General features: G+C 43.8%; 3 protein-coding genes and 1 pseudogene across 3 annotated transcripts in view; all 4 read right to left on the reverse strand.

Moving 5' to 3' along the window:
* Nucleotides 1-799, reverse strand: part of CCL19 (C-C motif chemokine ligand 19) — a 1,900-nt gene extending 1,101 nt beyond the window's left edge. Inside the window, exon 1 of the mRNA XM_055427924.2 lies at nucleotides 627-799. Coding sequence (XP_055283899.2) covers nucleotides 627-687 — 61 coding nt within the window. The 5' untranslated portion in view covers nucleotides 688-799. The remainder of the gene's footprint in view (nucleotides 1-626) is intronic.
* Nucleotides 800-26,041: 25,242 nt separating this feature from the next.
* Nucleotides 26,042-27,186, reverse strand: CCL21 (C-C motif chemokine ligand 21). Its single transcript, XM_055427925.2, has 4 exons — nucleotides 26,999-27,186; nucleotides 26,761-26,881; nucleotides 26,484-26,666; nucleotides 26,042-26,403 (listed from the first exon to the last, which is right to left on the reverse strand). Exons 1-4 carry the CDS (start codon nucleotides 27,069-27,071, stop codon nucleotides 26,379-26,381), a joined length of 402 nt encoding a protein of 133 aa, XP_055283900.2. The 5' UTR covers nucleotides 27,072-27,186; the 3' UTR covers nucleotides 26,042-26,378.
* A 2,502-nt stretch (nucleotides 27,187-29,688) lies between these two features.
* Nucleotides 29,689-33,479, reverse strand: LOC148777390 (small ribosomal subunit protein eS12-like; annotated as a pseudogene).
* A 24,769-nt stretch (nucleotides 33,480-58,248) lies between these two features.
* On the reverse strand, nucleotides 58,249-64,621 carry LOC129557374 (protein SPATA31F1-like). Its single transcript, XM_055427926.2, has 4 exons — nucleotides 64,481-64,621; nucleotides 63,857-63,902; nucleotides 63,282-63,342; nucleotides 58,249-62,288 (listed from the first exon to the last, which is right to left on the reverse strand). Exons 1-4 carry the CDS (start codon nucleotides 64,619-64,621, stop codon nucleotides 58,541-58,543), a joined length of 3,996 nt encoding a protein of 1,331 aa, XP_055283901.2. The 3' UTR covers nucleotides 58,249-58,540.
* Between the last annotated feature and the right edge of the window lie 6,308 nt (nucleotides 64,622-70,929).

Here is a 70,929-nt window from a genome sequence, read left to right on the forward strand (position 1 = left end):
TGGCAGGCGGGTTCTTTACCACTAGCGCCACCTGTGGTTGCTAAATAAATTGAAGCGCTATTGGCCAACAACTGCTGTTCTGAGCCCCACAGATGACTTTCTGCTACCTGGATCACCCCAACTTCTTTCCCAAGTCCTTTTAACTTCCCCACAGGAAGTTAAGATGGAGAATTCATGTTGGTCACAGTGTCCGTGGGGGGATGAATGTGGGGTGGAGAACAGGCTGGGGGCAGGGTAGCAGCAGGAAGCTGACATTAGTAGAATTTAGGAATTGTTAAAATTTTTGATCATTTAGCCCTGGCTCAGTGTCTCCCATTCTCCCCGCCTTCAGCAAATATAGACTCTTCTCTCCTGCCTGGGAAACTGAGGCAGCAGGTAATAGAGCCTGCAGAGAGAGAGGGAGTCATAGGCTCCGGATACACCAAGAGACAGACACACATTGGAATCTGGGGGCCCAGGTATACCCCCACTCACAGGCACAGGGAGCCGCCAGGTTCACTGAAACATGCAACCCTGACTCACAGGGTCCCTCCCATCCAGTGGCAAGCTTTCCGAGCTCTAGACATCCTGCTCCTTTCCGTCACCAACCCCGCCCCAGCCCCTGCCAAGCTTCCCCTCAGTCTTACCAGGGGAGACCCAGAGGATCAGCAGGCTGACGGCCAGCAGTGAGGCTGTCTGGAATGCCATGGAGAGTGAGCAGAAGGCTGACTGCCGGCGAGTTGTGAGCTAGTGAATTGGGCAGAGTCCCCGTGAAGTCAAGTCTCAGCTGGCAAGTGCAGGGTATGAAGGGATCTGGGAATGTGAGTGTGGCAGCCAGAGGAAGCTGGGGCCACCTTCTATTTATGGCCCGGAACTTTCACTTTCCCCCCTCAGAAATCCCCTCCAAGTCCCGTCTGTGGATTCCCCTCTGGCCCCCTCTGTCTAGTGGAATCTGACCCTACCCCCCTTCCTTCTGTCTGTTTTCCTTGGCTTTAGCTCTAAGAACCCACTAAGCAGGCTGCAGTCTGGCTGAGAGCAGGGGAACTTGTGCTGTCAGCTCAAGAGAGAGAGAGAGAAAGGGTTCACATAGTCACCTCTCTGGTGGCATTTGCATCATCAGCCACTGGACCGGCCTCCAGAAGTGGTGCTTAGTTTCAAGGGACCAGAGTGAGGAGGCGTACCCCCTTCCCTGGGTTCATGACTTTTCCTCACTCTTTTCTCTGTGATTCTTGTCTCTGGGGCTGATGGTGGTACAGGAGCCCCCCTGGTGCCTTCAGAACAACCGTGGAGCTAGAAGAGCCTCCCCAGGTCATCACAGTGCTGCCCATCCATCATCTAGGAACCCGTCTCTCCCTTGGGACAAGAGAGTTGAGAAGGAATGTTCCTTGGAAGGAGGCCCAGCACCCCTTCCCACATCTCAGGCCCCTGGGATTCGACCTCCTGACTCAGCAGGCACTGCCCCTTTCTCTAGTTACCATTTTCACATGCTCAACACCTGGGTCAACAGAACAGCTGGACGGAGCCTGGCCTGGCAGAGCCCCCTTCAGCTTTCCCTTCCTCTGGATCCTGGGAACCAAGAGGGGATTTTTAAGGAGAGGGGGCTGGCCAGCTCATATTCATACAAATCCCCAAATTTCAAGGAATAGACTGATGAGGAAGGGGACAAGTGATTTCCCATCCTTAGGAAAGAGACCAGAGATAGACCAGAAAAGAAGGCCTCAAAAGAGAAGTTAATATGTGGGACACCCATTCAACCATCCTTACCCAAGTCCTGGACTCGCTTTTGGATGGGGGAGTGTTTCCCTCACAAGTTTCTGACTTATTTTTCTTCCTACACTTGATCTTAGCCAAACGGCTGCAAAGCGATCTTATTTTTCTTTTTATCCATTAATAATAAAGTAGTAATAATATTTCTGATTGTTTGCTGTGTGCTAGATTTCATACCGAGGAGCTTACCACTATTACCTTGCTTAACTTCCCCAACAAAACTAGGAAGTAGCTATATTATCATATTATTATCGCCTTTGAAAACACATAAAGAATGAGGCTCAGGACACAAGATCACAAGGCAAGTCAGTGTCTTGAACCAGGTATCTTTAAGATTTACACTCTTAAAAATTATTTATTTATTTTTATTTTTCATGGCACTGGGTCTTCATTGCACACGTGCTTTCTCTAATTGTGGCACGTGGGGCTTTACTCTTTGTTGCAGCGTGTGAGCTTCTCACTGCGGCGGCTTCTTTCATTGTGGAGCACAGGTTCTTCAGTTGTGGCACACGGGCTTAGTTGCTCCACAGCACGTGCAGTCTTCCTGGGTCAGGGATTGAACCTGTGTCTCCTGCATTGGCGGGTGGATTCTTATCTGCTGTGCCACCAGGGAAGTCCCAGATTTATGCGCTCTCTCTTTTTTCTGAATTAATTTATTATTTATTTGGCTGTGCGGGGGTTTTAGTGGTGGCACTCAGGAATCTTCAGTCTTCGTTGTGGCTCGAGGGATCGTGGCATATAGGATCTAGTTCCCTGACTAGGGATCGAACTTGGGCCCCCTGCATGGGCAGTATGAAGCCTTTGCTTCTGGTCCACCAGGGAAGTCCCAAGATTTACACTCTTTCCTCCCATCCCACACTGCCTGTCTGCCATTGATCACAGAGCAGCACAGGGGAGTGAGGCTCTATAGCTTGCATGCCTAGGTTGGGATTTAGATTCCATTACCTGCCAGCTATATGACCATGTGAAAAGTATCTCGTTTCTGTGTCTTAGCATCTTCATCTGTAAAACAGGAATCCTTCTTAGGATTAAATGAGGTAGCCTGAGCAAAACCCTTAGTTTAGAGGCTGGTATACAAGAAACACTCAATATTAACCATTATTATTATTCTATCCTTTTATTCATGAATCTGTCGATTCATCTCTCTATCCATTTTTCCGTGGATCCTTATGGTGGTTCTGATAATTCTCTGTTGTCACACCCCTCTCCAGTCTCTATTCTGCTCTGCTCTGCTCTCTGGAAGGGTTACCTCTACAGACAGTATCACTAAGGATCCCTTATCCTTTAGTTTCTATTTGGGTTTGGTCCATGGCAGGCAGCAGCGGGAGATCAGTGGTAGGAGAGAGAGGCTGGGGTGTGAATTTTCCAAATTATTCATCTTGTTTTAGTTCTCAGAGTGAATGATTTACTCTCTGGCAGTTGTTCTCAAAGAGCTGTCTTCCAGCAGCATCAGTGTCACCTGGAAGCTTGTTAGAAATTCAGAGTCTCAGGTCCTACTCCAGATCCACTGGAGTAATTGGTATTTTAATGCACCCTTGGTGACTCTGGTACTTGATGGAGTGTGAGAACCACTGATCTACAGTTACAGATTATTTTGACTGGCTCCTCTCCATGGGTTTATCTCTAAGACTCCCGAAATAATGTTTCTTCCTCTGGTCCCTCAGGCCTTGATGTGATAATGGTTTCTTGCTATTGCTAAACCCTGGATGCCTCACCATTCCATGTTGGTTTCTTAATCCTGACTCCCATCTCTTAAATATCCCCTTTATTGAAATCTTTCTGACTAGATCTTTTTTTTTTTTTTGACTGTGCCATCTGTTTCCTGCCAGCATCCTGACCGATACAATAAATGGTACCAGAAGAGATCCCAGGAATAGATTCCCAAAATGGGATCCTGGGATTGGGTTGCTCATGTATTCGCTGAGTGCACAAACCTCCTTGCACGATGAGAGAGGACACGAGTAATCTGGAGCATGAAGGAGCACCACCATCACTTAAGACTATCCCTAAGTGAGGTGTGGGGTGGGATATTGATGGAGGGAAAGACATTAGGAGATAAATGCCTCAGTACTTAATTACTATGGCCGCAAATGGTGATTGCAAATGGTCATTACATATATTGTTGGCTGGCTGGCTGTTTCTAATTGTGCTGGCATAATTACACAAGGAAAAGAAAAGTTTAAGAACATGAAATTCCAATTCAAGTTATAGGTAGAGATTCAGACAACTACTGTGAAGTTCTTTTTTGTTTTTAATTGAAGTATAGTTGATTTACAATGTTGTGTTAGTTCCTGGTGTACAGCAAAGTGATTCAGCTATGCACATGTATACAAAACTGAATCATTTTCATATTCTTTTCCACTATAGACTATTACAAGGTATTGAATATAGTTTCCTGTGCTGCCCAATGTCCCAAATGATGGAATTTGTAGCAAGCCATTTTAGGAGACTTGCCGTGGTTTGGACATCCTTTGGCCCAATTTCTTGTCTGTCTACAGATTAGGCATTTGCCTTGTGCCTTGTCCTTTAAGAAGTTAGGGTTTGCCATAGGGCTTCCCTGGAGGGCAGCCAGCATCTGGGCATGGCTTATCTCTTTCCTTCTCTCCCTTTCCTGGGCCTTGACCTCCCTCTCCTGTTCCATTATAAAAAGTATTGGTGGCTTTCTGGACCATTTCATCTAAAGAGGCAGCAGGGTCCTGCTACTGTAGCTGTTGTAACTTTATCCTGATGTCTGATGCACACTGGGACAGGAATTTGTCCTTTAAAATCACCTGTCCCTCATAAGAGTCTAAGTCCAAATTGGTATACTTTTTGAGGGCTTCTTTGAGACTTTCCAGAAAGGCAATGGGGTTCTCATTGGACTTCTGAGTTATTGCTGGGACCGGGCACAGTTCTACAACTAATAGGCTTCCTTCTATTTGCATGGGTGGTCTTCCTTAGGGGTGAGTCTTTCTGAAGCCTATCCTACCCATTGTTGCAACCTGACAGCTGAGTATCCCTGGGTCAGGGTGCAGATCCCCAGGCAGGTTGAGGTGTGACAACGTCCTGGAGATCAAATCCCTGGGCAGGTTAAGGCATGTCAACCTCCTGGGACCCTGGGCTGGTGGATCCCCAAGCAGGGTGAGGCATGACAACCTCCTGGGTACCCTAGGTAGGTTGACCTTCTGGGACCCCAGGTTGGAGTTGGGTATCTCCAAGGTCTTCAGGGTGACTAGTGCTGGGTAGGATTAAGGGGTTGTAATCTTAACTCACTGACAGTTTGTCTACATGGATGGGAATAGATACCATGATGTAAGGCAATCCAAGTGTGTGCCCTGAGACTGGGAACCTGGCAAAATAGCCATAAGTCTTATCCTCTTATTGCTCTGACGGAATGTAAGTCACTGATTTCCTCCCCTAGTCCTCCATAAGAGCACTTTAGGGTATCTCCAATGGTAAACATTTCATTGTCATAGACCCAATCTAGGTAATGACAGAAGTAATGTCAAAGGAGTGGGTTATCTGGTTCTGTTAGGGGAATTAAGAGTGCTTTAATAATAAGCTGGGTGGAGTGATGTTGCCTACAGCAGGGGCAGAGTTAGTAAGTTGCAGGAGGGCAACCCACTCCAGTGTTCTTGCCTGGAGAATCCCAGGGACTGGGGAGCCTGGTGGGCTTCCATCTATGGGATCTCACAGTCGGACACGACTGAAGTGACTTAGCAGCAGCAGCAGCAGCAGGAGTTAGTAAGTGGCTTAAGAACAAATTGATAAGAGGCAACAGACCAGATATTCCATAAAAGTGGAGTAGAGGCAGACGTGGGAGACGCCCGCCTCGGTGGCGCAGACGCGGGAGACGCCCGGCTCCGGCGGCGCAGACGCGGGAGACGCCCGGCTCCGGCGGCGCAGACGCGGGAGACGCCCGGCTCCGGCGGCGCAGACGCGGGAGACGCCCGGCTCCGGCGGCGCAGACGCGGGAGACGCCCGGCTCCGGCGGCGCAGACGCGGGAGACGCCCGGCTCCGGCGCAACCGACCACGTGCAGAATCGTGGCTGAGATGAGCTACCCCGCGCCCAGGGTTAGGGTGGTGGCCAAGAGGAGCTGTACCACGTTCAGGAGGCGGTGGCTGCTTGGGCACCGGAGGGCCGAGAGGAGCTGATCTACATTCAAAGCAGGAGGCGCGGCCTTGAGGAGATACCCCTCCTCCAAGGTAAGGTACAGCGGCTGCGCCTTGCTGGAGCAGCTGGGAAGAGATACTCCACGACCAAGTGGAATATAAGAAGCCAGTGTTCTGGGGAGGAAGGAACAAGATGGCGGAGGGATAAGATGGCAAGACCACTTTCTCCCCCACAAATTCATCAAAAGAACATTTGAACGCGGAGTAAAGTCCACAAAACAACTTCTGAATACTGGCAGAGGACATCAGGCTCCCAGAAAAGCAGCCCATTGTCTTCTAAAGGAGAGAGAAGAAATCCAGCTCCACCCACCAGAACACCGACACATGCTTCCCTAACCAGGGAACCCAGACAAGTCACCCGTCCAACCCCACACACAGCGAAGAAACTACGTAATAAAGAGAACTCCACAAACTGCAAGAAGAGGGAAAGGCCACCCCAAGCAAAGCAATATAAGCAAGATGAAGAGGCAGAGAAATACCCAACAAGTAAAGGAACAAGATAATTGCCCACCAACACAAACAAAAGAAGAAGATATAGGGAATTTACCTGATAAAGAATTTCAAATTTTGATGGTGAAAATGATTCAAAATCTTGAAAGCAAAATGGAGTTACAGATAAATAACCTGGAGAAAAGGATTGAGAAGATGGAAGAAAGATTTAATAAGGACTTAGAAGAAATAAAAAAGTGTCAATATACAATGAATAATGCAATAGATGAGATCAGAAACACTCTGGAGGGAACAAACAGTAGAATAACAGAGGCAGAAGACAGGATAAGCGAGCTAGAAGATAGAATTGTAGAAATAAATGAAACAGAGAGGAAAAAAGAAAAACGAGTTAAAAGAAATGAGGACAATATTAGAGTCCTCTGGGACAATGTTAAACGCTCCAACATTCGAATCATAGGAGTCCCAGAAGAAGAAGACAAAAAGAAAGACCATGAGAGAATACTTGAGGAGATAATAGTTGAAAACTTCCCTAAAATGGGGAAAGAAATAATCACCCAAGTCCAAGAAACCCAGAGAGTCCCCAACAGGATAAACCCAAGGCGAAATACTCCAAGACACATATTAATCAAATTAACAAAGATCAAACACAAAGAACAAATATTAAAAGCAGCAAGGGAAAAGCAGCAAATAACGCATAAGGGGATTCCCATAAGGATAACAGCTGATCTTTCAACAGAAACTCTTCAGGCCAGAAGGGAGTGGCAAGACATACTTAAAGTGATGAAAGAAAATACCCTACAGCCCAGATTACTATACCCAGCAAGGATCTCATTCATATATGAAGGAGAAATCAAAAGCTTTACAGACAAGCAAAAGCTGAAGGAATTCAGCATCACCAAACCAGCTCTCCAACAAATGCTAAAGGATCTTCTATAGACAGGATACACAGAAAGAGTGTATAAACTTGAACCCAAAGCAATAAAGAAAATGGCTACGGGATCGTACTTATCAATAATTACCTTAAACGTAAATGGGTTGAACTTTTCAAAAAGGCTAGGAAACAATTCTCATAGCCATCAATAGTTCAGTGTTGAGTTCATGAATAGTTTTTAAAGTTTGGGACAAACTGTAGTATTTGCTATTTGAAGTACTATTTGTAATTGGCATATTACGATGTAACATTGGTCTTCATTTCCATCTTAAAACGCCTAAAAATGCCTAACAGGTTTTTAGATTTGTGAATTTTAGTTGAAATGTATTTTACGATGTTACTAAACCTGCAGAAATATTGAAATATTTCAGAGAACTTATTCACTGTACATTTAATTTATTTTATTTATAAAAGTTATGAACTGTAGAAAGTTTTACTTGTTGGGTCAAATGCTTGTTGCTTCAAATGCTTGTTGCATTTGAAGTGCTAGTTACAAGAAAATCAAATACCTTCAATGTATAAATGCTATTAAGTTTTTAAAGGACTCTGGAGTATAAGTAAGTTTGTTTAAAGAAATTTAGTCTGTTCAACTTGAAAAAAATAAATAAATAAAATTGGAAAAAAAAAAAAAAGTTGAGTAGAGATTTGATCCAGGGTATGTTTGTAACCTTAGGAGAAGGGTGGTAAGGGTTTGGGCCCAAACGGCCTACAGGCCTAACTCCCAAAGTGGCAAACATTATCCCTAGAAGCCCAATTGCCCTTGAAGGGATGCCACCAGCAGACGGACTCCTAGCAAGCATTGTGTGCCTGTCACCGTGGCAGGTCCACTGAGAGGTGCTGTTGTTGCACATGTTGTAGGAAACATGGAAGATGAAGGCCTGAATATCTAGAAGGACTGGATATTATATTTTCCTCCCAAGGTCAGCTATTTTCTGGTTGTCCCACGCAGCATTGTGGGCCCAGATGGGGCTCAAGAAAAGAGCATGAAACAGGACAGAAGGGGGGCGGGGCACAACTTTTGAAAGAATGACATAGCCCAAGAGCATAACATAAACTCATTAACATCAAATGGGTCCAAGATGGCAGTCAGGTCAAATTCAACTAAACCTGGATCCTCAATCTGCAAGCTAAATGCCACACGCAGAGGCACTATCAAAAGACCAAGGAGTGGGTGGTTCCCCAATTGTTGGAATGATCCTCCCACTCATTAGCATATGAACTCACCCAGCTTACAAAAACTAACCACACATTTCATGGTCGCCACATACACCCTCTGTGATAGCACACTTTGTGGACTGTGCTTCTCTCTGAATCCGAACAAATCTACCTCTTACCTATCACTGTGTCTCTCACTGAATTCTTTCTACAATGAGACTTAAGAACCTGAGCTTTATTAGGTCCTGAAACCAGGCACCACGGGTTTTGACTGGGTGTGAGTCCCTGCCCGACACGACTGAGTGACCAAGCACAGCACAGAGTCCCTGCCACGTGGGTTTAAATCCCAATTTTAGGTAAACAGTTTCAAACACAGTTTTCAGAAGTGGAAAGATAATGGCCTGCCCAATACTTTGTAAACGGTGGCATAGATGGAGAGAGGAGCTGAAGGACGGGAAGAAAAAGCAGTGGGAAAAATGTGCTGAGGAACCCCTTTCATAATTTGTTGGAAAAACTGCTAAATGCCTGACCTGTGCCCACAATTTTCATTGGCTTTATCCTTGGCACAAAGGAGATTAAGGACAGAAGAACCTTTACCCACTTGGGCAACAGCTACTAGGGAGCAGAAAATAGTGGAGCCTTTGGGACACACTGAGGAGTAGCCCTTGTAATAGTCCCTCAGTTGCATCCACTAGCCTGTTAGCAGGGGGTTTGAGGAAACAAGAAATGAGAGAACGTAAAAGAATTAAGATTTTGTTAGCCATATGACCTTCCAGCTGTAGGGGTGAGGACCACCTACCTTAACTGGAGGTCTTCTGGAATCTGAGACTGAGCTGTGTAAGCTTCCTGCCAAGTTTGTTTTTTTGTTGTTTTGGTTTCCAGCACATTAGGCTTCTTGTTACTTCCACTGCACTGGGTTTCCTTTGTGTTCAGTTTCCACCACGTGAGTTTTGCCAAGCTGGGCTTCTGCTGTGCTTGGTCTCTGCCTAGATGGGGCCGAGCTGAGGTTGTTTTGGCCAGGTTAAATCTGAGTCACGGCACCAGATATGTCGTGGGGTGGGTGGGCGGTGTGTGTAATTTCCTCGGTTCTGTCTTGCTGCAGCAAAGATTTGAAATGGTAGACCAGTGTTGCAGTTCAGTTACAGGTCAGAGTTTTATTCAGCAAGCAAAGGAAAGTACACCCTTGAGGCATGAGGACAGGCCTACCCAAAAGGAGAGGCCTCAATCCGGCTTGGCTTCCTCTTTTATACGTTTTGTCTCCTCCCATCTATAGCCTGACCTATGCAATTGGGCTAGTCAAGAAGGGGGCGTGTTTGTTTCACCTGAACTTCTCACTCAGAAAAAAGTGGATTTTCTTTTGTTCCATTTTCATGGGCTTTTCCCTTTCTTTGACTTTTAGCCATTGCCATTTTGTACTCCTTTTTCCTATTTTAACTACCTAATAGCTCCAAGAACAAAAGCATATTCACTTATGAAGCTGTAAGAACTTGTCAACTGTATTGGGAGAATCCTGGGGACCAGTGAGGACAAATTTATTGATATGGATACCTTTATCCAGGATTTGAGTATCACTGTATTAGTTGACGGAGAAGGCAATGGCAACCCACTCCTGTACTCTTGCCTGGAAAATCCCATGGATGGAGGAGCCTGGTAGGCTGCAGTCCGTGGGGTCGCTAAGGGTCAGACACAACTGAGCGACTTCACTTTCACTTTTCACTTTCACACATTGGAGAAGGAAATGGCAACCCACTCCAGTGTTCTTGCCTGGAGAATCCCAGGGACGGGGGAGCCTGGTGGGCTTCCGTCTATGGGATCACACAGAGTCGGACATGACTGAAGTGACTTAGTCGTATTAGTTGAGCACTTGGGGATGGTGTTAATCATCTATTGGGTTGGTTACTGGAAGCTTGGACTCAACAGTGGCCTATGATCATGAGGTTGAGATGCTAGAACCTCACTGACATATTGTAGAATAGTCTTCCTCAAACTGTGATATACATACGACTCATTGGGGGATCTTATTAAACTGCAGATTTTGCTTCAGTAATTCTGGATGAAGTCCATGATGTTCTGTTTCTAACAAGCTTCTAAGTGATGCTGATACTGCTGGTCCTCAGAATATACTTTGAGTAGCAAAAGAGAGGAAGCGGTGCAAACATTAGACAGATGGGAATGTTGGAGGGCCCCTCTTTTTAAAAATTAATTAACTTATTTTAATTGGAGGATACTTTACAATATTGTGATGGTTTTTGCCATGCGTCAACATGAATCAGCCACGGGTACACATGTGTCCCCCCATCCTGAACCCCTCTTCCACCTCCCTTTCCACCCCATCCCTCTTGGTTGTCCCAGAGCACTGGCTTTGAGTGCACTGCTTCATACATTGAACTTGCACTGGTGAACTATTTTACATATGGTAATATACATGCTTCAATTTTATTCTCTCAAATCATCCCACCCTTGCCTTCTCCCATATAGTCCAAAAGTCTGTTGTTTACATCTGTGTCTCTTTTGCTGCCTTGCATATAGAATCATTGTTAGCATCTTTCTAAATTCCATATATATGTGTTAATATACTGTATTGGTGTTTCTCTTTCTGGCTTACTTCACTCTGTATAATAATAGGTTCCACTTTCATCCACCTCATTAGAACTGACTCAAATGCATTCCTTTTTATAGCTGAGTAATATTCCATTGTGTATACGTACCATAACTCCCTTATCCATTTGTCTGCCAGTGGACATCTAAGTTGCTTCCATGTCCTAGATATTATAAACAGTGCTGCAATGAACATTGGGGTGCATGTGTCTCTTTCAATTCTGGCTTCTGGAGGGCCCCTCATGTGTGCAACCACTAACTCTGAAGGGCCCAGGAAGACAATTAGTTCTTCAAGGCCATAAGAAAAGCATTGGTGATGGGAACACTAACTTTGAAAAGCACTGTAGTGGTTTCCTTGGTAGGAGATAAGGGTGAGAGATATTCTTTTAGGATTGGGCAGTCTTATTTTGAGGAGAATGATGGAATCCTTGAGTGGTAGAGTCCAGATGCTCACCTTCTGAGCAATAAGATGAATGAAATTACTAAATAAGCTGCAGGTGTAAGAGTGTGTGTGTGCGCGCATGCATGCAAATGCTTGGTTATGTCCAACTCTTTGCCACCCCATAAACTGTAGCCCATCAGGCTCCTCTGTCCATGGAATTTTCCAGGCAAGAATACTGGAGAAGTTTGCCATTTCCTACTCCAGGGGATCTTCCTGACCCAGGGATCTAACCTGTGTCTTTTGCATCATCCTGCATTTATAGGCAGATTCTTTACCACTAGTGCCACCTGGGAATCCCAAGCTGCAGGGACACCTGTTAATCATTGTGCTTTGAGCATGAGGATCTGTGGTAGCAGATCATAGTGTTCTCCATATGAAATAGATGGACAACTTACAGATGTGCTACTTGACTCATATAAGTGTAAAATGTCTAGTCCTGGTAGGGAGAATTTTTATTCAAATTGTATTGGGGATTTACAGTCTTTAACCCAGTTCCATGACTTAAATCAGTTCCCCAGACCTGAAGCCCTTTGATCGGGTGTTGATGGGTGGGGGGTGGTGAGTGGTGGGAAGGCCCGAGTCTTTTCACAGGTGGACTCTATAGATCTTTCTCAAAATGTGATCCTTGGGCCAGCAGTATTGGTATCATCTGGGAACTTGTCAGAAATACAAATTTGTGGCCTCTGACCCAACTCCACTGAGTCGGAAACTCTGGGAGTGGCCTAGCAATCTGTTTTTTAATAAGCCTTTCTAATGGTTGTTTTTGATGTATGCTAAAATTTGAGACTCACTGCTCTAAGCCTTCCTTTCCCAGAGTGACTATGAATAGGGGAACAGAAAATATTCAGATCTTTGGGTACTGTCTCATGTTAATATGAGTCTTAGGGACCCCAAACCCCACTGTGATCCACTAGTCAGAATGAGGGTTTATGGAGTTGAGGTGACAGAGGGATCTTGGTCCAGGTCCATTTCACATAAGTCTGTAAGACTTACCCAGTGGTTATTTCTCTGGTTTGTGTTAGTTTCTCAGTTGTATCCGACTCTGCTCCTCTGTCCATGGAATTCTCCAGGTAAGAATACCAGGGTGGGTAGCCATTCCCTTCCCCCAGGGGAATCTTCCCAACCCAGGGATTGAACCCAGGTCTCCCACATTGCAGGCAGGTTCTTTATCATCTGAGCCATCTGGGAAGCCCTCAGAATGTATAGTGGGATAAGTATACTTAGTGATTAGCAAAGTCTCCACACTGGTTCCTTGACCATGGAGGGAGGAAAATTATGGCAGGAAGGCCATGTGGTAGTCCTTTGAATGGGGCTTGTCCCACCACATTCCCCACTACAGTAGTAAACTTAAAGCAATGCTTTGTTGCTAGATAAGGTGCATAGATGAGAGTACCTTCAAAGATTTAAAGAGAATTTGTATTGCCTCCAATTAAAGATACTTTGGCATACTTTAGCTAATAAACTAGCATGTGCCTTATTTCTGTACCAGCTACTTAAAGACTGATGAAATCCATTCCTTTCCAACTGTAATGACAGAAATACCCCTGCATTGTTTACCTCAGGGATATGTCAACTTTCCTGCTCTGATCATCATAAGATAATCTGGGTATCTCACGGATATCAAAATGGTCCTTTAAACTGATGGCATTAGGTTTACTGGTGCATAAGAAATAGCATTTGCCTTAAATGCTTCAGTAAGACCTACTACGTATGGCAGAGGGAGAGAAAAAAATCTTCCAAAACTTCAGGATTCTGCCACATAGGTAAAATTTCTAGGCTATTGGGTGGCTCAGTGGGTGAGGAATCTGCCTATAGCTCCTTGCAGGGAGACACAAGAGATGCAGGTTTGATCTCTGGGTCGGAAAGATCCCCTGGAGGAGGGCGTGGCAACCCACTTCAGTATTCTTGCCTGGAAAATCTGATGGACAGAGGAGCCTGGCGGACTGTAGTCCATGGGGTCGACAGAGTTGGATAGGACTGAAGCGACTGAGCACACAGCATAGGAAGTAGGGAGGAGCGGAGAAACAGTGATCGGGGAATGTTGCACCTTTATATGAAGAGGTGCAATGCTTAAAGAGAGGCTTGGATTTGGGAGGCAACATCTATCCTATTTAGGAGCAGTACAGCAAAATATTTACTGGATATGGTATAAAGCTGGCAGTTTGGACTGAGGCCTAGAGCGAGGAAGGGGTCTGCAACAGGTCTAGGCTCTGGAGAAATTTGCCTGGCTACTTGAGCCTATGACTTATAAATCCAATTAATTTCAGATTGTCTGTGGCAGAGTAGGGTGCTGTAGAAGCCCCAGTAGGAGGCTTACAGCAAAGACTTAGGGGATTTATACCACATTCATTCAACAAATATTTATTGAGGGCGTCTTATGTTCCAGACTCTGTTCTTGGCCCTGGGACACAGCAGTAAACCAGAAAGATTCCTGCTCTTGTGGAGTTTTTATTCTCATGAAAGAAACTAGCAATAAGCAAGCAAGAAAAAAAAATAGTATGTCAGATGGCAGCAAAGATGATTATTTTCTGATTTGCCACTGGACCCTGGTCTAAAACTTAGACTACAGTCTAAAACTATAGATCACCCAGTGGCAATACAATCTAGGGTATTATCTATAGCAACTTGTATAGTTAGATGTGCCAGAGATCAAATTGCCAACATCCGCTGGATCATGGAGAAAGCAAGAGAATTCCAGAAAAATATCTATTTCTGCTTCATTGACTATGCCAAAGTCTTTGACTGTGTCGATCACAATAAACTGTGGAAAATTCTGAAAGAGATGGGAATACCAGACCACCTGACCTGCCTGTTGAGGAACCTGTATGCAGGTCAGGAAGCAACAGTCAGAACTGTACATGGAAAAACAGACTGGTTCCAAATAGGAAAAGGAGTACGTCAGGGTTGTATACTGTCACCCTGCTTATTTAACTTATATGCAGAGTACATCATGAGGAACACTGGGCTGGAAGAAGCACAAGCTGGAATCAAGATTGCCGGGAGAAATATCAATAACCTCAGATATGCAGATGACACCACCTTATGGCAAGGGAGTGAAGAGGAACTCAAAAGCCTCTTGATGAAAGTGAAAGAGGAGAATGAAAAGGTTGGCTTGAAGCTCAACATTCAGAAAACAAAGATCATGGCATCTGGTCCCATCACTTCATGGGAAATAGATGGGGAAAGAGTGGAAACAGTTTCAGACTTTATGTTTTGGGGCTCCAAAATCACTGCAGATGCTGATTGCAGCCATGAAATTAAAAGACGTTTACTCCTTGGAAGGAAAGTTATGACCAACCTTGATAGTATATTAAAAAGTAGAGACATTATTTTGCCAACAAAGGTCCGTCTAGTCAAGGCTATGGTTTTTCCCATGGTCATATATGGATGTGAGAGTTGGACTGTGAAGAAAGCTGATCGCCGAAGAATTGATGCTTTTGAACTGTGGTGCTGGAGAAGACTCTTGAGAGTCCCTTGGACTGCAAGGAAATCCAACCAGTCCATTCTAAAGGAGATCAATCCTGGGTGTTCATTGGAAGGACTGATGCTAAAGCTGAAACTCCAATACTTTGGCCACCTCATGCGACGAGCTGACTCACTGGAAAAGACTCTGATGCTGGGAAGGATTGAGGGCGGGAGGAGAAGGGGACGACAGAGAATGAGATGGCTGGATGGCATCACCGACTTGATGGACATGAGTTTGAGTGAACTCCGGGAGTTGGTGATGGACAGGGAGGCCTGGCGTGCTGTGACTCATGGGGTCACAAAGAGTCGGACACGACTGAGCGACTGAACTGAACTGATAGCATTCTACTGTCAAATGAACATTGTACATTTGAGATCAGGCCTTAGAAGTTTCAGAAGGCATGGATAAAACATGGGTGGGTGACTCAGATTTCTACTTGTATTGTTTTCTACCTCTTCTTCTGATCACACTTATGCCTTCATGAGAACATTTCTACAAAGAGTTACTATAGAGAGAAAATTCTTGGTCTTGATTTTCAGATGGGTCTCTAAGGTATGCTGGCATCAGTTAGAAATAGATGGTTGTTTACCTTCAGGGGTGGCCCTGAAAGACATCAGTGAAGGAAAGTCTTCTCAGCGGGCAGAATTTCAGGCAGTATACTTAATGTTACTTTATTGAGAAGGAGAGATGGCCTGAAGTTTGGAGTTATACTAATTCATGTACAGTGGCTGCCCACAGTAACCCTGCCCTCACCTCTGTAAATGGACACTTCAATACATTTTTAAAAAATTAAGCCTTTTGGGTCATGCCATTTATTTCCCACCAAGATCTTGTATGATACAAGAGTATTGTGCTGAGCTGGCATTAAGCTTTCAATTAAATTTTAATACTCTCTTCCTGGAATTTCTGTTGGGAAAGATCCTGAGAATCAGCTGCAAAATGTGAAATAATGAAATAATTATATACAAGGGATTTGTACCACATTCATTCAACAAATATTTATTGAGGGCGTCTTATGTTCCAGACTCTGTTCTTGGCCCTGGGACACAGCAGTAAACCAGAAAGATTCCTGCTCTTGTGGAATTTTTATTCTCATGAAGGAAACCAGCAATAAGCAAACAAGAAAAAAAATAGTATGTCAGATGGCAGTAAGTGCTATGAAGTAAAATAAAAAGGGCCAGAGGGATAGGGAGTATTGGGGAGGATGGCCATGGAAGTCTTTACTTATTACATTTGGGCAGAGAGCTCATCTGAAGTAGGTGAGGGAGAGAGCCATGTGGAGATCTGGGGAGGATGCTCTGTTAGAGAAAGTAGCAAGTGTGAAGGTCTTGAGGCAAGAGTGTATCTGAGGAATAGAAAGGAGGCCATTGCTATGGGAGGAAAGTGAGCGAAGCACAGAGTGGTAGGAGATGCAGCTGGCTAACAACATGGGACAGATAGTGTAGGGCTTTGTAGGCTATTGCAGGGTTTCTGTTCTCTGAAATGCTTTGGGGGAAGCTTTGGAGGGTTTTTAACAATGACATGATCTGGCATGTGTTAAAGGCTCCCTCTGGCTGTCAGATGGAGGATAGACCAAAGTGGTGCAAAAATGGAAGCCTGGAGACCAGGTTGGAGGCAAGTGCTATAATCCAGGGAGGACATGAGGTGGCTGTGAGTTGGTGAGAAGTGGTCAGATTCTGGAACTATTTTGAAGCAGAGCCAAAGAGCTCTGCTGAGGGGTTCAACACAGGATATGACAGAAAGACAAGAAAAAGACAGAGAAAATAGTGCAACGGTTTTGGCTTGAGCAATGCGATAGTTGGAGTCATATTTATCAACATGTGAAGAGTTGTAGAGGGGTAGGTTTGTGAAAATTTCAGACTTTTTTTTTTTAATTTTATTGAAATACAGTTGACTTAGAATGTTATGTTAGTCTTAGGTATACAGCTAAGTGATTAGGTTGTATCAGTTCAGTTCAGTTCAGTCGCTCAGTTGTGTCCGACTCTTTGCGAACCCATGAATCACAGCACGCCAGGCCTCCCTGTCCATCACCAACTCCTGGAGTTCACTCAAACTCATGTCCATCAAGTCGGTGATGCCATCCAGCCATCTCATTTTCTGTCGTCCCTGTCTCCTCCCGCCCCCAATCCCTCCCAGCATCAGAGCCTTTTCCAGTGAGTCAACTCATCGCATGAGGTGGCCAAAGTATTGGAGTTTCAGCTATGTATATATTCTTTTCCACTCTAGGTTATTACAAGATATTGAATATAGTTCCCTATGATATACAGATTCTTGCTGGTTATTTATTTTGTATATAGTAGCATGTGTGTTTTGGGGCTTCCCCAGTGGCTCAGTGGAAAAGAATCTGCCTGCAATGCAAGAGACATAGGAGGCTCAGGTTTGATCCCTGGGTCAGGAAGGTCCCCTGGAGGAAGGCATGGCAACCCACTCTGGTATTCCTGCCTGGAGAATCCCATGGACAGAGGAGCCTGGTGGGCTATAGTCCATGGGTTTGCAAAGAGTTGAACACAACTGAACACAACATGACTTAGCTTGCAGATGTGTTTTAATCCCAAGATCCTAATTTAGCCCTCCATCCAGGAGTCTTGCTTTGACTTTTTAAGATGAAGCTGAATTTTGGACATATATGTGGAGATGTTCAGTTCAGTTCAGTTCAGTCACTCAGTCGTGTCCGACTCTCTGCGACCCCATGAATCACAGCACGCCAGGCCTCCCCGTCCATCACCAACTCCTGGAGTTCACTCGAACTCATGTCCATCAAGTTGGTGATGCCATGCAGCCATCTCATTCTCTGTTGTCCCCTTCTCCTCCTGCCCTCAATCCTTCCCAGCATCAGAGTCTTTTCCAGTGAGTCAGCTCTTCGCATCAGGTGGCCAAAGTATTGCAGTTTCAGCTTTAGCATCAGTCCTTCCAATGAATACCCAGGATTGATCTCCTTTAGAATGGACTGGTTGGATCTCCTTGCAGTCCAAGGGACTCTCAAGAGTCTTCTCCAGCACCACAGTTCAAAAGCATCAATTCTTTGGCGATCAGCTTTCTTCACAGTCCAACTTTTATATCCATACATGACCACTGGAAAAGCCATAGCCTTGACTAGACGGACCTTTGTTGGCAAAGTAATGTCTCTGCTTTTTAATATGCTATCTAGGTTGGTCATAACTTTCCTTCCAAGGAGTAAGCGTCTTTTAATTTCATGGCTGCAATTAAGTGGGTAGTTGGTAGTATGAGTTTAGAGTTCAAGGGAGAGATTCTAGCTGAAGATAAAAATTTGGGAGCATATGCATGGTAGTTAAAACCTTAAGACAATGAAATCATCAAGGGAGTGAGTGTAGACAAAAAGGGTCAAGTTCCAGGGCCTGGAGCCCCTAGCACTGACAGATCAGGGAGATGAAGAGGGATCAGGGAAGGTGACAGCTTTCAGGTGTTGTGATGGTACCGTGTATAATGGCAAAAAAGTGAGCGGACACAGGACCTATGTGTGGAAGGTGTTAAGGCACCAAGTCCCTAGTCATTGGTTTAAATGGTTCAGTGAAGGAGGGGGTGGGGTTGGAGACCAGGGCGGTGGGTTTGTAACAACGTCTGACCATACACCTAGAATGTGCTTCATGCTTCACCTATTTCAGTCTTTTCTCAGCCAAGTGACCTTTTTGGTGATCCTGGTTTAGTCTTCAGTTCAGTCAGTTGAGTCAGTTGGGCTTCCCTGGTGGCTCAGAGGTTAAAGCGTGTGCCTGCAATGCGGGAGACCCGGGTTTGATCCCTGGGTTGGGAAGATCCCCGGGTTGGGAAGATCCCTGGTGAAGGAAATGGCAACCCACTCCAGTACTCTTGCCTGGAGAATCCCACGGATGGAGGAGCCTGGTAGGCTACAGTCCACGGGATCGCAAAGAGTCGGACACGACTGAGCGACTTCACTTCACTTCACTTCACTTCAGTCAGTTCAGTCACTCAGTCGTGTCCGACTCTTTGCGACCCCATGAATCACAGCACGCCAGGCCTCCCTGTCCATCACCAACTCCCGGAGTTCACTCAAACTCATGTCCATCAAGTCGGTGATGCCATCCAGCCATCTCATTCTCTGTCGTCCCCGTCTCCTCCCACCCCCAATCCCTCCCAGCATCAGAGTCTTTTCCAGTGAGTCAACTCGTCGCATGAGGTGGCCAAAGTATTGGAGTTTCAGCTTTAGCATCAGTCCTTCCAATGAACACCCAAGATTGATCTCCTTTAGAATGGACTGGTTGGATCTCCTTGCAGTCCAAGGGACTGTCAAGAGTCTTCTCCAGCACCACAGTTCAAAAGCATCAATTCTTCAGCGATCAGCTTTCTTCACAGTCCAACTCTCACATCCATACATGACCACGGGAAAAACCATAGCCTTGACTAGACGGACTGTTAACTCTGGACAAATCTCCCAGCTCGGGGTGGCTCATACTCTTTCAAGGAGCCCACTCGGCCTTCACGCTCCTAGTGTGACCAAATCCATGTCCCAGGGGTCGCAGATCTTGGGTGGAGGGCACTTTAGTCACTGGGCAAGGGAGAAAGCTGCGGGACCCGGGGAGTCAAAAAAGGCCATGGTAGGAGTGGGAGTAGAGGGGGGCTGGGGATTGTGGAGAGGAGCTCCATTAGACACTTAATAAATGTTTGTTGAATGGATGAATGTGCAAATGTGGCTGAGCGTGACTGGTGAGCCTGTCACGTGTGTACACACACACACGCGCTGTGATTCTGTCTCCACTTCTGCGTGCCCGATGTGTCTCCCTTCCCAGGCCTGCAGAATGCGCTCCAGCCTGGGAAGGGAGGCTCTGGAGGGAGCGCCGCTGATGCGTTAGCAAGGGCGGGGTGCGGCCGCGACAAGGCGGGCTCCTCAGAGAGATTGGGAAGGGTGTTGGGCCTGGCACGGCCTCTGGTGCTGTCCCCTCTCCAGGCCCCCGCTGGTCCCCGAGGCCAGGGGTCCCGGCGCGCGGTCGGAACGTGCGGAAAGGAGACTCGGGCTGTGCGGGGGACCTGCAGCCCGGGGGACCTTGGGTCAGCGTGAACCTGGGAAGCCCCCCGGGCTGAGCACAGCGGCCGTCTGGCCAAATCTTCGCCACTCGGGCCACTGAACCTGCAGGTACCGGGCGGGGCAGGCCGGGACGCGTGGGCAGCGGGAGGCTGCTGTTGGTGAGTGTCTCCCCCACCCCAAGTAATCCCGACTTATCCCGAGTCCAGCCTCAACGTGGAGGACATGGTCATGTTTGTCTTAAAGGCTGAAGAAAGTTCACTGTGTCTCTGGCACTTCCTTCGCAGCATAAATAACCCGCACCTAACTGATTCCTTAAACCACGTAATTACTGAACTCTGAGAAGGGTTTCTTTCTTTAACGGAGGTTTTCTGAGCGCCTCTGTGCGGGGCTCAACGTTCGGTGCCGGAGGATGAAGTGCTTTCACCCGGACAAGGGCGGAAAAACGAGTTTGTCCCGCTCGTCAGTGCACACAGGAATTTCTGGTCTAGCATGAGATAATCTGAGGAAAATAATAAAGATAATAATAATTAAAAAAAAAAAAAGATCCCAGAAAGATGAAGGAAAAGAGAACAGTTGAATGTTATTCAACTCACAAGCCGGTTTGCCTTTAGAGGACCAAGGACCGCTGCGACGATGCTGCCTCCTGGTGGCGGAGTCGGGCAATAAAGCCGAATGGAGTTTGACATCCGTTGTGGGGTCTTCAGTTCATTTCAGTTAAGCCGCTCAGTCGTGTCCGACTCCTTGCGACTCCATGAACCGCAGCACGCCAGGCCTCCCTGTCCATCACCAACTCCCAGAGTCCACCCAAACCCATGTCCATAGAGTCAGTGATGCCATCCAACCATCTCATCCTCTGTCTTCCTCTTCTCCTCCTGCCCTCAATCTTCCCCAGCATCAGGGTCTTTTCAAATGAGTCAGCTCTTCGCATCAGGTGGCCGAAGTATTGGAGTTTCAGCTTCAGCATCAGTCCTTCCAATGAACACCCAGGACTGATCTCCTTTAGGATGGACTGGTTGGATCTCCTTGCAGTCCAAGGGACTCGCAAGAGTCTTCTCCAACACCACAGTTCAAAAGCATCAATTCTTCGACGCTCAGCTTTCTTTATAGTCCAACTCTCACATCCATACATGACTACTGGAAAAACCATAGCCTTGACTAGACGGACCTTTGTTGACAAAGTAATGTCTCTGCTTTTTAATATGCTATCTAGGTTGGTCATAACTTTCCTTTCAAGGAGTAAGCGTCTTTTAATTTCATGGCTGCAATCAGCATCTGCAGTGATTTTGGAGCCAAGAAAAATAAAGCCAGCCACTGTTTCCACTGTTTCCCCATCTATCTGTGGGGTATTAACCGAAATTGTTGCCTGCTGCTCAGGTAAATCACAGGTGGAGTTTGTTTAATATTAGACTAAAATTTATTATTAGCACAATCCATGTCTGTAAAGCAAAAGTCTTCAAGAACATGTCAGCGGAGTTTCCCTGGGGAGTTTTGATTTGCCACCAGCTGGGAGATGGATGTCTTGAAGAAAATAAAGTTTTCAGCTTCTTGACATAGCTAGCACAATCTCTGTAGGGGAATTGCAGGATAACGGTTACTAGGAGGATTCCAAATATAGGCATTAGAAAAGTATTTGGCAATTTCAGCATCCATAAAAATGGTAATTCACTGGTCAAGATTGATATCAAAGAAAAGAAACCCTGTTTTTTTTTTTTTTTTAAAAAAAAACAAAACAGCATTACTTTGTCCCCAAATACTAGGAGAAATAACACTCAGATGTGGGAAAGGAAAAGAACTTCACAAAAGAGGTCAGTGGAAGCTGAAGACATTTAGTCACATGTAAATGATTAAAGCTAGGAAACAAATTACTTTTGAGCTTTCATAAATAGCAAATATAGATCCAGTTTCACTGAACTTCCTATGCCTTAAAGCAGGATAGGAGATGTCAAGTATGTCAGTTGTGTTGTGCTGGTAGCTCCATAATACCCCATTTTTAATTTTTAAAAGGGAGAAGTCAAAAGAAAGTTCCTGTCATTGGTAATCATGTTCCTCTAAAGGCTGTGTTGATAAATAAAGACTAAAGTAGTGGCTAGCCAAAGTGTGGCCCAGGTACCATGGATGGAGGTGGGTGTTAAGAAATGTGGTTGCTTAATTTGGCATTCATTTCTGAGGTTGTTAAGACGTTTTTATTAGCTGTAATTCTGGGAAATCTTACTCACCCCATCCATCCTTTACATTTGTGTCAAAGGGGCCCTTAAAGGATTTACAAAGGAGTGAACCAGGGGAAGTGGAAAGTTTTAAGGTTTTGAGGCAACACTGACAAGGAACTGGTCCACCATTTCGTAAGTGTGTGTGTGGTTGTGTTATCATTTCATGGAAGAGATAGTGCTAAAAAATCATTTAAAAACATGGCATTATTAATTTTCTGGATAACACTGAGGATGATTTATTGTTAGACAATCGTAATTGACTATTAAGGGAAAACCAGGATTCTGGGGATTACAATGAGTTTTCATGTTTATGGGATGATGGTTTTATACATTTTGGGGATGACTGATGTTTAGAATTTTTTCCTTTTCACATTTCTAGTAAAAGCCATTGATTGTCTTACTGTTGAACACTGGCATACTGTACTAGTAGCCAGTAAAATATTTTTACTGTATGCATGAGCATAAATTTGGAAATCCTCCAAATTTATAATTTCATTTTATGCTTTGTACTTTTTTTTTTTTTTTTACTGAAATGTTTACTTATCTAAGCAGCAATCTTCTGGAAAGTTACTTCTGTCCCATTTATATTGTTGTGATTTGATGTCTTTATAAACATATACATACACCAGAAGTATTTGCTATAGTTTAGTTGGGACTCAGGAAGGAGTGAAAATAAATGCATGTATTTAATTTGCCATCTTTATCCCGAATTCTTACTTGTTTTTGAATTCAGTGGTATTGATCTTTCCCCCTTATTGTTTTTTTTTTTTTGGCTTTATGTTTAAAAAGTTTTTTCTACCACAAGTTTATAAACACATTTATATTTTCTTTTATAACATATATTTTAAACATTAGGTCTTTAATCCTGTGACAAAACGTTTGAAAAATATTGAGGCTGTGATAATGGGAAAGTAGAGGTATTTTAAAAAAGGAAGAGCAATTAGAATCTTAAAAAAAAAAGCTGTGTGACAAAAGGAGAGTAAGCAAAGCATGCTACTTTTCTCTGCAATGAACAACATTAACATGGTCATTATAATGTAAATCCTGATCATTGCCTAAGTGTAGTTGTTCAGTCACTCAGTCGTGTCTGACTCTTTGCGACCTGTGGACTGCAGCACGCCAGGCTTTTCTGTCCTTCACCGTTTCCTGGAGCTTGCTCAAACTCATGTCCACTGAGTCAGTTATGCCATCCAACCATCTCGTCCTCTGTTGTTCCCTTCTCCTCATGCCTTCAACCTTTTCCAGCGTAAGGGTCTTTTCCAATGAGTCAGCTCTTCACATCAGATGGCCAAAGTATTGGAGCTTCAGTTTCAGTATCAGTCCTACTAATGAATATTCAGGATTGATTTCCTTTAGGATTGACTGATTTGATCTCCTTGCAGTCCAAGAGACTCTCAGGAGTCTCCTCCAACACCACAGTTCAAAAGTATCAATTCTTCGGCTCTTAGCCTTCTTTATGGTCCAACTCATACATCTATACATGACTACTGTATATAGTGGTGTAGGTGTTTTTAGAGGATAGAGTGACAAGGGAAGAGGGTTAGTAAGAGAGTTAAATCTTCACTTTTTATAATAGGAAGTCAACTGATAACTTTAAAAATAAGTAAATTAAAAAAAAACAGAGGTATGAACAAAGCATTTAGACGTATGGCACTAACTCCTAGAAGAAGTAGCTTAAGAGTTAAAAGTTGCAGGAAATCATTGTTCTGAATAAGTGTTTTGGTACTTTCTGATTTTATTAACCATGAGTATATATTATTTATTTTTTTTTGAATGATACATCTTATAGAAAGAAGAAATAACAGGATAATATTGTTAAAGATGAAGGCAGAAAAGGAGAATAGGGACTCATTCTCTGATGAGATAAATATTATATTGCGTGCCTACTCAGGACAGGGCTTGAGCAAATACCGGGTATGCAATGTGGTAGGATAATTTAGTGAAATATGAAGCTTTGTTTTGCCTGTGTTTTTCTTTTTTTCTCTTTTTGCTGATCATTTTCTTTTCTCTTTAGAGCAAGCAAAGATTTTGGTAGGGCTGAGAGTATCAGCACCCTGAGGTCAGAATCCCTTTTACCTTTGTAAAAGTCTAGAGTAAACCTGGGAAGAGGTTTTACCTTGGAGGGACTGAGAAAAGGGAGGGTTTTGGAGAGAGTTCCTTAAGACTGTGGAGGGGATTGGTGTGTATGTCTAGCCACTGTGGGCAGTGGGCTCTAATCCCTGACTGGGATGAAGCAAGTGGTAGGAGCTGAGTAGATGGCTCTGGCGGGTGTCTGGGGAAGCCAGGACCAAGCCCAGAGGCTCTCACAGCCGAACTCCTGTGGCTCAAATGTGGCACAGAGCTTTGAGATGGAGAGTCCGAGACCCAGGGAGCTGTACCTGCTGGGAACACAGGGGTCACGGCATCCACTGGTGAGACAAATCCCCTGATGGGTGGGTGTCAGGGGCATGTAGAAAGCCTCCCCTGTGCCTTGCTGTTTCTTTGACCTTTGCACAGCCCTTGGCAGATGGGATCCTGAGAATGTCAGCATCCAGTGCACGCCTTGGAGTAGGTTCATTGGAAGAACACTTTATATTGTGTGTGTGTATATATACATGTCTTTGGCCATGCCATGTGGCTTGCAGGATCTTAGTTCCCCAGCCAGGGATGAACCTGGGCCCTAGAAGTGCTGAGTTCTAATCAATGGACTGCCAGGGAATTGCTGAAAGAGCATTTTAAAGTGCAGTAACTCTTGCACATCTGAGTTTATAGACTAAGATCACACCTGCTGCATGATGTTAGGTAGGGAGCAGCCCCTGTCTTCACTGGCCTCAGGAGGAGCAGACAGCAAATATTTTCATGACTTGATAATAAGCAGTTAAGTGCTCTGGCATGCTTGGGCCCCAGAGGAAGAACAGGGGGATGTGGCAGATACCTCTAGCTGCTTGCCCCTCTCCCAGGACCTGTCCCCTCCTTTCTCACTTGTCCTGGCCCCATCTAATGGTCTCTCTCCCCTCCCTCACCTAAGGGTGAAGTGGGGGGATTGGAGGGTCTCTGCTCTGGAAAGGGAGAGGTATAGGAGAGCCAGGCTGGAGTCTTCTTGGAGAAGAGACTAATCTACATCTGATTTCTGGGGTTCCAAATACCTGTCACTGGAGACTCACTCCATGGCCTCAAGAAGTTAAAGTGGCTAAAGTACTCTGGACCCCAGCTAGGGAAGAAAGGAGAAAAGAAGGGATGAGGAGGATGCATTCCTAGGTGGAAGGAAGCTGAGGGAGGACTAGAGAGCCCAGATAGGAACAGAGAGCTCACAGCCCCATCGGGCAAGGAGGAGAGGCCATGCACCCCCCTTCACTGGTCAGGGTGGAAGGGAATCCTCTGGGGGGAGATGGGAACTCTGCTTAGGGCAGGTTCCAGTAGAACTTGGGTCTGCCTGTGTTATAGGCGGGCTCAGGCTCCCACCTCCCTCCAGTATGCCAAAAGGCAAGGGTGGACAGCCTCTGGTGAAGCTGAGAGTGAGAGTGCTGGGCGGAAGCAGGGTCAGTGATCTCTTCAGGGTCTCAGAGGCCTGCAGAGCCATTGAGGATGTGTGTCCTGGAGCCACCATCTCTCCATGGGCGGTGATTTCTCCTAGACCCGGAGCAGCCCAACTCCCACCCTGCCAGTCAGCTTCTCTTTTATTGCCTGCAGGCCTGGGCACCTGGGAAGCAAGGATAGTCTTGGGGCAGGCGAGAACATAGAATTTTTCCAACCTGAGCTCTTGATTGGGACCCTAGAGCGTGTGACTCCCCACTGTGGTGACAGTGGCTTCTCTGCGGACACAAACACACAGAAACAGAAACATGGTAAGAAGGCCAGGATGGCTGTTTATTCAACTGGGTATAAGTCATATATACAAAGAGAAAAAGAGCCGGGTAGAGTGCAGTGTGGAGCAGGGTCAGGTCCAGGACCCTGGGTGACCTTTCCTCAGAGGGGACAGTCCTGCTGCCACCTCTCACACTTCCTATGGGACATGCCCTTCTCTGCCTCTCTAGGCCTGGCCTGATGTGGGCAGTGCAGCCGTGCAGGGTAGGATGGGAATACAAAAGGGGTGGTTGAAGCTGGAGAAGGGGTGAGGCAAGGCCAGCATGAAGTAGCTGCTCTGGGTCCCCCAAGTCCTCCCTCTCTCCTAGCCTCTCTTGTCCCTTTGGTTGGGGCTCTAAGCCCTGGTGAGACTGGTGGGGACCTCCTGGGCTCCAGGCTGGTCACTGGGCTATGGCCCTTTTGAGGTCTCAGTCCTGGGAGGGCAGAAGAGGGGTTTGAGGGCGTGATCGAGGATCTCCTTCACCTCCCTCCCCTGTCCCTTTAGCTCCCTTACCTCTTACAGCCTTTGGAACCCTTTCCCTTCTTGCCAGACTTGGGGGCCCCCTTGTCCTTCTTACAGTCCTGGGCTGGTTTCCGTGGGGGTGATGGCTTGTCCAGACGCCGCATCAGGTTCTCCACCCAGGCCTCTTTAGGGTTTGCACATAGCTCTGGCTGAGAGCGTTTACGAGGCAAGAACCTAGGGTTTGAGGGTTAGCAAGCCTGTCCTAGTCTTGCCCATCATGCCCTCCCACTCAGCTGCCAGCCTGCACCCACCCCTTGTACCTACTTACAGGATAGCTGGCAAAGTGCAACCCAGGCTTAGGTCCTGCTTCCGGTAGCCACGGACAATGTTGGCAGGAATCTTCTTTCGGCTGTACGTGAGGCAACAGTCCTGTGCCCCTCCATCACTGCCTGTGGGTGGGGTTCTCAGGGAGTGAGAGGTTGCTTGTAGACTCCTACCCAGGCCTCTTTAACTCTCCCCCCCAACTCCCCCCACCCCCCTCTCCCGCCCAGGCAGCTCCTTGATACCTTGGACCTGGAGGATGCAGAAGGCCAGGACCAGGACAAGGATGCTCAGGACCAGTGACTGAGCCATGGCCATGGCAGAGCTCAGGCGAGGTGGACAGTTTCAGTCTGGGGGTCCGTGTGTGGGTTGCGACTGGTGTGCTGCCTATTTATGCAGGCGGACACTTTCGCTTCCCCCATCCCTAGGCACTCAGTCCAGGCAAGAGTAGGAATCTCCCTCCTTCCTTCCTGAAAGACACCCAGATCCTGTCCTGGCATCCAGCCTCACTAGTATGCGGAAATGAAAACATCACACAGCTAGTCAATCCCCAAGCTGACGCTGTCTCCTGCTCAATTAAAGTTGAATCTGAAAGGCCCGCCTTCTATTCCCAGCCCCTGTCTTGATGGAGGCCTTACTAACTCTCCTCTGGAACACTGTGATTGCCTCTTCAGTTCACTCCAGGCTCCATGTTCTTCTGTTCCTTCAAGCAGACTGAGGACTGTTACTAAAATACAAATCTGATTAATGAATTGTAAGAGTTCTGTGTACATTCTGGATAATAGCCCCTTATCAAATATATGATTTGCAAATATTTCCTTCCATTCTGTGGGTTGTTTTTTCATTCTCTTGATATCTTGATAGTGTCCTTTGATGCACAAAAATTTTAAATTCAGTTGAGCTAATTTTTCTTCTGTTGTCTGTATTTTTGGTATCATATTTAAGAAACCATTGCCAAATGTAAACCCTTGAAGGTTTCCCCTTAGGTTCCCCCCCAGAATTATTGAGGTATAATTGACAAAATTGCGTATGTTTAAGTGAAATGTGGTGTTGGAGAAGACTCTTGAGAGTCCCTTATACTGCAAGGAGATCCAACCAGTCCATTCTAAAGGAGATCAATCCTGGGTGTTCATTGGAGGGACTGATGCTAAAGCTGAAACTGCAATACTTTGGCCACCTCATGCGACGAGCTGACTCACTGGAAAAGACTCTGATGCTGGGAAATGTTGAGGGCGGGAGGAGAAGGGGACGACCGAGAATGAGATGGCTGGATGGCATCACCGACTCTGTGGACATGAGTTTGAGTGAACTCCGGGAGTTGGTGATGGACAGGGAGGCCTGGCATGCTGTGATTCATGGGGTCGCGGAGAGTCGGACACGACTGAGCGACTGAACTGAACTGAACTGAACTGAAAGTGTACAGTGTGATGAGTTGATATATGTATATATTGTGAAATAATTACCACAAGTTAATTAATACCTCTATCACTTCGTGTAGTTATACCTTTTTATTTTTTGTAGTGAGACAGTTTGAGGTCTACTTTCTTAGCAAATTTCAAGTATACAGTACAGTATAAATGAAAGTTGCTCAGTTGTATACTATAATCACCATGTTGTACATTTGATTCTCAGAACTTACTCATTTTATAACTGAAAGTTTGTACCCATTAAAACATCTCTCCATTTTCCCCAGCCCCAGCCCCTGACAACCACCATTCTATTTCTTTATATTTGACTTTTTTGTTGATTCCCCATATAAGTGGCACCATACAGTATTTGTGTTTCTCTGACTTATTTCACTTAGCATAATCCCCTCCAGGTTCCTTCTTTTTCTTATGGCAGGTTTCCCTCTTATTGTGTCCAACTCTTTGTGACCCCATGGACTGCAGCATGCTAGGCTTCTCTGTCCTCCATTATTTCCTGGAGTTTGCTCAAATTCACGTCCATTGAATCAGTGATGCTATTTAACTATCTCATCGTCTGTTGCCTCCTTCTTCTTTTGACTTCAATCTTTCCCAGCATCAGGGTCTTTTTCAGTGAGTCAGTTCTTCGAATCAGGTGGCCAAAGTATTGGAACTTCAGCTTCAGCAGCAGTCCTTCTAATGAATATTCAGGGTTGATTTCCTTTAGGATTGACTGGTTGAATCTCCTTGCAGTCCAAGGGACTCTTGTCTTCTCCAGCATCACAATTTGAAAGCATCAGTTCTTCAGCACTCAGCCTTCTATATGGGGCTGAATAACATTCCATTGTGTATATATAACCTAATATATAAGCACAAGCTTGTTTTCTACTTAGGCTGTTTCCATATCTTGGCTGTTGTGAGTAATGTTGCACAGAAAATGGGAGTGCAGGTATCACTTAGAGGTAGTGATTTCATTTCCTTTGCATATATGCCCAGAAGTGGGATAGCTGGATCACATGGTAGTTCTATTTCTATTTTTTGGAGGAACTTCCATACTATTTTCTATTATGGCTGTACCAGTATACTTTCTCACCAGCAATACAGAAGTGTTCTCATTTTTCCACACCCTTTGGAGCATTTGTTATCTCTTATCTTTTTGATAGTAGTCCTCCTAACAGGTGTGATGTGATACCTCTTTCTGGTTTTGATTTACATCTCCCTGATGATTAGTGATCTATTGAGCATATTTTCATTTATCGACTGGCTATTTGTATATCTTCTTTGGAAAAATATATTTTCAGGTTCTTTTCCCAGTTTATAGTCAGATTTTTTGTTTGTTTTGCTATTGAGTTTTAGGAGTTCCTTATATATATTTCAGGTATTAACCTTTTATCAGATATATGGTTTGTAAATATTTTTTTCCTATTTTCTCTGTCCCTGCACTGACCTTCGTTTTTGTTGATTTTTTTCTTTTGCTATACAGAACCTTGCTTATTTATTTATTATAAACAAGAGCCAAGTTTTAAATTTGTTCACTTCTTTCATTTGAAGTACTTCTTGATGACATCCTTGGCCTGAAAATCTTTGCCATAGTACTTAACCACTACACAGTTGCAACCAACCACTTTCAGGGTTTTCCCTTTCCATCAGTTTTACAGAGGCCTACCCACTCCCCTAGTTTCTTTTCTTTTTAAATTGGAGTATAGTTGATTTACAATGTTGTTAGTCTCAGGTGTATAGCAAAGTGAATCAGTTACACATATACATATATCCACTCTTTTTTAAGAGTCTTTTCCTGTATAGGCCATTAAGAATATTGGGTAGACTTCCTTGTACTATACAGTAGATTCTTAATTAATTATCTGTTTTATGTATAGTAGTGTGTATATGTCAATCCCAGTCTTCCAATTTGTCTCTCCCCCGCTTATCCCCTGGTAACCATAAGTTTGGTTTCTACATCTCTGACTCTACTTCTGTTTTGTAAATAGGTTCATTTGTACCCTTATAAAAATTGTTTATTTATTCAACCATATTGGGCATTTGAGATCTTTAGTTGTGGCACATGAGATCTTCAGTCTTCATTGTGGTATGCAAATTAGTTGACTTTCAAAGATTTAGTTGTGGCATGTGGGATCTTTTAGTTGTGACGTGCAAACTCTTAGTTGCAGCATTTGGGATCTAGTTCCCTGACCAGGGATCAAACTTGGGTGCCCTGCTTTGGGAGTGTGGTCTTAGCTAGTTGACCACCAGAGAAGTCCCTGTACCATTTAAAAATTTTCTACATATAAGCAATATCATATGATTATTTATCTTTTTCTGTCTGACTTACTTCACTTAGTATGACAATCTTGAGGTCTATCCATGTTGCTTCATATGGCGTTATTTTGTTCTTTTTAATGACTGAGTCATATTCCATTGTATATATGTACCATATCTTCTTTATCCATTCCTCTGATGATAGACATTTAGATTACTTCCAAGTCCTGGGTATTGTAAATAGTGCTGCAATGAACATTGGGGTGCATGTATCTTTTCAAATTATGATTTTCTCCTGGTATATGCCTAGGAATGGGATTGCTGTGACATATGGTAATTCTAGTTTTAGTTTTTTTTTTTTTCAAGAAACTTCTATATTGTTCTCCATAGTGTCAGTACCAATTTACTTTCCCACCAACAGTGTATACCCTCTTCAGCATTTATTATTATAGACTTTTTGATGATGTCCATTCTGACAAGTGTGGGTTGATACCTCATTTTAGTTTTGATGTGCATTTCTCTAATAATTAGTGATGTTGAGCATCTTTTCATGTGCTGTTTAGCCATCCATATGTCTTCTTTGCAGAAATGTCTATTTAGATCTTCTACCCAATTTTTTTTAATACTGAGCTGCATGAGCTATTTGTATATTTTGGAGATTAATACCTTGTCAATTGCTTCCTTTGCAATTATTTTCTCTCATTCTGAGGGTTGTTGTTTTGTTTTGTTTGTGGTTTCCTTTGCATTACAAATCTTTTACATTTAGTTAGATCCTGTTTGTTTATTTTTGCTTTTATTTCCATTACTCTAGGAGGTGGATCATAAAATATCTTATTGTGATTTATGTCAAAGAGTAGTAAGTCTTCCTATGTTTTCTTCCAACAGTCTTATAGTGTTGGTCTTACATTTAGGTTTTTAATCCATTTTTAGTTTATTTTTGTGTATTGTGTTAGGGAATGTTCTAATTTCATTCATTTACATGTTGCTATCCAGTTTTCCCAGGACACTTATTGAAGAGACTGTCTTTTCTCCACTGTATATATTCTTGCCTCCTTTGTCATAGATTAGGTAACCATAGGTAAGTTTATCTCTGGACTTTCTGTACTATTCCACTGATCTATATTTCTGTTTTTGTGTCAGTAACTGGGCTGGAAGAAGCACAAGCTGGAATCAAGATTGCTGGGAGAAATATCAATAACCTCAGATATGCAGATGACACTACCCTTATGGTAGAAAGTGAAGAGGAACTCAAAAGCCTCTTGATGAAAGTGAAAGAGGAGAGTGAAAAGGTTGGCTTGAAGCCCAACATTCAGAAAACAAAGATCATGGCATCTGGTCCCATCACTTCATGGGAAATAGATGGAAAAACAGTGGAAACAGTGTCAGACTTTGTTTTTTTGGGCTCCAAAATCACTGCAGATGCTGATTGCAGCCATGAAATTAAAAGACGCTTGCTCCTTGGAAGGAAAGTTATGACCAACCTTGATAGTATATTAAAAAGCAGAGACATTACTTTGCCAACCAAGGTCCGTCTAGTCAAGGCAATGGTTTTTCCCGTGGTCATGTATGGATGTGAGAGTTGGACTGTGAAGAAGGCTGATCGCCGAAGAATCGATGCATTTAAACTGTGGTGTTGGAGAAGACTCTTGAGAGTCCCTTATACTGCAAGGAGATCCAACCAGTCCATTCTAAAGGAGATCAATCCTGGATGTTCACTGGAGGGACTGATGCTAAAGCTGAAACTGCAATACTTTGGCCACCTCATGCGATGAGTTGACTCACTGGAAAAGACTCTGATGCTGGGAAAGGTTGGGGGCGGGAGGAGAAGGGGACGACAGAGAATGAGATGGCTGGATGGCATCACCGACTCTGTGGACATGAGTTTGAGTGTACTCCGGGAGTTGGTGATGGACAGGGAGGCCTGGCGTGCTGTGATTCATGGGGTCGCGGAGAGTCGGACACGACTGAGCGACTGAACTGAACTGAACTGAACATATTGTTTTGATTACTATAGCTTTGTAGTATGGTCTAAAGTCAGGGAGCCTGACTCCACCAGCTCCATTTTTCTTTCTCAAGATTACTTTGGCTATTTGGGGTCTTTTGTATTTCCATACAAGTCGTAAAGATTTTTTGTTCTAATTCTATGGCTGTATTAAATCTGTAGATTGCTTTGGGTAGTATAGTCATTTTCATAATATTTATTCTTCCAATCCAAGAACATGGTATATCTCCCAATCTGTGTCATCTTTGATTTCTTACATCAGTATCTTATAGTTTTCTGAGGTCTTTGGCCTCCTCAGCTAAGTTTATTTGTAGGTATTTTATTCTTTTTGTTGTGATGGTCAATGGGATTATTTCCTTAATTTCTCTTTCTGATCTTTAGTTGTTAGTGTATAGAAATGAAAGAGATTTCTGTATTAATTTTATATCCTGAAACTTTACCAAATTCATTGATGAGTTCTAATAGTTTTCTGGTAGTATCTTTAGAATTTTCTATGTATAGTATCATGTCCTCTGCAAACAGTGACAGTTTTACTTCTTCGTTTCCAATTTGGATTCCTTTTATTTCTTTTTCTTCTCTGATTGCCATGGCTAGGGCTTCCAAAACTATGTTGAATAATAGTGGTAAGAGTGGACATCATTGTCTTGTTCTTGATCTTAGAGGAAATGCTTTCAGTTTTTCATCAGTGAGAATGATATTTGTTGTGGGTTTCTTGTATATGGCCTTTATTATGTTGAGGTAGGTTCCCTCTATGTCCACTTTATGGGGAGTTTTTTTTTTTTTTACCATAAATGGGTATTTAATATTGTCAAAAGCTTTTTATGCCTCTGCTTCCCTAGTTTATTATTGTCATCAGTCTTCATTAGGGCCTCAATCAACTTGACATATGTAGGTTCATCACAGTTGGATGTAAGCACTCAAAGATGGGTATGGCACTGGTCTAATGCTTTGCAACTTTTCAAAATCCATGTGCTAGGCCATTGTGATGAGAGTGGTCTTCAACAATTCTTGCAAAACAATATTAATGTCCATTACCCCTCCAGCACCAGTGCCTTCTTTGGCCATGACAGTGGGTAATGGATGGAGCTGAATCTTGAAGTACCCCAGGCTCCATCTCTGAGCTACTCAGAGGTTGCAGGAAAAGAGCCTCCAGAAGTTTTTTAGTTTGATGTACTCCCACTTTGTTTATTTTAAAAAGTATTTATTTATTTATTGGCTATGCTGGGTTGTCATTGCTGTGTGCAAGCTTTCTCTAGTTGCAGCAAGCAGGGGCCACTCTCCATTATGGTGCTCAGGCTTCTCATTGTGGTGGTTTCTCTTGTTACGGAGCATGGGCTCTAGGTGCTCAGACTTCAATAGTTGTGGTACTTGGACCCTGGAGCACACAGGCTTCAGTAGTTGTGGCATGCAGGCTCAGTAGTTGCAGCTTGTGGTCACTAGAGTGCGGGCTCATAGAATTGTGGTACATGTATGGATTGAACCCATGTACCCTGCATTGGCAGGGGGATTCTCAACCACTGAACTACCAGGGAAGTCCCCACTTGTTTATTTTTGCTTTGTTTTCATATATTCAAAAATATCATTACCAAGACCAATGCAGAGGAGATTTTCTTCTGTGTTTTCTTCTAGGAGTTGTATGGGTTTAGGTCTTACATTTAAATCTTTAATTAGAATTAATTTTTGTGGGTGGTGTAAAATAGGGGTCCAATATCATTCTTGCACATGTGGCTATCCAGTTTTTTCAACACCATTTATTGAAAAGACTATCCTTTCCCCATTTTGGGTTCTTGGCTCCCTTTCAAAGATTAGTTGACTGTATATGTGTAGGTATATTTCTGGACTCTAAATTCTATTGCATTGGTCTATGTTTCTGTTTTCATGCCTGTACTATACTGTTTTGATTACTATAGCTTAGTAATATAGTTTGAAAGTAGGAAGCATGATGGCTCCAGCTTTGTTTTTCTTCCTCAAAATTATTCTATTTGGTGTCTTTTGTGGTTCTACATGCATTTTAGGATTTTTTTATATTTCTGTGAAAAAATGCAATTGGAATTTTGATAGGGATTGCATTGAATTTGTAGATCACTTTGGGTAGTTATGGACATTTTAGCAATATTAACATGCCAATCCAAGAATACAGGGTATCTTTCCATTTGTGTCTTCTCCAATTTCTTTCATCAGTGTCTTATAGTTTTCAGTGTATAGGTCTTTCACTTCCTTGGTTAAATTTATTCCTAGGTATTTTATTGTTTTTGATGCTACTGTAAGTGGGATTGTTTCTTAATTTTTTTCCAGATACTTTGTTGTTAGTGTATAGAAACACAACTGATTTTTTTATGTTGATTTTGTATTTTGCAACTTTACTGAATTTATTAGTTCTAAGAGGTTTTTGGTGGAGTCTTTGGGGTTTTATATGCATATATAAATTTTCTTGCCTAATTGCTCTCCCTAAGACTTCCAATACTAAGCTGAATAGAAGTGGTGACAATAAGCATCTGTCTTTTGTTCCTAATATTACAGGAAAAGTTTTAAACTTTTTACATTTGAGTATTATGTTAGCTGAAGGCTTGTCATATATGGCTTTTATTATGTTGAGGTACATTCCTTCTATACCCACTTTATTGAGAGTCTTTCTAAAAAATAATTAATGGGTGTTGAATCTTGTCAAATGTTTTTTTCTGTGTCTATTGAGATGATTGTATGATTTTTATTCTTCAATTTGTTAATGTGGTGTATCATACTGATAGATTTGTGAATGTTGAACCATCCTCATGTGTCTGAAATAAATCCCACTTGATAGTGATGTATGACCCTGCTAATCTGCCATTGAATTAGGTTCTAGTATTTTGCTGAGAATTTTAAAATCTCTGTTCATCAGGGATATTGGCCTGTACTTTTATTTTCTTGTAGTGCCTTCATCTGGCTTTCTTATCACGGTAGTGCTGGCCTCATAAAATGAGTTAGGGAATGTTCCCTCCTCTTCAATTTTTTTTCAGAAGAGTTTGAGAAGGATTGATGCTAATTCTCCTTTAAGTATTTGGTAGAAAAAATATTTGGTCGTATTCATTAATGACACCATCTGGTGCTGGATTTTCCTTTGCTGGGATATTTTCATTGTTGATTGAATCTCCTTACTTGTTATAGATCTATTTAGATTTTCTATTTATTCTTGAGTCAGTTTTGATAGTTTATATGTTTCTGGAATTTACCTATTTCATCTAGGTTACCCAATTCATTGATGCACAATTGTTCATCGTATCCTCTAATAACATTTTTGTGTTTATAAAATTGATAGTAATGCCCCCAGTTTCATTTCTGATTTTAATAATCTGAATTATTTTAAAAACTTGAATTATTTAAAAATTCTTTCTTTTTTCCTTAGTCAGTCTAACTTCAAATGTGTCAATTTTGTTGATCTTTTCAAAGAACCACCTTTTGGTTTTGTTGATTTTTCTCTATTTTTTGTATTCTCTATTTCATTTGTTTCTTCTTTACTATTAGTTCCTTCTTTCTGATATTTTGGGTTTGGTTTTATTTACTTCTTCTAGTTTCTTAAAGTGAATAGTTAGGTTATTGATTTGAAATCTTTTTAAATATAGGCATTTATAGTTATAAATTTCCCTCAGCATTGCCATCATTGACTCTCAAAAGTTTTAGTTTATTATGTTTTTATTTGTCTCAAAGTATTTTCTAAGTTGCCTTGTGATTTATTCTTTGACTCTTTATTTGAGTATATTATTCAGTTTCCACATATTTGTGAATTTTCCACTTTTCCTTTTGTTACTGATTTATAGTTTTATTCTACTGTGATCAGAAAAGATACTCTGAATTATTTCAGTCTTAAAAGTTTGTTAAGATTTGTTTTATGGCATATCATATGGTTTATCCTAGAGAATGTTCCATGTGAACTTCGGAAGAAATCGTATTCTCCTGTTTTTGGTGTGTATAAATGTTGCTGCTGCTGCTGCTGCTAAGTCGCTTCAGTCGTGCCCGACTCTGTACGACCCCATAGACGGCAGCCCATCAGGCTCCACTGTCCCACCCAGGGATTCTCCTGGCAAGAACAATGGAGTGGGTTGCCATTTCCTTCTCCAATGCATGAAAGTGAAAAGTGAAAGTGAAGTTGCTTAGTCGTGTCCGACTCTTAGCGACTCCTAGCGACCCCTAGCGACCCCATGGACTGAAGTCTACCAGGCTCCTCTGTCCATGAGATTTTCCAAGCAAGAGTACTGGAGTGGGGTGCCATTGCCTTCTCCGGTATAAATGTTAGGTCTAATATATTTATAGTATTGTTCAAGTTCTCTGTTTCCTTATTGATCTCCTGTTTGGTTATCCATTATTAAAAGTGAAGTATTAAATTCTACAGCAATTATTGTAGAACTGTCAACTCTCCCCTACAATTCTGATAGTTTTTTGTTTTATATGTTATGAGGCTTGGCTGTTAGTTGTTTATAACTGTTATATATTTCTGTATCAAGCATTTTGTCAAAATACAGTCTTTTTTATTTCTTATAACCTTTTTTTTTTTTACAAAAAGTCTGCTTTGTCTGACAGAAATAGAGCCACTGTAGCTCTCTTTTGGTCACTGGTTGCATGGATTATTTTTCCATCCTTTTACTTTATTTATTAAAATAGTTATTTATTTATTTGGCTGTGCTGGGTCTTGTGACGCTTGCAACATGTTCAACTTCGTTGTGGCATGCAGGATCTTTAGCTGTGGCATGTGGAGTCTTTTTCTTTTTAGTTACCACATGTGAACTCTTAGTTGCAGCATGTGGGATCTAATTCCCTGACTAAGGACCAAACCCAGGTCCCCTACACTGGAAGACCAGAGTCTTAGTCACTGGACCACCAGGGAAATCCATCCTTTTACTTTATTTCAAGTTAGTCTCTTATAGATAGCATATGGATGGATCATGCTTTTATTTTATTTTTGCTTTTATTTTTTCAATCCATTCTGATAATCTCTGCCTTTTATTTATTTACATTCGTTTATACATTTTATTTATTTTTGGTTGTGCTGGGTCTTCATCACTGCTTGCAGCTTTCTGTAGTTGTGGAGAGTAGGGACTAGTGTCTTTTTGTGGTGCTAGGGCTTCTCATTGCCATGGCTTCTCTTGCTGCAGAGCACAGGCACACACGCCTGTGTAGTTGTAGGGCATATGTGCCTTAGTAGTTGTAGTGAGTGAGTTAAGTAGTTGAGGCTCGAAAGCTCTAGAGCGTGGGCTCATTAGTTGTGCCATATGGTATGTCAGATCTTCTTGGACCAGGGGCTGAACCAGTGTCTCTTGCATTGCAAGAAAAATTCTTAACCACTGGACCACCAGGAAAGTCCCACATTTTATTTATTTATTTTTATTGGTATATTTTTTTTTAGTGGTGTATTACACTGCTGTTTCAGTTTCTGCTATACTGCGAATCAGTCATATGTATACATATGTCCCCTCCTTTTTGGATTTTTTTTCCTATTTAGGTCAGCCATTTAGAGCACTGAGTAGAGTTCCCTGTGCTATATAATAGGTTCTCATTAGTTAGCTATTTTATACAAAGAATCCCATGGACAGAGGAGCCTGGTGGACTGCAGACCATGGGGTTGGTAAGAGTTGGACACGACTGAGCGACTTCACTTTCACTTTTCACTTTAATGCATTGGAGAAGGAAATGGCAACCCACTCCAGTGTTCTTGCCTAGAGAACCCCAGGGACGGGGGAGCCTGGTGGGCCCCCGTCTATGGGGTCGCACAGAGTCGGACACGACTGAAGCGACTTAGCAGCAGCAGCAGTGTATATATGTCAATCCCAATCTCCCAGTTCATCCCATCTCCCCTTTCCCCCTTGGTATATGTTTGTTCTCTATGTCTGTGTCTCTATTTCTGCTTTGCAAATGAGATCATCTATACCATTTTTGTAGATGCCATATATATGTGTTAATGTACAATATTTGTCTTTCTCTTTCTGCCTTACTCTGCATGACAGTCTCTAGGTCTATGCATGTTGCTGCAAATGGCACAATTTCATTCCTTTTTATGACCAATATCCCATTGTATATATGTACCATATCTTCTTTATCCATTTCTCTGTTGATGAACATTTAGGTTACTTTCATGTCTGAGCTATTATAAGTAGTGCTGCAGTGAACATTGGGGTGCGTGAATCTTTTTCTTTTCTTGACTGTCAGGTCTTAGTTGTGACATGTGGGATCTAGTTTGCTGACCAGGGATTGAACCTGGGCCCCCTGCCTTGGCAGCATGGAGTCTTAGCCACTGGACCTTCAGGGAAGTCCCTGCTTGTATCTTTTAGAATTATGGTTCTATCTGGGTCCCAAAGTGGAATTCTGGGTCATATGGTAGTTCTATTTTTAGTTTTTTAGGGCTTTCCATGTGGCACTAGTGGTAAAGAATCTGCCTGTGTAAGAGACACAGCTTTAGTCCCTGAGTTGGGAAGATGCCCTGGAGAAGGGCATGACAACCCACTCCAGTATTTTTGCCCAGAGAGAGGAGAGAGCATATAATATCTATATACTACCTGCAATCTCCGTAGACAGAGGAGCCAGGTAGGCTCTAGTCCATAGGGTCACTAAGAGTAGGACATACTAAAGAGATTTAGCATGCAAGCACACATGCTGTTCTCCATAGTGGCTGTATCAATTTACATTCCCACCAACAGTATAAGAGTGTACCCTTTTTTCCACACCTACTCTAACATTTATTGTTTACAGATTTTTTTTGATAGTGGCCATTCTGACCAGTGTGAGGTGATACCTCATTGTAGTTTTGATAATCTCTGCCTTTTAGTTAGAGAGTTGAACTCATTTTTTTCACTTTTTTCCCCAGTTTTATTGAAGTATAATTGACATATAGTACAGTATAAGTTTAAGGTATACAGCATAAATATATTTGACTTATATGTATCATGAAATGATTATCACAAATCATCTCATATAGGTACAAAATAAAAGAAAAAAAGTTTTTCTTTGTGATGAGAGCTCTTAGGATTTACTATCTTAACAACTTTCATAGGCGTGCTGTGATTCATGGGGTCGTGGAGAGTCGGACACGACTGAGCGACTGAACTAACTAACTAATGTTATTTGTATTAATTATATTATATATCACATCCCTAGTACTTGTAACTGGATGTTTGTACCTTTTGACTCCCTTCAATCCAGTCCTCCCTGCCCTACCCCTACCTCAGGTAACTACAAATCCAGTCTCTTTTTCTATAAGTTTGTTTTTGAAGTATAATTGACCTGCAACACTGTTAGTTCCTGGTGCAGGAACTATTTCTGTACAGTTCAAAATTCTGTCACCATATAAAATGTTATATACTTATTGACCATATTGACTCCGTGCATTTCATACTCATGACTCATGTAGTTAGCTTGGAGTTTATAATTAACATCTTAAGCTTATAATAATCTAGTTTGAATAATACCAGCTTTGTTTCAGTAGTGGAAACGAATAGTACTCTGCTCCTGTACATCTTCGTTCTACCTCCTTTATATTGTTACTGTCACAGATTACATCCTTATATATTGTGTACCCATTAACATAGATTTATAATGATTATTTTATGACTTTTAAATCACATAGAAAGAAGAGGAGTTATAAACCAAAGATCTAATATGCTGTCATTTATATTTGCCTGTGTTGTCAGCGGCTGTAGCTGTCCATTTTGACTTTTCCAAAAGTTTTTTTTGCCAAGTGCACTCTTTGATGTGTGTGGTCCCTGAAATTTTTGTTCTCTAATCGCTGTGGTCAGCCAATGTCCTGACAAAGATTTATCTCTCTCTCTCTCACAAAAGAGTTAAGTCCCCTTAAATATTCTGATATATGCTACTTTGGAAGCTGCTGCAGCTCGAGAAGGCAGAAACCAAGGCATGCATCTGCACCTGTCTCTCAGGGAACCCCCAGACCAACCAAAATATAAAACCCCAGTTTTTGGAGGACAGGATTCTCTGCCACCAACCAGCCACTACAGGAATGTGGGCTGCCACCCCCTAGCATTGACTAGTAGCTAGTTCATGTATGATCTCTTCTGAAAGATCAACATCCTTGGCCTTTATCGAGCACTCCTCTCAATGTTATGTGTCCAGTTAGGTTCCAGAGTTCTGAAATAGGGGATTCCAATTGCTCTTTTCAGCCCAGTGGTTGCTTCAGTGGAGGGACTAACCCTAGAGTTTTCTACTCTGACATTTTGCATGCTGTCATTCTTGTAGTTGAATTTCTAACATTTAAAAGCTTGAATCCATTTGGAATTTATGCTAGGATATAGTGTGTGAGGATTATTAGGTCATAACTTAGAATCTTTGTTTAAAACCAGTGTAGAATCTCGAGTTGTGATCACCAGGTTAGGACTAGAAAATTCATCTAGTTCCCAGGGTGCTAAACCCAGCATGCCCCTCACCCCCAGGCTTACCCCAGCTTTATGGAAATAGAAGACCACAGGGAGGACAGGACTGGGAGGGTGCAGTCAGGACAGCGCAGGCCAGGCACAAGGTAGTGACAGAAAGATTGTGCCTGTAATAGGGGTGGTGCTATTGGGAAAGGATGGGATGCGGAGGGGATGGGATTAGAGATGGAGATATTGTTGGGATGGGGGCCCCAGAAGAGAGGGGCTGGAATCTGAGTAAATTAGAAGAGAGATACTTGAGATCTTGGGTCGGAGGTTTTACAACAGGCTGAGATCTTAAGCAAGGCAGGGAGTGTCCCAGCTGGCAAGAAGCTGGCATTCCTGGAACAGGACTGGGCAAAAACAAGGAGATAAGATTTCTTGGGTCTTTTATCTGGTCTTATGGCAAATCCTGGCATGAGAAAGCTTCTAATTCCCATCTCTAAAATCTCCCCTTCCACAGCTGCCATACCTTTTGTGAAAGTGTCTAAGTAAATAGTGAACTGCCCATCTCTGAAGAGTTCCCAGAGAGGTGGAATAGCATGGGCCTGGGGGGACATGGAGGATACCAGAGGGATATCATGTTAGATTGTTTACACTGTTTCCAAACTTGTCTGCACTTCAAAATCATGTGAAGAGCTTAATAAATATACAGAATTAGAGGCACCACCCCAGATCATCTTAAACAGAATCTCAGAATAGAGCCAAAGGATCTGTATTTTTATCAAGCTGTCCAAGCACTTTCAAGAATTTGGTGGGGTGGGGCTGGGAGAGTAAATAGTGAACTTATCCCAAACTCCAGATGGGCACAGAGCCGCAGGAAGGGAACAAAGGTGGTCTGGGGGAAGAGGAAGCTGAGGTGATATACCCCTAATCTTCCTGAGGGGGGACCTTCTGCCCTGGCACAGCTTGTGGAAAGAGGGAGAACATGAATGGGAAGAGATGGGGCCTGTGCAGTCTCTTCTCCTAACATCCCAGGTTCCCTGTCTCTCCCAGGACATCCTGCCCCATTCCCCTTGTTTATGCCATCATGGGGCCTCTTGCTTGTTGGTGTCTGCAGCCTCCTTGGGTCCCATCCTCAATTGTCTTTCCCTCAATTTGGGAAACTTCCGAGGATCTGCCCTAAGTCCCTACCTCTCAACTTGTGCCTCTAGGGGTAGACCAGCCTCAGGGAGATGTTCCATACTGGAGGTACTGGGACTTCCTTACTTGCTACTGTGGCTCAGAATCTGTGTTAGGGGCTCTAAAGGAAGGGAAGGAAAGAGTGGGGATTTTGCTGGAGGTATTAATAGATACCTGGCTGGACCTAAAGCCAGGTTGGGAAAGAACTGCTCTGAGAGCAGGAAGGTGACAGAAAATTGCTGCCATACACTGGGATGCAGATGTCTGACTTGATGGGTGGAGGTGGGAGCCTGGAAGGAAGTGGGGCTCAGGTACAGATGTAGTCCCCAGGAAAGGGCCTGAGGTGGTAAGAGGAGTTGTTATCCTTATCCTTCTCTGGGACCTCAGGTCTGTCACCCAGCCATTCCTCTGCCCTCAGATGCTGGCCTGGGCTCACCTCTCAGTCCCACCCAAACCCTAAGCTTGGTGTAGGAGTCTGGAGCTTGCAACCCTGAACCAACCCTCTCTTGGACCTCCAGCCAGCCTGGGTGTAGACATTTAGGAAGGGGACACAGAGGCTCAAATGGCTGCACATATGACATGTGAGTAGCCACTTAAGTGTTCTGGTCTGTTGGGTGAATATTTGAGCTTGGTGAGCTCTTGGGGGAGCCTCGGTGAACAGTTTCTGAGGTGGCCAAGGTACAGAGGTGTGTTACGCCAGAGGTCCTGTGCTGAGGGTGAAGGAGAGGGAGGTGTATGTGACTCCCTTCAGCTTTACTTGCTGATGAGCACAGAGTGAACACACTCTGTTCCCAGATTGAGACCCTGGAGGAGAGGGAGAAGGTGTGCCGCCTACTCCTACTCACCCCAGTGTTGGCAGGCTGCTACTTCTTTAGGACGGGCACCTGGGCCAGGCTCTGGGGTAGCAGTAGCGGTCCTAGGTGTGGGTGGCGCAGGAGTCTGGAAACCCCCACATTGGGAAGAGCCCGCATTCGCTTCAGCCCCAGGCCTGTTCATTCCTGCTTGACGGGGGTTCCAGGGCAACAGATGCTCCCAGCTTGGCAGGCGGGAAACGGGGAGGGGTATTTCTGGAATTTTAGCTCAGAAGCCAAGCTAGTCCTGGAACAGAGCTTGGGGTGAGCTGGGCCCCTGAGGGTTCATACATCTAACAAGGGTCAAAGGACCTGGGTGCACTGGTGCTCCTGGGCTCCCAGATGATCACTGAGGCCTCCAGGGACAGGCTGCCCTGATGACTGTGCAGATGTTACTGAGGGAGCTATGGGATCCCTGGACTGCAAATGACCTGTTCCTTCATTAGTGTGTGATGTTTGTGTGCTCAGTGTAGTTGCAGACGTTACCCCATGAGTGGCTGCCTAGGGTCAGGGTTAGAGTTCAGACTATGCTTGGAATATGACATAGTGGTTACAGATTGGAAGTAGACAGTGGTCAACGTAGGACTGGAATAATGGTTATGGTAAAGTAGGATTTGGAATTGCGTTTGTGGTTCCTATTGATAGAGCTAGTGCATCTTGGATTAGGATTGTGTTAGGGTTGGGTTAGGGTACTGTTTGAGTTTAAAATTGGGATCAAATGGGACAAGGAGATAAGTTTTTTGTTGGGGGTGAGTTTTAAGCTTCTAAGATGATCTGAAGAGGGACTTAAGCTTATGTATATTGTGTGATATTGATCTGGTTTAGATGAGAGGTTTTGGATGTTTTTTGGCCCTCTGCCTTTGAGAGTTATAAATGGCTGTGACTCCTGAAGCTCCAATCTGACTGGAGGGTAGTAGGGATCTAGCTCCTGGGGAGAGGGACTATCACAGGTTTTTCTCCTAAACTTACTTGATCATGTAAACATTTTTTGGGTAACACTCACCAGGATTACCTTTCTAAGGTACAGTGTTCTGAGGGTCCTGCTTGAAAGACTGTGGTTTTAGATTGTTTGTGATTGGGGTTAGAACTGTGGTTAGGGTTAGGGTTAGGGGCATGGACTACAGTTACTGTTAAAAGTTTAGGGCAGTGTCATGTGGTCACATCCTGAGTTAAGGGCTTTTTCCTGAGGAACCAGGAATGGGTTCTTCACAGTTCCCTGAGGCAGATTTTGACAGATAGGTCTGGCTGGTAGACTCTTCCTTTCAGATTCTGTTTCTGTTGCATCAGAGACTGAGTTAGGGTCAGGGCCCTGCCACAAACTGGGGATACTCCTTGGGGTGGGAGGGGGTGTGTAGTAAGTGAAGGTTGGGACTGCTGAAGAGGACAGGGGACTCACTTGCTGACTGTGATATTTTTTTTAAAGTATACAGCCAAGTTATTAAGGGCAGGGGTGTGCACATGGATGCAAGACTGTCTTTAATTATTAAAGGACAGGCAATGGGACAGAAATTCCAAACTGGAGTTTACAGGTGGATGAACAGGCCTGGGCTGAGGTTTTATGGAGGAGAAAGACTTTGCAGGCTGGATTTGGAATGCATTTGTGTTTGTGGATTTGGAATGCATTTGTATTTGTGGCCTGCAGGATGGGGGCTGTGTATGTTCCATGTGTGTGGTACCAGGGTCTGTGGACACGTCTGAGGCTGGGTGTTCATGAATCTCTGGAGGTGTGTTTTCTGAACGGCTACTCTGAGTTAGTTTCTGAGTGGCATCACTGAAATTATGTCCTCTTGTGTCAGTAACCATGTGTCTTTGACTGCAGTGAGGCTCTGCTCTGGTCTCTCACTTTCCCCTGCCCCTTTCCTCTGATGCACCCCAGCTGCCAGCACTGTTTACCGCAAGGGATGATTTCCTTTCCCTTCCCGCTGTCTGGATTCCCACGTGTCCGGCTGCCTGCCCAGGGCCCTGCCCCTGGGGCCTCAGCGTGGGGCTTGACCTTGGGAATGATACACTCTGGAAAGCCCCCAATATGCTCTCTGCCTGGCTGTGGACCCAGAGACGTTCCACTGGAGGAGGGGGACAGGGCGGGAAAGGGGGGCGGTTGGCAGCAGGCTCCCCTCCTTCTGGAAACAGAGATTGCCTTCTGGCCCCTTCTCAGGCCCCCTCTCTCCTCCCGTGCTCCCATCAGAGCAAGTACGCAGGGTCCTGGCCTCACTGTGTCTGTGCCTGGGAAGGGACAGTCCTCTCCAAGCCCCGTTAGGCACGGGTTCTCTGCCTCCCCCTGTACCTTGCGTGCCTGCATTGTTCTCACTCCTCATGTCCCTGCCTGCACTCGGGGCTGTCCTCCCTTCTTTCCTCTTCCTGCAGTGGACTCTGTGCTTCCTTCTGAGACAGCCCAGGCCTCTGCCCTGAAGCAGGTGGAGCAACAGGCTTGGCTGACTGGGGAAGAGCAGAGACTCAGCTCCTGTCACACGGCACAGGAAGCAGCATCTCCAGTGGTGTTTATTCCTGTGCCCACCTATGTTTGTTGAGGTGGTACAGAAACGAAGCAGCCATGGTCCCTGTTTGCTGAGACTCAGTGTTTTACAGGAGAAGTGATTCTGTGGAGAAGCCATCTCCCCACTGCAGGAAGTTAGTTGCCTGAAATCCTCTCTCTAGAATTTTTTTTTTTAAAATATAAATTTATTTATTTTAATTGGAAGCTATGTAATGGTTTTGCCATACATTGACATGAATCCGCCATGGGTGTACATGTGTTCCCCATCCTGAACCGCCTTCCTTCCTCCCTCCCCATACCATCCCTCTGGGTCATCCCAGTGCACCAGCCCCAAGCACCCTGTCTCATGCATTGAACCTGGACTGGTGATTCATTTCATATATGATGATATACATGTTTCAATGCCATTCTCCCAAAGCATCCCATCCTTGCCCTCTCCCACAGAGTCCAAAAGACTGTTCTATACAAGTGTGTCTCTTTTTCTGTCTTGCACATAGGGTTATCGTTACCATCTTTCTAAATTCCATACATATGTGTTAGTGTACTGTATTGGTGTTTTTCTTTCTGCTTACTTCACTCTGTATAATAGGCTCCAGTTCTATTCACCTCATTAGAACGGATTCAAATGTATTATTTTCAATGGCTGAGTAATATTCCATTGTGTATATATACCATTAACTGTCTTATCCATTCATCTGCTGATGGACATCTAGGTTGCTTCCATATCCTGGCTTTTATAAACAGTGCTGCGATGAACATTGGGGTACACATGTCTCTTTCAATTCTGGTTTCCTCAGTGTGTATGCCCAGCAATGGGATTTCTGGGTTGTATGGCAGTTCTATTTCCAGGTTTTTAAGGAATCTCCACATAGTTCCCCATAGTGCCTGTACTAGTTTGCATTCCCACCAACAGTGTAAGAGGGTTCCCTTTTCTCCACACCCTCTCCAGCATTTATTGCTTGTAGACTTTTGGATAGCAGTCATTCTGACTGGCGTGAAATGGTACCTCATTGTGGTTTGGATTTGCATTTCTCTGATAATGAGTGATGTTGAGCATCTTTTCATGTGTTTGTTAGCCATCTGTATGTCTTCTTTGGAGAAATGTCTGTTTAGTTCTTTGGCCCATTTTTTGATTGGGTCGTTTATTTTTCTGGAATTGAGCTGCAGGAGTTGCTTGTATATTTTTGAGATTAATTCTTTGTCTGTTGCTTCATTTGCTATTACTTTCTCCCATTCTGAAAGCTGTCTTTTCACCTTGCTTATAGTTTCCTTTGTTGTGCAAAAGCTTTTAAGTTTAATTAGGTCCCATTTATTATTTTTGCTTTTATTTTCATTACTCTGGGAGGTGTGTCATAGAGGATCCTGCTGTGATTTATGTCAGAGAGTGTTTTGCCTGTTTTCCTCTACGAGTTTTATAGTTTCTGGTCTTACATTTAGATCGTTAATCCATTTTGAGTTTATTTTTGTGTATAGTGTCAGAAAGTGTTCTAGTTTCATTCTTTTACAAGTGGCTGACCAGGTTTCCCAGCACCACTTGTTAAAGAGATTGTCTTTTCTCCATTGTATATTTTTGCTTCCTTTGTATAAGGTGTCCATAGGTGTGTGGATTTATCTCTGGGCTTTCTATTTTGTTCTATATTTCTGTCTTTGTGCCAGTACCATACTGTCTTGATGACTTGTAGCTCTGTAGTAGAGCCTGAAGTCAGGCAGGTTGATTCCTCCAGTTTCATTCTTCTTTCTCAAGATTGCTTTGGCTAGTCAAGGTTTTTTGTATTTCCATACAAATTGTGAAATTATTTGTTCTTGTTCTGTGAAAAATACCATTGGTAGCTTGATAGGGATTGCATTGAATCTATAGATTGCTTTGGGTAGTATACTTATTTTCACTATATTGATTCTTCCAATCCATGAAGGTGGTATATTTCTCCATCTATTTGTGTCCTCTTTGATTTCTTTCACCAGTGTTTTATAGTTTTCTGTATATAGGTCTTTTGTTTCTTTAGGTAGATATATTCCTAAGTATTTTATTCTTTTTGTTGCAATGCTGAATGGAATTGTTTCTTTAATTTCTCTTTCTGTTTTCTCATTGTTGGTGTATAGGAAAGCAAGGGATTTCTGTTAATTTTATATCCTGCAACTTTACTATATTCATTGATTAGCTCTAGTAATTTTCTGGTGGAGTCTTTAGGGTTTTCTATGTAGAGGATCGTGTCATCTGCAAATAGTGAGAGTTTTACTTCTTCTTTTCCAATCTGGATTCCTTGTATTTCTTTTTCTGCTCTGATTGCTGTGGCCAAAACTTCCAGAACTATGTTGAATAGTAGTGGTAAGAGTGGGCACCCTTGTCTTGTTCCTGACTTTAGGGGAAATGCGTTCAATTTTTCACCATTGAGGATAACATTTGCTGTGGGTTTGTCATATATAGCTTTTATTATGTTGAGGTATGTTCCTTCTGTGTCTGCTTTCTGGAGGGTTTTAATCATAAACAGATGTTGAATTTTGTCAAAGGCTTTCTCTGCATCTATTGAGATAATCGTATGGTTTTTATCTTTCAATTTGTTAATGTGGTGAATTACATTGATTGATTTGTAGAACTTGAAGAATCCTTGCATCCCTGGGATAAAGCCCACTTGGTCATGATGTATGATCTTTTTAATATGTTGTTGGGTTCTGTTTGCTAGAATTTTGTTAAGGATTTTTGCATCTATGTTCATCAGTGATATTGGCCTGTAGTTTTTTTTTTTTGTGTGTGTGGCATCTTTGGCTGGTTTTGGTATTAGGGTTATGGTGCCTCATAGAATGAGTTTGGAAGTTTACCTTCCTCTGAAGTTTTCTGGAAGAGTTTGAGTAGGAAAGGTGTTAGCTCTTTTCTAAATTTTTGGTAGAATTCAGCTGTGAAGCCATCTGGTCCTGGACTTTTGTTTTTTGGAATATTCCTGACTACAGTTTCAATTTCCGTGCTTGTGATGGGTCCGTTGCAGCACTGTTTATAATAGCGAGGACATGGAAGCAACCTAGATGTCCATCTGCAGATGAATGGATAAGAAAGCTTTGCTACATATACACAATGGAATATTTTTCAGCCATCAAAAAGAATGCACTTGAGTCAGTTCTAATGAGGTGGATGAAATTGGAGCCTGTTATACAGAGTGAAGTCAGCCTGAAAGAAAAATATCAATACAGCATACTAACACATTCATTGACTATGCCAAAGCCTTTGACTGTGTGGATCACAATAAACTGTGGAAAATTCTGAAAGAGATGGGAATACCAGACCACCTGACCTGCCTCTTGAGAAACCTGTATGCAGGTCAGGAAGAAACAGTCAGAACTGTACATGGAACAACAGACTGGTTCCAAATAGGAAAAGGAGTGCGTCAAGGCTGTATATTGTCACCTTGCTTATTTAACTTATATGCAGAGTACATCATGAGGAACGCTGGGCTGGAAGAAGCACAAGCTGGAATCAAGATTGCTGGGAGAAATATCAATAACCTCAGATATACAGATGACACTACCCTTATGGCAGAAAGTGAAGAGGAACTCAAAAGCCTCTTGATGAAAGTGAAAGAGGAGAGTGAAAAGGTTGGCTTGAAGCCCAACATTCAGAAAACAAAGATCATGGCATCTGGTCCCATCACTTCATGGGAAATAGATGGAAAAACAGTGGAAACAGTGTCAGACTTTATTTTTTTGGGCTCCAAAATCACTGCAGATGCTGATTGCAGCCATGAAATTAAAAGACTCTTACTCCTTGGAAGGAAAGTTATGACCAACCTTGATAATATATTAAAAAGCAGAGACATTACTTTGCCAACAAAGGTCCGTCTAGTCAAGACTATGGTTTTTCCCGTGGTCATGTATGGATGTGAGAGTTGGACTGTGAAGAAAGCTGATCGCTGAAGAATTGATGCTTTTGAACTGTGGTGCTGGAGAAGACTCTTGAGAGTCCCTTGTACCGCAAGGAGATCCAACCAGTCCATTCTAGGGGAGATCGATCCTGGGTGTTCATTGGAAGGACTTATGCTGAAGTTGAAACTACAATACTTTGGCCACCTCATGCGACGAGCTGACTCACTGGAAAAGACTCTGATGCTGGGAAAGGTTGGGGGTGGGAGGAGAAGGGGACGACAGAGAATGAGATGGCTGGATGGCATCACCGACTCTGTGGACATGAGTTTGAGTGTACTCCGGGAGTTGGTGATGGACAGGGAGGCCTGGCGTGCTGTGATTCATGGGGTCGCGGAGAGTCGGACACGACTGAGCGACTGAACTGAACTGAACGCTTATATATGGAATTTAGAAAGATGGTAACCTTAACCCTGTGTACGAGATAGCAAAAGATACATAGGTGTATAGAACAGTCTTTGGGACTCTGTGGGAGAGGGTGAATGTGGGATGATTTGAGAGAATGGCATTGTAGCATGTATATTATCATATGTGAAATGAATCACCAGTCCAGGTTTGACGCATGATACAGGATGCTTGGGGCTGGTGCACGGGGATGACCTGGAGGGAGGATATGGGGAAGAGGGAGGTGGGAGGGGGGTTCAAGAGGGGGAACACATGTACACCCGGGGCAGATTTGTGTCAATGTATGGCAAAACCAACCAATATATTAATGTAAAGTAATTTGCCTCCAATAAAAAAAATAAAAAATAAAATAAAAAAGATTTTCTATTTCTTCCTGGTTCAGTTTTGGAAAGTTGTACTTTTCTAAGAATTTATCCATTTCTTCCAAGTTGCTGATAGTTGCATATAGTTGCTGATTGTATGTAGTCTCTTATGATCATAAGTAGTCTCTTATGATCCTTTGTATTTCTCTGTTGCCTGTTGTGATCTCTCCATTTTCATTTCTAATTTTGTTGATTTGATTCTTCTCCCTTGATGAGTCTGGCTAATGGTTTGTCTATTTTATTTATCTTCTCAAAGAACCAACTTTTAGCTTTGTTGATTTTTGCTATGGTCTCTTTTGTTTCTTTTGCATTTATTTCTGCCCTAATTTTTAAGATTTCTTTCCTTCTACTTAACCCTGGGGTTCTTTATTTCTTCCTTTTCTAGTTTCTTTTTTTTAATTTTTTTTTTATTTTACAGTATTATATTGGTTGGTTTTGCCATACATTGACATGAATTCGCCCCAGGTGTACATGTGTTCCCCCTCCTGAACCCCCCTCTCACCTCCCTCCTCCCTTTATCCTCCCTCTGGGTCATCCCCGCACACCAGCCCCAAGTATCCTGTAACATGCATTGACCCTGAACTGCTGATTCATTTCACATATGACAACATACATGTTTCAATGTCATTCTCTCAAATCATCCCACCCTCACCCTCTCCCACAAAGTCCCAAAAACTGTTTGATACAACTGTGTCTCTTTTGCTGTCTCGTATACAGGGTTATATTTCCATCTTTCTAAATTCCATATATATGTGTTAGTATACTGTATTGGTGATTTCTTTAGATGTAGAGTTAGGTTAGTTAGTTGACTTTTTCTTGTTTCTTGAGGTAAGCCTATATTGCTATGACCCTTCCCCTTAGCACTGCTTCTACAGTGTCCCATAGGTTTTGGGTTGTTGTGTTTTCATTTTCATTCATTTCTATGCATATTTTGATTTCTTTTTTGATTTCTTCTATGATTTGTTGTTTATTCAGCAGCATGTTGTTCAGCCTCCATATGTTGGAATTTTTAATAGTTTTTCTCCTGTAATTGTAATCTTACTGCATTGTGGTCAGAAAAGATGCTTGGAATGATTTCAATTTTTTTGAATTTACCAAGGCTAGATTTATGGCCCAGGATGTGATCTGTCCTGGAGAAGGTTCCATGTACACTTGAGAAAAAGGTGAAATTCATTGCTTTGGGGTGAAATGTCCTATAGTTATCAGTTAGGTCTAACTGGTCTATTGTATCATTTAAAGTTGTGTTTCCTTGTTAATTTTCTGTTTAATTTATCCATAGGTAAATAGGTGAGTGGGGTATTGTAGTCTCTCACTATTATTGTGTTATTGTTAATTTCCCCTTTCATACTTGTTAGCATTTGCCTTATATATTGCAGTGCTCCTATGTTGGGTGCATAAATATTTACAATTGTTATATCTTCTTCTTGGATTGATGCTTTGATCATTATGTAGTGTCCTTCTTTGTCTCTTTTCACAGCCTTTATTTTAAAATCTATTTTATCTGATATGAGTATCGCTACTCCTGCTTGCTTTTCGTCTCTGTTTGCATGGAATATCTTTTTCCAGCCCCTCACTTTCAGTCTTTCTGTGTCCCTTGTTTTGAGGTGGGTCTCTTGTAGACAGCATATATAGGGGTCTTGTTTTTGTATCCATTCAGCCAGTCTTTGTCTTTTGGTTGGGGCGTTCAACCCATTTACAATTAAGGTGATTATTGATAAGTATGATCCCGTTGCATTTACTTTGTTATTTTGGGTTTGAGTTTATACACCCTTTCTGTGTTTCCTGTCTAGAGAAGATCCTTTAGCATTTGTTGGAGACCTGATTTGGTGGTGTTGAATTCTTTCAGCTTTTGCTTGTCTGTAAAGCTTTTGATTTCTCCTTCATATTTGAATGAGATTCTTGCTGGGTACAGTAATCTGGGCTGTAGGTTTTTCTCTTTCATCACTTTAAGTATGTCCTGCCATTCCCTCCTGGCCTGAAGAGTTTCTATTGAAAGATCAGCTGTTATCCTTTCTCTAGAATTCTGAAAGTCTCTCTGCAGAGACCAGGCTAAGGGCTCCATGTCAGGACAGTGTGGTACCTCAGAGCGCAGAGGCAAACTCCATAGTTCCCAAGCAAGCACCACTGTATTCCTAGCATCTGCCAGCAGTTCTGGAGTTTGTCCTCTGCCATGAGGGTTTTCATTTTGATTTTAGCTCTTGAGCCAAGAGGGAGCTGGATGGTGGGGCTTGTGCTAGGATTATAGGATGGGATGAGTGAGACTTCATCGTGCTATACCATCCTGCATGAATCCTAGGCTCTGAGCCTGTCTTCTCTCAGCTCTTGGTTTTGCTGAGAAATTGAGAATCCTGAAGGTCTTGGTTCCAGCTCATCTCTCTGCCCTCAACCCTTTGTTACAGGACTTGGTCAGCACTATGAATTCATGCTTTTCTAGGGTTGGTAGCCTGTGGCAGACCACAGGAGGGGCCCATTTCACCTAAGCCAGGATGTTTGCACACTAACCTCAGCTTCCACTTGACCTCCCTCTCCTCTCCTCTGTGGCTCTCTTTTCAACTCCCAGCAGGCTGGGAGGATGTGCCTGCCACAAGACCTCCTCTGATCTTTGGGGAAACAATTGAGGGTGTGGCTCAGCAGGCTTGAGCCTTGTGCCTCCTCACCTTGGGGGCACAGTATCACCATTCAGAGGGACACTCATGCTTCTTCCCATCCTGGCTTTTCTGCATCCTGCTAGCAGGACACATTGTGCTACATGCTGGGTCCTCACAGAGGAAGAGTCCTGCCTCCACCTCCTGGTTTGATGTATGTTGAGCCATCCTGGATTTCCTTACGTATCAGTGAGGAAGGGGCACCCCACAGACCCCCCCATACCATATCACAAGGAAGCTGCAGTACTTCCTGTCCTTACTGCAGGTTTTGGCTCCTCTGTGTTAGGTCAGAAGGTGAGAATCAAGAAGTGTCACTTTGTGAGAGAAATGAGGCATCCAAAACAGATGCCCCTCCCATCTCCTCAGGACAGCCTCTCTCTTTCTGCTTCCCAGCTCTCTCTTCCCTCCTGCAGACATCCCTGGTCTCTTCCTGGACGCTAGGATGCCACACCTAACCTTTTTCTCAGTCTCAAGCTCCAACTTGTTCATGCTCTGTGCATCTGGAGCTTTCTCCACCTATATTCCAAGAACATCTGCTTCACACATGTGATCACCAACCACATGTTTGCCCACCTGGGTTCATGTTCTGCTACTGACTTCTTAGGCCCTAAAATAAACCACCTGTTGTGGTAACTTCCAGAGTTTTGGCTGTCTTTTTCAGTCCCTCCCAGTTCAACATTCACCCCTTTAGGTATTTGCCCAATTCTTTTAATTGTAGGGAAATTGTTCTCACAAAGTCCCCCATTACTGTCACTTTCTCTGTACTTACCACCAGCAAGCCATCTGTGATTTAAGCCACGGCCAACCCTTCAACCTGGGGACTCACACCTATTCTGTTACTTCTGCACCATGACAGTGCTCCAGCAGCTCTCACTTTCTCTCCTGCATCATCAAGTTATTTCTCTTGACTGGATCTTTTCCATCAACATCCAACATGCTATTGAATATATCTCCTACCTTTAAAAAACCCTCTTGATGCTATTTCCTCATTTTTTTTGCTACTCTGTGGAACAAACCTCTTTAAAGCAGTTGATTACATTGTTATCACCAATTGCTGTCTCTCAAATCCACTTGTTATGCCTTTACCTCAGTCTCTCACCTTATTCTTCTCAAGGCCACAAATGTTCTCTGTTATTACATCTAATGATCAACTGTGGGTCCTCATCTTACATGGCAGATTGGCAACATTCATGCAGTTGACTATTGTCCCTTGAAATACTTATTATCTCTCTTGGTTTCTAGTACTCTCCTGGTTTTCCTCCTACCTCACTGGCTATTACTTCTCAGTCTTTGCTCACTCATTCCTACTTTTCACCTCATTTTTTTTTCATTTGTTTTTAAACATGGCTGATTGATATCAATAACCTCAGATATGCAGATGACACCACCTTTATGGCAGAAAGTGAAGCAGAACTAAAGAATCTCTTGTTGAAAGTGAAAGAGGAGAGTGAAAAGGTTGGCTTAAAGCTCAACATTAAGATCATGACATCCGGTCCCATCACTTCAAGGCAAATAGATGGGGAAACAGTGGAAATAGTGGCTGACTTTATTTTTTGGGGGCTCCAAAATCACTGCAGATGGTGACTGCAGCCATGAAATTAAAAGATGCTTACTCCTTGGAAAGAAAGTTATGACCAACCTAGATAGCATATTAAAAAGCGGAGACATTACTGTGCCGACAGAGGTCTGACTAGTCAAGGCTATGGTTTTTCCAGTAGTCATGTATGGGTGTGAGAGTTGGACTCTAAAGAAAGCTGAGCACTGAAGAATTTATGCTTTTGAACTGTGGTGTTGGAGAAGACTCTTGAGAGTCCAGTCAGTCCATCCTAAAGGAGATCAGTCCTGGGTGTTCACTGGAAGGACTGATGTTGAAGCTGAAACTCCAATACTTTGGCTATCTGATGCGAAGAACTGACTCATTTGAAAAGACCCTGATGCTGGGAAAAATTGAAGGCAGGAGGAGAAGGGGACGACAGAGGTTGACATGGTTGGATGGCATCACTGACTCAATGGACAAGAGTTTGGGTAAACTCTGGGAGTTGGTGATGGACAGGGAGGTCTGGTGTGCTGCGGTTCATGGGGTTGCAGAGTCAGACACGACTGAGCGACTGAACTGAACTGATCATTAGAAACATATCTGAAGCCTTGGAGAAAAAATAATATGCATCTGGATTTTAAAAGTGATTACAGGTTTTTCTATTAAATGGTAGCTTTGGTGATACAGAATTCTGTTATTTTTTTGTTGACTAGTCATGACACAATGGTATTAACTGAGTAATAGTTAATCACAATAGTAAAAGATGATTATTAGTTTTCACAATCAATAGCCAGATAAAAAGTAAAAGATAATTACAATCGCAAGCCATAATGGGAACATGATTAACAATATAAAATAATTACATATAATTTGGGGAGTCAAGCAGAGTGATGTGGTGAGTGGAAGTGCATACATGCACATGTTTTTATCTGCCCAGCCAATCTATGTCTTTTGGTTGGTGCATTAATCCATTTATATTTAAGGTAATTATTGATACATATGATACTATTATCATTTTCTTAATTGTTTTGGGTTTATTTTCTGTAGGTCTTTTCTGTTTTCTGCCTAGAGAAGTTTTTTTAGCATTTGTTGTAAACTGTTTTGGCGGTGCTGAATTCTCTTAACTTTTGCTTGTCTGGAAAGCTTTTGATTTCTCCATCAAATCTGAATGAGAGTCTTGCTAGGTAGAGTATTCTTGGTTGTAGGTGCTTCCCTTTCATCACTTTAAATATATCATACCATTCCCTTCTGGCTTGTAGAGTTTCTGTTGAGAAATCAGTTAATAACCTGATGGAAATTCCCTTGTATGTTATTTGTAGGTTTTCCCTTGTTGCTTTCAATATTTTATCTGTTTTTATTTTTTGTCAGTTTGATTACCATGTGTCTCGGTGTGTTCCTCCTTGGGTTTATCTTGCCTGGGACTCTCTGTGATTCCTGGATCTGGTTGACTATTTCCTTTACCATGTTAGGGAAGTTTCCGGCTATGATTTCTTCAAATACTTTCTCAGGTCCTTTCTCTCTCTCTCCTTCCTTCTGGGACCCTTGTAATGTGAATATTGGTGTGTTTAATGTTGTCCCAGAGGCCTCTTAAGCTGTCTTCATTTTTTTCATTCTTTTTCCTATATTCTGTTCTGTGGCAGTGATTTCCACCATTCTGTCCTCCAGGTCATTTATCCATTCTTCTGCCCCAGTTATTCTGCTATTGATTCCTTCTAGTGTATTATTCAACTCTGTTTGTTCTTTAGTTCTTCTAGGTCTTTGGTAAACATTTCTTGCACCTTCTCCATTGTTTTCCCAAGGTCCTAAAGCATCTTCACTATCATTATTCTAAATTTTTTTCTGGAAGGTTGCCTATCTCCACTTCATTTAGTTGTTTTTCTGGGGTTTTATCTTGTCCCTTCATCTGGGACATAACTTTCTGCTTTTTCATTCTGATTAATTTTCTGTAATGTTGTTTTTGTTCTAGCTTCTGTGGGATTGCTGCTCTTTTTTTCTAATTGAAGGATAATTGCTTTATAGAATTTTGTGGTTTTCTGTCATACATCAAGAATCAGCCATAGGCACACCCATGTCCCCTCCCTCTCATCTCCCTCTCCACGCCACCCTTCAGCCTGTCGCAGAGCCCCTGTTTGAGTTTCCTGAATCATACAGCAAATCCCCACTGGCTATCTGTTTTACACATGGTGTTGTACATTTCTGTAAGTTCATCAGCACCATCTCTTCAGATTCCATATATATGTATCAGTATATGATATTTATATTTCTCTTTCTGACTTACTTCACTCTATATAATGGGCTCTAGTTTCGTCCACCTCATTAGAACAGATTCAGATGTGTTCCTTTTATGGCTGAGTAGCCTCTGTGGGATTGTGATTCTTGCTTCTTCTGTCTGCCCTCTGACGGAGGAGGTTAAGAGGCTTGTGTAAGCTTTCTGCTGGGAGGGACGTCTTGCTGTGGCTTCTTTGTCTTTTGACATGGGGTATCTTTTTTTGGTGGATTCCAGTGTTCTCCCGTTGATGCTTGTTCAACAACTAGTTGTGATTTTGATGTTCTCCCAGGAGGAGATAAGCACACGTCCTTCTACTCTGCCATCTTGAACCGGAAGCTTAATCCCTTCAATTTCTTAACGTTGGGGTGTCCCAGAGCCTGGTCCTTAGATCTGTTCTTTGTTTGTGAATCATTGCCTTGGTGATCTTATTCAGTTTCATGGTTTTACATTTCAATTTTTCTTTATTTCCTTCTCTCTCCTCCTCCTTCCCCTTCCCGTCCTCCATTTCTGCATCACCACCACCATCATCATCTAATCTATCTTTCTATCTAATCATCAACAGCTAGGACCTTGCCTTTTGAGCAGCAAGCTTCTGTGTTGAGAAAGAAATGTTGGAAGTATGATCTCAGGCAGAAGCTGGGAGATTAGTCATGTTACTACTGCAGTAATCATAGCATCAGGGAGAGAAATGGTCACGTTCTGAATTCATTTCATAAGGTGTAGCCAAGAGGATGGTTTGGATGTGAATAATCAGGAAAAAATGTCAAGGATGACACCACTGTTTTGTCCAGAACAACTGGAAAGATGGAATTGCTGTTAACTGATGTGAATACTGTGATTGGAGCATGTTTTGTATATGTAATTAGATGATGGTTGGGGCAGGGACTCAGGAATTTACTGTTGTTTAGTTGAGGTGAATATTGGACATTCAGGTATTTATGTTGAATAGACAATTTGGGCAGGTGAGACTCTGTCCCATGAAATCATGAACTCCATTGTGTATGTTCTATGTCTTTGCTGTGATTGTGATAGTACTTTGCATGTTTGTGATAGTACCTTGTATATAGTAAGTAAACAAATATTTTAATTGAATATGATACTTCTCAAGTTTTTTTTTTTAAGTGTTTTTCTTCCCATTTTTACTTTGGCTATATGGTGCAGTTTGTGGGATCTTAGTTCCCTGATCAGGGATCAAACCCATGCCCCCTGCCAAGTCCTAGTCACTGGACCACCAGGGAATTCCCTTCCAGTTTTAAGATATAATTGACACATGGCACTGTTAGCGTACAGCATAATCAAGGTTATTTTTATTGTGACCTTTCTGGGGTCCTCCTAAGAAGAGTACTTCAGTAATCCTGTGGCAGGACTCCCTGTTTAATTACATGTCATACTAATGTAATGATCTGTGTACCTCCCCAGGTGTCATTCACTCCATGCAACTGATAGGCAGTGGAAGTGGGATAGAGGCAAGAGAGCTCCAGTAGCTGTTCTCCAGAGAGATCTAAGCAATAACCACCAGTGGGCAGAGAGGGGAGATTCTACCATTTGCTTCTGACATTAGTTATATTAGCTATATGCTGTTGATAATAAACCAAAGCACCTCTTCAAAGTTGGAACACTGGCACTTCCCTCCAGATTGTGGGCATATATAGAAATCATCAATGAATTTTGCTTGTGGGATTCCTGGCTACGCCTTCTTGACAGTACTATCCTCAGGCCCACAATGGTCCTCTGTGCCCAAGGATGCTATGACAGAAGTAAAGCTTGACCTTTACTTTCAGTGTACCTTAGACAAGGGCCTTCCTTCTCTGCTTATGTCCCTTTCTCCACGGTTCAGTGAGGGGGTTGTTGTGTGGAATGCTGATCCAGCTTAAGTGTGAGTTACAGCTCCTTTTCTAGATAGGAAGAACATTTACTTCCCATGTGCCTTTCCACCACAGTGGAGAAAAGAGCAGACACATAACTCTCTGCTTAGAGATATAGAGTGTATTTTGGGTGGTATTCTGCCTACCTGTACATTAATGAAAATTACAGTAGCATCCTCTTGAAGGGCTGCAGACATTGGGGAGACTATGAAGTCTTTTGATTGTGTCGAGTCTTCTTGAGCAGACCAGTGTTTTTGTCTGAGGTGACAGCTGAGGGTCAGCGTGGGTTCCCAGGTTGGGTGGCACAAACCACTCGAGGACAGTGCCGAGGGCAGTGGTGGGGGGTGTTCAGAACAGAGGCTGAGTGGAGTTGATGTGAGTGGGAGTGGTGCCAGAGCTTGCTGCCCAGGGACCGGGGTATGTCTGTGAAGGCCAGGCCCATCTGCTTCTCAGGGGGTGGAAATTGGGCCTTCAGGTCCCCTCTTGCCTTCTCTGTCTTAGTTCTCTCCTTGGGACTTTTGGCTGGAACCAGGCTCTCTGCTACATTTACTTTTCTTGTGTTAGCCATTTTCTCAGAGGTGGAGGACATGGATTCCTTATGCCCTTTGCCTTTTGTTTTGAGGCTAATACAGTGCAAAGAAGATTTCATCTTATTTCTAAAGCCAGAATCTGGAAGACTGGGCCTCTGGTGAGTATAGCCTGGCATCACTGGCCCCTGCAACATTTGACCATGTAAAGTGTGGCTCTGCAATGGGTTACCTGGAGTGAGTTGGTCCAGGAAAGGCTGGCCCTGTGACACCTGGGGAACCACAGGCTGGGCATTCTCAGGAACTCTTGCTGGTTTGAGGATGACATTGAGCTTGGCTTGACTGGCTCGCAGGTCATTCTTCTCAGAGTCTTTCCCCTCAGGGACTCCAGAAGGTAGCTCTGAGAGTTTAAGCTGAGGGTAATGCTTAGGACTGTGCTGGCAGGGAGCATCAAGGTGGAAATGACGTCTCTGGTGATAGGAGCTGTGGGGTGTCCTGTTCAGGAGCAGCCCTTCTGGCCTTTGTGCTTCAGTTGAGTGGCTTTTTTCTCTTGTGGAGGAGAGTGTGAAGCTTGCATCCCCTTCTCCGTGGTCCCCAACTGATTTGGGTTTGCCTGGCTTCTTTCTCTTTTCTGTGGGAACTTGGTCTGAGTCCGTGCTCTTGTCAGGCCTATGGGGCTCAGAACTCCAGGGCTCCTCCAGGCTGGGGTTGTTCACACTGGCTTCCAGCTGAACACAATGCACCTGGGCCTTGGCCTCTGTCATGTCCCCACTGGATTGTGAGATCTGGGCGGGCCAGTGGACAGAATCACTGTGTGCTGCACTGAAATGATGTTGCTTCTGTTTCTGATGCACTGTCTTTAACTCCGTGGCTAGCTCTTCTGTGAGGTGGAGCCATTCTGGATCTGGGGAATGTGGCGTATCTGGTGGGATGGGGAGATCCTGGAGTGGTAGTTTTCCTTGGTTGTTTAGATTCCCAGGAGACTCCTGTGTGCACATGTTCTTTGGCATTGCTACAGTTTGTTCTCTGGACTCCCTTGCCTTTAGGGGAATTCCCAGTTGTATCTCTAGGATCTTCTTTCTCAGATGGAAATTTAGTTTAGTCAAGATGGGTTCCCTGAGTGAGCAGGGCCTCGCAGGCCCTGTCTGGATTTCTCGAGGCACCATCTTGATTATTCCTTCCATTTGCACTTCAGCCTGGAATTCACCTGCAGCATCTGCACAAGCCTCATTGCCATCTTGAAAGCCTGGCCCACAACTCAGACCCTGCTCTTCAGGTGAGGGCACCTGAGTCGGAGGTTCTGTTGGGAATTGGACAGGTCCAGGCACCATCTCTGTCTTCATAGCTGGGGAAGTGATTGCTGGAGCCATAGCCCTGGAGAGAGCCACATAATAAAGAGGAGGCAGCCCAGACAAGAAGGCCAGATACTTGTGCTGTAAAGTTGTCTTCAGTTTCTCAATGGCTCCCTGAGACAGGGCCCAGGGCAACTTAGGATGTTTAATGAGAGCATCTGATGAGGCTTGTTGCTGCTGGTCAAGGGCCGTTGGCATCCAGGGTGTAACTTCCTGTCGTTTGTCCAGGTCATCTGCTGCTTGTAGTTCCAGGGGCTTGCTTTCTGGGATGCAGGTGAAGGGAACCACTTGCAGGCCCCCAGGAATTCTGAACTCGCAAGAGCCATGTATACAGACAGGAACCTTGCGCTGGTGAATCTCCTCGCATTTGGAGTCAACATGTCTCTGCCATATTGCCTTGGCCTGGTCAATCATAGGGACTGACGCTGGGTCCTTAATGGCTGGGAGTGGGTCGCCAACCCCAGTGCCCTCTAGAGCTGTAGGTTGGGGGACATTCACATTGTCCAGGGCTATGCTGCTCCAGGACAGAGTCTGCTGACCAACAGGGGGCAGAAGCAACTGGATGGACCACTGGATCTTCCAGGGCAGGCTCCAGTGATCATGAACCAACTGTCTCTGGAGGTGGAATTCCAGCAGCCTCCTGGCATGCTCTGGGAAGAATAGTTCCTTTGTGATGGTGGAGACAGGCTGACCTGGCCAGGAAGTTTTTACAGTCTCAGAAGATTGGGCTTGGTCACTGGGCTTACACTGCATGGGGCTCTCAGTGTGTCGATCTCTCTGGAAAACATCTGGAAAGTCCCACTGAAGCTGGAGCTGCCTCTGCAGCAGGTGCCACTCCAAGGCTTCACATTCGTCCAGAGTCAGCAAAGGGGTACTGATCTGAGCTTGTTGGTGCTCAGGTGGAGCTGTCCAATTTGGGGAAGATGGAGAAGAGGGTAGAGTTGACTGGGGCAGAGTTTTAGGCATCAGAGGGAAGCAGGAGAGCTCCTTGAAGAGAAAAGGATCCTTCAAGGAGTGCTTGGACATGCTCCCATTCATGGAGAGGCCTTGATAACCTAAGAAGGTATCAACCAGGGACTCACTGTGCAGAGAAGGGAGGCCACAGAATAGCTGGTTGTATTTTGGCTGCACAGGGCCCTCTGAATCACTAGCCTGTTGCCCGGGCATTAGATAAAGGCCACTTAATTCTTTAAGAACTACATAGGGTGAGGCTACAGTCGTATGGTTTGGGATTTGCTGGTAGTAGTGTCTTTGTTCTGGGTCCATAATGGACCATTCAGAAACCCAGAAGGCTTGGGTGGGTTGGCCAGCTATACATGAGCCCCAGTTCTGGTATGAAATGGTCCCGAATTTCTCAACAGAGAACTGAGAAATATCATTCTGGATGAAAGAAACTGGTTGATTATGTACAGGGTGGCAAAATAGTGGCAGGTTTGGCATAAGCTGCCTCAGGGACTCTTCCACACGTCTGGGGAGCCCCCACCTCTGGAAATGCATCAGTCTTCTTACATGCACCTCAAGAAGCCTCAGGACTTCAGGACTAAGGAACGGCAGGTGGGCAGGGAGGACAGTGACCATATTTAAGGCCATAGGATGTGTCAGAGCTGTGACTTCTTGATTCAGGGTCAGCAGAGAAACCTGGGAATTCAAGGGATACTGGCCTTGGTTCCCACAGACAAGGTTGGGGTGGTTCTGGATTATCTCCTGCAGGTTCACTGAAACCCTTGGCTCCTCAAATCTTGAAGAAAGCATAGTCTCTTGGCCCCTGGGCACCTCTGGCTTTTGAAATCCCTGCCTTAGCTTGAGGTGTTCAGCCCAGTAATCACGGATGCCAGCTGTACCAGTTGACTGGGCCACTGACTGCGCCAAGGATTTCTGTGACACTGTGAGGTTTGCAGATGGAAGTGAAAGGTCTTTGGAGTGTGGGGAATGATGCTCCGTACTCTGCTGGAAAGATACTTTAGGCGTGGACAAGACCTCTAGGCAAGAGGAGTCCTCTGCTGGCTCCCCTGAAGTTGGGGAGACCAGGGTATTCTCATCTGCCAGTACCTGCTGAATCTCCAGAGCCATGCCGTTGCAGGTTTGGCAGCAGGGATCTTCACACAGGAGCTGCCGCACACTCCCCTCTTGAGGAAGCCAGCCCTGGCTGGGGAGGGAAACATGGCAACCGTCTGTTACTGATGGAGTGACAGCTGCCTCTTTGGCCTGAGACTGGGCTGCCCTCCTCTAGTCCTATAAGCTCAAGGGCCTGCCTCTGCTGCCTGTTTACTCATCTATTTTTTTCCTCTAGGGAAATGATATTTGGCAAGTTATGGTGGGCTGGGCTGAGGGCCTGGGGCTTATTGGATAAGATCTCAGACAACTGATGGGAGCACAGGGCCTTGAGAGAGTGGGTGAGTTCTTTGTGACCTGGGTCGAGAAGCTGAGCTAGAAGGAACCAGGCAGACAGGGGATGCAATATTTAGCTGATGGCACAGCACTAGGCACATCACCATGTAGAACCTGGAGTCATTCTCTTTAGGGGCCAGGGCTGTGGCCTGGTATTCAGTATTTCCAAACTATGAAAAAGGAGATCCTTTTGGGAACTCTGTTCTGGGGATTAAAGAGTATACACAACATCTCTTTAGAGTCTGTCCCCTTTCTCTAGAGATCTAGAGAAGAAAGAAATAATGACAAGCTCCTGTCTGAGGGCTGCCCCAGGAACTGACCTCCCTGAAGACAGAACCAGAGGAGGTAATGTCAGCAGGGTCCAGGGGTCTGCCCTTGAATGGGTATAGCTGTAAAGAGAATATGAAAATGATGAATTAATTATGTACTTAATTATCTATTCTCCTGACTGTATAACTTGTCTTGTGGCTTGAATGCAAAACCATGTGGAGTCTTTTATGAACTAGTGCATCTACTAGTGAACTCCTGAATTCCAGGGCCACTTGAGCCTAGCACAGAGAACTAGGACACTCTCTTCTGAAGTATCTGAGCGCCCCTTGCCCTGGCAACCTTCCAAACCAGTGCTCCAGGCTCCAATGTATCTGGCTCCCTCCCAGCCATTCTCCTTCTCTCCAACCTTGTCACAGGTCAAGCAGACAAATGATCACAGGCCAGGCTGGGAACTGGGAGACTGCAAAGAGCAAGCGATCACCTTCTCATGACAGAAAGCAGCTCCCACGGCTTTTCAGCTTCTTCCTGGGAAAGTCTCCTAGCTGAGAAACCAGGAGACAGTGTTACATGGAGCAGGAGAGGGTTCAGGGACATCCTATAGGAAGCCTTTGAATGAGAGGAGGTTGCAAACTCCAACAGTGAGTGCTGTAAAGCACGTCTGTGTATGACTTAACCAGGTATGATGTGCTCTTCTGGGCCTGCTCTCATTTGATTTTCACAACTATGCTGTGAGTGAGGCAGGATCATCAGATACTGTTTCATAGGAACAAGACTGAGAGATGAAGAGACTTTCAGAGGGTCATAAAACTAGTAAGTAACACAGTTAAGGACTTCTCCCGTGTTTCCTCTCTTTTCATTCCCAGGGGTAAGATGGACGTTAGAACATTCCCAGACTTGATTTCCCATTCCCCCTATTTTTTTCTGGGAGAATTTGTCAATTTAGACAGTAGAAGTCTTCAGTGGTTAGAGTACGTGGCTCCTGGCACCAGGGCCCATCAAGGGACAGGGTTCCTCACCCACAGTGGAGGGGAGTCAGAGCAGAGACTGAGACTTTACCTCTTGACGCTGCATCTCTAGCCCCTTGTCTGACTTTTCGGTGACTCTTAAAGAAAAAGAATTAAAAGAGTGTGAAGCTGGGGCACCATTTTTTTTTTTTTTCACAGCCAAAATGAGACAAAGGAAATATACATTTCACAGTCTTTTTCTGTATATGTCTGTATTTTATACACTTTTCTATATGTTCATCATGTACTCCAGCTTTTCACCCAAGTTTCATTTTTTTACTTATTTCACACTTACTTCAGTGCTTTTCATATTCTATACCTCCTGTCCCCCTTCTCAGGACAAGTTGTCAGGGGGCTTAGTGTGATACAGGAGGAATAATGGAATTGATTAAATGGTTGGTGGTTCTCAGCCAAGGACTTCTGCTTACTAAGTCCACCAATCAGAAAAATCCCCCATTTTGGGAGGTCAGAAGAAATCCAGTGAGGTAGATTCTATTTTTATCTGGCACTCAACCCAAGTCAGATAGAAATTCTTAATTTTTCAACTAGAATATACAGAAGGGGTGGGCTAGCAGGGCATTATTTCTAGGCTCTGAGAAAGAGAAGTACTATAAAGAGTAACTGAATGTGTCTTATCTAAGACTTAACTAGTGCAGCCATGGTCATATTTCCCTACCGGGCAGCAGCTCCTTTTATGTTCCGTTAATCCACAGTAACTGTCTTTCACTTGCCAGATAGTTAGGATAATAATGAAGATGGAGCCACAGATATATAAGAGATACCCTAAATCCCACAGAACAGAAGTCGGTATCAGCATGGTCTAAAACCTCATTAGCATGAGGAGACCAACCATTCCTATATGGAGGCATCCAGGGTCCTGGTGCCTAATGACTCTCCATGCTATGCCTACAGTCTCCACCTCACAGATGACGGAACCAGCCATCAGTCTACATCACAAAGCCTGCCTGTTTCACAGGGCAGGTGTGGTATCAAAAGACATACCTGTCTAGAGAAGCTCACGTGGTGATTCAGTCTGTAAATGAGGGTATCTTGTTGTAAGGACTGAAGGTGTCGCTTGCAGGCAATGTCTTTGCTTCCACTTTGTCTTCACTTTCCACAGAAATGTCAGAGCCTCCACCAGCCTGACAGCTCTGCTCTTCCTTTGTGACAGCTGTCTTGTCAGCCATCCACTGAAAACTGAGTGTTTAGGAACATTAGGTACATTTTGAGAAAGAGTCGCTGGAACAGAGGAACCTCTATAAACTCCACCTGTACTGAAAATGTATGTGAGAAGCATACTTTAGCTTAGGGACGGCAGAGACTGGTTATGGCTTGGGAATGGAGAACTTTATTTATGGCTGCTCTGGGTCTTCCTTGCTGCTCTCAGGCTTTCTCTAGTTGTGGAGAGTGGGGGCTCATCTCCAGTTGTGGACCACAGGCTCTAGGGCTCGCGGGCTTCAGTAGTTAAACACAGTGGCTCATTTGGTAACTTTTAAGCATGATGGGTGTTTTCCAATCACTCCCAAGACCCATCACTCCTACACCTTGACTATTAGATTTAGACATTATGTTACCTGCTTGGCTGTCTGTGGATATTGTGATCTGACTCCAATATCTCAAAATTTCTGAATTTCCTTGAGAGAGTCTTTCCCTGGTAACAGTGGTCTCACAGCCAAAAAATTCTTGGCCTCAATATCTCTGAAGATTGGTCCTTCCTCCAGTGTCCAGTCCTCTATCCATCTGGCATGGTGAGTGATCAATCTGTGCTCAGTCCTAAGCTGGACAGTGTCAATGATATAAAGATATTTTCAGTCATGTTGCTTTTAGAGCCAGCAACCCAAAACCACTTCACTGGTTTCTAAGATAAGACTAATCCACACAAAGTAAGAACGAGCAATGGAAAACAAATGGCATCATTTATTCATCTGTGAGGCCCAGGTCACAAATATCCCATTCCTAAGGGGAAAAAACACAGTGAGGATCAGGATGCATAGTCAGAGAAGGCTCCTGGGTAGAGTGAAACTGGAGTTGAATGTTTACATGCAGGCTGTGGATGAAAGGAGTGTGTAGGAGAGAAACTTACCAACAGATGCAAAATACTGAGGGATGGGCCATGGAGTTCATTTGGCGGTAAGAAATGCAGTCTACCTCTAGCAGAGGTGCATGTGGGTGGACTGGATTGGGCTTGAAAGGAAATACTGGAGGAGCAGGAATGAGTTCTCTTGATGGAAGCATTTATTTTATTTCAGTAACTTAAAATTGTTTTTTAAAAGTAGGCACACAAAATTACAAAGGCAGAAGAAGGTATGTAGTATGTCTCTCTCTCTCATCTTTCTCTCCCCTTTTCCTTCCCTGTGTATCTTGCAGATTTGATTTAGGAATTGATTTGGGATAGGAAGTATAAATAAAGTGATATTTTTTCACAAATGAAAGCATATTATAGACATGGTTTTTATCTTATTTTATTTAATAATATGAAAATATCTTGTGTATATTTTGCAAATATTTTTTAAATTGAAGTATAGCTGATTTACAATGTTGTGTACAGCAAAGTGATTCAATTTTACATATATGTATTTCAGATTATTTTCTATTATAGTTTATTATAAGATATTGAATATAATTCCCTGTGCTATACAGTAGGACCTTGTTGCTTACCTATTTTATATGTAGTAGATTGTATTTGCTAATCCCAAACTCCTGTGACTGCAGCAGGGCCTTTGCCCTGGCCCCCAGGCAGCATGCTGACCGACAACTGGCAGTAGGTGAAGGATTACATCCTCAACAAGGACCATCAGTGGGACAACCGGGGCACCATGCATACCATCTGGCTATGTGGAGTGGCTGAAGAGCATGTCCCTGCTAGTCAGGGCCTGACAAAACATGGTCCACCTGAGAAGGGAATAGCAAACCACTTCAGTATTCTTGCCTCAAGAACCCCATGAACACAACAAAAGGCAAAATGATATGACACAGGAAGATAAGCCCCCCAGGTCAGTAGGTGTCCAATATGCTATGGGGGAAGAGTAGAGAAATAGCTCCAGAAAGAATGAAGAGGCTGGGCTAAAGCAGAAACGTCATTCAGTTGTGGATGTGTCTGGTGGTGAAGGTAAAGTCCAATTTTGTAAAGAACAATATTGCATAGAAACCTGGAATGTTAGGTTCATCAATCAAGGTAAGTTGGATGTGGTCAAACAGGAGATGGCAAAAGTGAACATCGACATTTTAGGAATCAATGAACTAAAATGGGTGGGAATGGGTGAATTTAATTCAGATGACCATTAAATCTACTCCTGTGGGCAAGAATCCCTTAGAAGAAATGGAGTAGCCTTCATAGTCAACAGACGTCCAAAATGCAGTACCTGGGTACAATCTCAAAAACAAGAGAATGATCTCTGTTCGTTTCCAAAGCAAACCATTAAATATTACAGTAATCCAAGTCTATGCCCCAATCACTAATGCCAAAGAAGCAGAAGTGGAATGGTTCTATGAAGACCTACAAGACCTTCTAGAACTAACACCAAACAAAGATGTCCTTTTCATCATAGGGGACTGGAATGCCAAAGTAGGAAGTCAAGAGATACCTGGAGTAACAGGCATGTTTGGCTGTAGAGTACAAAATGAGGAAGGGCAAAAGCTAACAGAGTTTTGCCAAGAGAACACACTGGTCATAGCAAACACCCTCTTACAACAACACGAGAGATGGCTCTACACATGGACATCACCAGATGGTCAGTACTAAAACCGGACTGATTATATTCTTTGCAGCCTAAGGTGGAGAAACTCTATACACTCAGCAGAAACAAGGCCTGGAACTGACTGTGGCTCAGATCATCAGCTCCATATTGCAAAATTCAGGCTCAAACTAAAGAAAGTAGGGAAAACCACTAGACCATTCAGGTATGACCTAAATCAAATCCCTTATGATTATACAGTGGAAATGAGGAAAAGATTCAAGGGATTAGATGTGGTAGACAAGAGTGCCTGGAGAACGATGGATGGAAGTTCGTAACACTGTACAGGAGTGAAAGGGTTAACAGGTAGGAAGGCCAGAGATCCCTAAGAGGAGGGAGGAAATAAACTGCAAGTGGCAGACATTTTTTTCCTTTCTATCCACAAAATTAAAAGAGGCTTATTTTAATTCTGTGCTGACAAGCCTGGTTCTGCCTGAACTTAACTCTTGAGAAAAAACGTGGTTTTTCTTATGGAAATGCTTTCCTTAAGCTATGTTAATGAAACTATGTATTTGCTTTGTAGTCTGCCTTTCTTCAAATCAATTCTGGCCTAAGACTAACCTTTTTTTCCTTTTCTCAAACATTGGGCTGATAATGGTTCAACAAACGGTATTCATGTCAATTGTTTTGTGGCTGGGGATGACACACCTTGTGCCATTCTATCTCAAAAAGGTATATTGTCGGAGAGGGGCCTGGTCAAAATCCCTTAGCCTTGAGGTGTTTCTTATATCTGACTAGCAGCTTGGTAACAGACATAAAATGTTGGAAAAGACCATGATGCTGGGAAAGATTGAAGGTGGGAGGAGAAAGGGATGACAGAGGATGAGACGGTTGGATGGCATCACTGACTCAATAGACAGGAGTTTGAGTAAACTCTGGGAGTTGCTGGTGGACAGGGAGGCCTGGCATGCTGCAGTCCATGGGGTCAGAAAGGGTCAGACATGACTTAGTGACTGAACTCAAATCTCAAAAACTAGCAAGGGGGCATTCTTTCTGCCCACTTCTGATGTCTATTTCAGAAGCTTTCTCTATCTCTTTTATACTTTAATAGAACTCTGCTACACAAAGCTCCGCGTGATCAAGTCTCGTCTCTGGCCCCGGATTGAAATCCTCTCCTCCAGAGGTCATGAAACTGCTGTAGTTCACAGCTCACGACAGCAACCTCTCAGGAAGTAGTGACCAAAATCATTCCCAAGAAAAAGAAATGCAAGAAGGCAAAGTGGTTATCTGAGGAGGCCTTACAAATAGCTAAGAAAAGAAGAGAAGCAAAAGGCACAAAGGAGAAAGGGAAAGATATACCCAAGTGAATGCAGAGTTTCAGAGAATAGCAAAAAGAGATAAGGAAGCTTCTTAAGTGAACAATGCAAAGAAACAGGAAAACAACAGATGGGAAAGACTAGAGATCTCTTCAAGAAAACTGGAGATACCAAGGGAACATTTCAAGCAAAGATGGGTTCAATAAAGGATAGAAATGGCAAGGACTTAATAGAAGTAGAAGATATTAAGAAGAGGTGGCAAGAATACAGAGAACTGTACAAAAAAGGTCTTAATGACCTGGATAACCACAATGGTGTGGTCACTCACCTACAGCTAGACGTCCTGGAGTGTAAAGTCAAGTGGGCATTAGGAAGCATTTCTATGAACAAAGCTGTAAGGTCGAAACGGCCCAATGATGTTGAATAAAAGAACCCAGATGCCAAATAGATAATGTAACAGGCTTTACTGGCTAGGCACCCCCGGGTGGGACCCCAAGACCTACAGAGCGAGGTCGGGGAGGTCTGTGCAGAACAGAGGCAGAGAGTGACTCTTACTGACAGCCTCTCAGTAAGGAGCAGCGAAATTCTTCCCAAAACAGGCGAGGTCTGGAGTGGTGGTCTCTCATAGGTCAGCTAGTTGAGGTGGCGAGACTGGGTTGGTCACTCTGGAGGTTAGGAGGAAGGGTTGATTTCGGTCGAGAGCTGTTGCGTCAGAGACTCTTCAGCAGTTTGGCGGGACTTTTTCCTGCCAGCGAGAAATGAAGAGGAGAAGAAGAAGAAGCCAAGATGGCCACCAGGTAGGAGAAGCCAAGATGGCCACAAGGGAGGAGAAGCCAAGATGGCCCCTGGGGTCCGGCCTTACATTCCGACCCTTTTGATAGGATAAGGGGCAACATTGTCATCTCTGGCTACTTCCTGTTGGAAAGGGGCATCATGGGGGTTTTGGGTCATGGCCCGGCCCGGGTATTCCCAGGGGCTCAGGGTCTTTAGGCAGGAGTATGGAATTGGCGGTCATCATCATTTTCTGTCTGTTGGCATTTCAGGTCATCTTTTGCAGCTGTTGGTATGTGGGCTGAACAGCAGTGTGAGTAAAATGACTGCAAAAATAAAAACAGGTTTAATTCCTACCGGCAATGGCACCCCACTCCAGTACTCTTGCCTGGAAAATCCCATGGATGGAGGAGCCTGGTAGGCTGCAGTCTATGAGGTCGCTAAGAGTCGGACATGGCTGAGTGATTTCACTTTCACTTTTCACTTTCATGCACTGGAGAAGGAAATGGCAACCCACTCCAGTGTTCTTGCCTGGAGAATCCAGGGACGGGGGAGCCTGGTAGGAGGCTGTCTATGAGGTCACACAGAGTCGGACACAACTGAAGTGACTTAGCAGCAGCAGCAACAACATGGTCTTGGGTCTGCAGCGTGTCATTCGTCGTTGTTGTTTGAGCTCTTCAACTCTTCCCTCCCTCACCGGTAGCTTATCTAGATCCAATCCTGGGTCCCTGTTAATTGCATAGGCTGGTACTGAGACCTCAGGACCATAAGTTGAACTGAATTTACCCGTTCCCTGACAAAATTGGTTAGCTTGTTGATGATGCAGGGCCCGATTCTTAACAAGAGGAGGAAGATGACAAGTGGACCCGTCAAGGCTGAGATTAAAGTCGTCAACCAAGGAGACCCGCTGAACAATTGTTCGTACCATCCGCTCTCTTTGGGTTCTTTCTTTAATATGGCGTCTCAGCAAAGCCATGGAGTCTTTAATGACTCCAGAATGGCTGACATAAAAACAGCATTGTTCTCCCAAAGCTCCATAGAGGCCCCCTTGTTGCATAAAGAGGAGATCCAGCCCTCATCTGTTCTGTAGGGTTACCTCCGCTAGGGAATTTAGAGATTCTTCTAATTTAGTCAGGGACTGTTCTAAATGTTTGAGGTCTGAGTCAATGGCTGACTGCAGGATTTTATAATTTCTGTCTTGCAGGATCAGGGCTGAGGTTCCTACCCCTGTGGCCCCGGCTATGCCCAGCCCCACCATGGATGACAAGAGAACTGCGGCTGCTCCGATAGCTCGTCTAGTCCTAGACGGGAGAGGGGGAAATGCCAGTTCCATCTGAGTCTCTTCATAATAGGTCATTTTAGGA

The sequence above is a fragment of the Moschus berezovskii genome, chromosome 7, assembly GCF_049115385.1.
Source record: "Moschus berezovskii isolate FMDL1 chromosome 7, NW_MosBer_1.0, whole genome shotgun sequence".
Taxonomy (NCBI): Eukaryota; Metazoa; Chordata; class Mammalia; order Artiodactyla; family Moschidae; genus Moschus; species Moschus berezovskii.

What these genes read in the sequence shown, in the direction of transcription:
- LOC129557374 (XM_055427926.2), bottom strand. Translation starts at nt 64,621, where the DNA reads ATGCTGATACCGACTTCTGTTCTGTGGGATTTAGGGTATCTCTTATAT. An exon ending in ATAAAAGGAGCTGCTGCCCG is followed by an intron (nt 63,903 to 64,480) that starts GTAGGGAAATAT and finishes TTTTTCTTTAAG; the next exon opens with AGTCACCGAAAAGTCAGACA. An exon ending in CTGCTTTCTGTCATGAGAAG is followed by an intron (nt 62,289 to 63,281) that starts GTGATCGCTTGC and finishes TTCCCTCCCCAG; the next exon opens with CCAGGGCTGGCTTCCTCAAG.
- CCL21 (XM_055427925.2), bottom strand. Translation starts at nt 27,071, where the DNA reads ATGGCCATGGCTCAGTCACTGGTCCTGAGCATCCTTGTCCTGGTCCTG. An exon ending in CTGCATCCTCCAGGTCCAAG is followed by an intron (nt 26,882 to 26,998) that starts GTATCAAGGAGC and finishes CCCCACCCACAG; the next exon opens with GCAGTGATGGAGGGGCACAG. An exon ending in GGTTCCAAAGGCTGTAAGAG is followed by an intron (nt 26,404 to 26,483) that starts GTAAGGGAGCTA and finishes CTGCCCTCCCAG; the next exon opens with GACTGAGACCTCAAAAGGGC.